Raw genomic sequence first — 72,089 nt, 5'->3', positions numbered from 1 at the left:
CCATCATCATCATCGGAAGCCAAGGCTTCAACATCGGCTTCAAGTTCTTTTGCTCTTTTTATCTCTTCGGTAAGATCGAAACCTCGAGCATGGATATCTTCGAGGGTCTCCCTCCAAGATTGGCATTTAGCAAGTTCGGCAACCAAGTGTGCTCGAGTATTGGCGGTCTCGGCTGCCTCTCTTGCTTGTACCTAAGCAGCTTCAACATCCGCCCGATAGACGGCCACTAATACATCCACATAGGACTTTGCCTTTTCGGCATCAGATTTGGCCTTGGCAAGTTCGGCGGCCAACCAAGCCTCGAGTTCCTCAATTCTTCTTGCTTGAACCGGGCTCTTCTCCTTCATGCCTTGAAGTTGGCTTACAGTCGATGACAAATGGGCCCGAACAATCTCATTTTCTGTAGCAAGACAGTCCATGCCATATTTTTATCCCATGGTCTCTGCCCTTATTATATTAACTTCTTCACGAAAGTGCCCGATCGTCTCGAGTTTCTGCTGCAGCTGTGAGATCGAAATATTAGCCTCTGATCCTGAATCAAGCCCATGAGTTCTTAATATTATCATTACCTGCTCGGTCAGGTCGGTCTGGTCTTGATGAGCCTTGGCCAACTCAGCTTGAAGGCCTTTGATTTCTTATTCTCTTTGACCGGAAAAGAGTCTGAGGGCGTTCCTCTCCTCTGTAGCTCGTCGGAGGTCAGCCTCAAGTCAATGTAGCTCAGCTAGAGACCGAGAACATGCTTCTCGATGAACCGCCACGGCCTGCGAAGAAAGAAGAAAAGAAGTTAGAAAAGAATAAGCAATCATAAAAATAATATCAACAAAGTGAGTTAAAGCTTACCCGATTCAGAGCTTGCTGCACTTCGTAGAAAAGGCCCGGCACATCACTAGGGTTGGCAGCGTCCTCGACCCTAGTAAACAAACCACTGAAGGGGTCCTCCCCTTCATGAGACTGGCTCAACTCAAGGGCCCCCAAAGCCTGGGCTTCCCGAATCACCCCTTTGAAAAAGGCAGGGAGAGTGGGCGAGTCTCCGATTACTATTACCCCAGGCGACTCGCTTGGGGCGTTCTCCCCAGTTCGGAGAGCTTCAGGACCGAACGGTTATGCGGTCCGTAAAGTGACCGCAGAAATGGCCCTTAGGGGCCTGAACTTACGGCTCAGGTATGCGACTAGTATATGGTCCGCATACTCGTTCTGCGGTAGCATAATGCACCACAGAACTCCCTCCGCAAAAACCCAAGAGCGATTATGCGATCGACATACGGTCCGCATAGTGGTTATGCGGTCGCATAATCAACCGCAAAGTTGACCTCAAACTGGCCAACATACTGCTTCACTCTGCGGCCATTATGCGGCCCGCAGAGTGATTATGCGGCCGCATAATGGGCCGCAGAAATGCGTTCTTCTGCGAAATATTTTCCTCTCAATACGTAGGGTACTGTTCATTCCAAAAAGTCCGAACCGCAGCTCGCAAGCTTATAGTAGAAGAATTTCTACTATAATAACGCAGGAATCTAATTTGGCACCATGAAACCTCGAGTTTTTGGTTAAAAGTTTTACGGGTCCTTACAATAATGTACCGCAGAACCTCCCTCCGAAAAATCTCAAAGATTGATATGTGACAAGAGCGCGGCATGCGAAATGGTTATGCGATCGCATAATGGGCCACGAAAATGACATCGAGATGACCCAAAAAACTGCCCCACTCTGTGACCATTCTACGGTCTACAGAGTTGTTCTGCGGTTGCAGAATGGGCCGCAGAAATGCCTACTTCTGCCCAACATTTTCCTTCAACTCCCCAGGACACTATTCGATCCAAAAAGTCCAAACCGTGACTCGCAAGCACGCCGTGAAGAATTTCTACTATTTCTAACCTCTACGCCTACCCCGTCATCACAGAACCCCGGTTTTTAGGAAACTTTTCACTGGTCCTTACATTGTGTCCAAGTCATAGATAATGGATTGAATTGTTAGAAGATTGTATCTTGGATATTCCATAGCACCCATGAAAGGCAAAAGTAATAACTAATACCACGAGCCGCAGATCGGAAGATAGCTTAAGCCTACATAAAGGCTGATTAGAAGAAAGAGGAAACTAATGAGCTACATCAACTAAGTAAATCAGGATTCAGATTATTAGACCCAGAAAATTATAGAAATAGTGGTTGAGAACATTGTAGAATCACTCTTAGTATCAGAGTTACAAGAGAGATATTACAACAACTATATTCTATAACGGCTCTACGATAAAACCAGTTAGATGAAAACCAACCTCATAAGATGTCAGTATGAAGCTCCCACCGGATTGTGTATGCGCCAAAGGTGCAAGTATTGTAATAAAGCTTCAAGTTGTGGATGTTAATTATACCTATGTGGAAGGGAGGTCACGAAAGAGATAGATGATGTGGCAAGATTTTAAGGTAAGTAAGGAAAATGTGTACAGCGTACGAGATATTCAAATACAGAAGGTTGTGAATTGTCCATATTTCGGATAGATGGCTAGACGCGCTGGGATTCAGTATCCAGGAATGATAGCAGCGTCGTCAGTGGCATATTTTCCAGCATATGGTTTCTATGTATCGAGAGGTCTAGTTAAAAGAGTAAAGAAGAGTTAGAGATGATGTGATTTCTCGCTTGATGTTATAGAATAACATAAGGAAATCTATGGTACAAGCAAGTTGAAGGAAGGTTGCGAGTAGTATAAATAGATATGGACAGGTCATAAGCTAATGTATGGTAGAGCGACTAGGTTTTAGGAAGACATGAGTAAGGATAAAGAAAAGGCGAGTGATAAGACCTAGATGAAAAGTAATGAGGAAGCATTAATAAATGCAACTAAAAATAGATAATTTAGTTCACATTTCACAATAGAATTTTGAATGATGCAAAACAGCCACGCTTTCAAAGAGATGAAGAAAGTCGATTTACATAAGATAGAATTTTTCTAACTCAAATTAATTTGATTGATTTATGTTGACGGTAAAGAGTTTTTTGTTGTTCATGATGGTGGATAATGTTTCTGGGAAATAAGACCTGGAAAAGATGACGGAGTGAAGTGAAGAATAGAATTAAGAGTTTTATTAAGATAAATGTATTTCAGAATTATATAATAATATAATATGTACAAAATAGTAAAAGTTTTGATCAAACTAAAAGTGCTTATAAGTTGAAAAGTCATAAGTTGGGGATGACCAACTTATGACTTATGGCTTATTTTGGCTTATAAGCACTTGACTTATAAACACTTTTGGTGTTTATCAAACGCGTATATAAGCCAAAAAGTATGTATAAGCTAGTTTGACCAGCTTATAAGTTTAGCCAAACAAGTGATTAAGTATCGAGAAGTATCATCATATCATAAGGATAATTATAGTCCTCCTCGATGCATTCAACATCTAGCAATAATATAATGCTATAATTAGAAAACATATGATATATTTAATACACACATTTATTATGAAGCAAGCAAAATGAGGAGATACAGTTCAATAGTGCCTACTTTTAATCGTAATAAGCCACAACAATGGAACTCCAAAATATCTCTATTTAAGTAGAAACTTTTTTAGCCAAAGCGCAGAAAGTTTGGGATACCTTTTTAAATTGTCTGTGTAATCAATAAAATTAATCCCAAATCTCTGTGTGTAACCTGAATTCCATTCAAAATTATCCAACAACGACCATGCAAAGTAACCCTTCACAATCACACCATCCCTGTTACAACAAAAGTATTAATATCAGCATAACTTTTTCAAGTATATAATATTGCTTTTCCGACTAATTTTCAAAATTAGTACACACATAACAAAAGGCTTTTGTAGAAAATATGAGTTTAGTTAACCGTACCTATATCTATCTATCTATCTATATATATATATATATATATATATATATATATATATATATATATATATATATATATATATATATATATTATTATAAAAGTACGAATCTTCCAAGCTAAATGTTGAACGACAAAAATATCCTTAAAATATTAGCTGCCTATTATGCCCTTCCATAATTAAATTATATCTTAAATATTAATGTCTAAAAACGAAAAAGCAATTCAAATATTGTATAGTCCAAGTCAAAATATCATTCTTAGAGTTCACTTCGTAAAGAAAACATATTCGTCCATTCATTATTTTAATGGAAATCAAATTCTATATTCATTATCTATAATTCTTACTATAAATATTAGACAATCAAGTGTGAAGAAAATATTATCTATAGTTCGGGAAGTTAATTATGTGTTGGAACCAAAACAAGTCAAATATTAGATATATTTCAATTCTTCTCCATAGAACCAAATATAAAATTCACCACAAATAGTAATATTTACGCCTTAGGTTATCAAAGTTAATTTATTGTGTGGCGTGATCACAAATTTTGAATATACCTTCCCATAAGTGTTTGTTGCATTCTCGAAGTGATCTTAAATCTTTTAACATAATTCTCAAAATGTTGAGTTTCATTTTATCTTTAGATTGTGTCAAAAATTTATTAATGAGTTGGTTTTGATAACATATAATGTTTTTTTTAAGAATTGTGGAACTTCATACTTATTCAGCATCGCTTCACAAACAATAGTGAATAATATCGTATTTTAAAGCGAGTTTACAATTTTAATGATATAATATTGTGATTCTAAAATATTTAATTAGTTCCATTTTTTCCTCCTATATTATGTCAAAAATGTTGTTGATAACTTGATTTGAATTATATATTATATTTTTTTTATTTTAAAGAATTGATTATTAAACTTCCTACTTTGTGCATATTCAACAGTATAAGCGATTGAAAGCTTATTATTTTCAATACATATTTCTCGTGCAACGCACAAATATAGAGACTAGTTTATATTAAAAGCACGAAGGTCCTTAGCGAAATATCGTTCGACTTTTTTATCCTTTTAAAATAGAGTTCACACTTGACAAAATAGTCATTTTACTATTTTCTTAATATTTAAGAATACTCATTTAAAATAATTCCCTACTATTTTAGAATAGTCATTTAATTAATTCCCTGCTATATAGGAATTGCCATTTCATTACTCCTTTAATATTTATAATATTGATCTTCAATTCTGTTTTGTTCTAGAATTTCAAGCACACATAGTAGGAAAGATTTTCGTTCACTACATAATAGGAAAGTTTCCGTCCAACTCCATTAATATTTAGGAGTATTATAAAAATTTTCCTTAAATTTACGAGGGTCTTTTTTTAGTTAATAAAATTTTGTCTAATTCGCACACAAAAGGAAGGTTTCGGTTGTTTTAGTTAATAAAATTTTCACTAATTCACATATACTATGAAACTTTCGATACTTACAACTATAGTCAAATTTAGAAGTATTAAAATTTTCACACTTGGAATGTTTCTTTAGTAAACAAAATTTTAACTAATTCACATACACATAGGGGTGTCAATGGTTCGGCTCGGGCGGTTATTTTATAAAATATTTACCATACTAATTTTTTGATTATTCTATTATATATAACCAAAATTAGACTTTTCGAAACCGTCCCAATCATGTCGGTTTCTCTTCGGTATCGGTTCGGTTCGGTTAATTTTCGGTAATTTTTTTAAATATCATATAAAAGTCACTAGTAGAAGTAGAATGCAATAACATACGTACTTTTATAGAATTTACCAAAACTTTGTCGACATTTTTACAGTTTAAAATGTGATGAATTAAGAAAACATGAAAGATGACTAGAGTATACATCCATCAATTATTCTACAACAACCTAAAAGAAGTTAAGCAAATACAATAAAAATATAAATCACACGAGTGTAAAGATATTAACCAAGCTTGGACACAAAAATAAAGTCTATAGAATATTAAATATTCAAAAAGATAAATCTAAATCATACGAAAGAAAACATATTCAATACATTGTAATTTGTTACTCATAATCGCTACAATACCTTGTGTTTTGCTAGTGAATATGCTGAAAATAATTTAGTTTCAATAGGAGTAGCATAATAGGTTTGGGAATTAGGATTTTGACTTTAATTAATTATTAGCTTGTAAATGTTTCATAATTCTAAGGCCCAAGAAAAACTTTAATGTTTTATTATTTGAAACTTAATATATAAATATATTTTTCACATTGTAAATTTATTCGGTACGGTTCAGTATTTTTTCGATTTATTTTCATAAAATAAAAAACCTACCCTAATTATCGGTACGGTTATAAATTTATATAAAAATCTACAATTTTATTAAAATAAACCTAAAAATTGTTTAGATACAGTACGATTCGGTTGATTTAATCGATTTTTAATTATCCATTCACACCCCTACATACACATACTAGGAATGTTTTGGTATAAATGTTTGACACTAATTTTTTATAAAATATATTAGGTGAAAACGAGCTCTTTCGTGAACTTCTTTTTTATTAGAGTTTTTTGAATAAATTTTTAAACAATTATATACACAGGTACTTCTATAAAAGAAGTTATAATTACACATTTTCATCATTATAAAACTTTGGCCGCATCAACTACAAAATCAAAGGTTTCAGGTACTCTTTCTTTGAGTAAAATTTTTTATATTAGTAGTTGAATTTTGCATTCATGTATTTGTATTAGTAGTTGGATTTTTCTTTACACAATAGTAGTTGAATTTTGCATTCATATATTTATATTAGTAGTTGGATTTTGCTTTACACATTAGTAGTTGAATTTTGCATGCACGTATTCAACCCAAACATCTTTATTTTGATGCTCTTGATTGTGAATCTTGATTGCATAGTCGCCTTTTTGCATTAGAGTGTATGCTTCAATCTTTTGTCTAAGTTATTTCTTCTACTATTTTTTTGTGCTCTCATTGGACCTTTTTCTCCATTTTTAACAGCTTCGGATAGCTATGTGGCCAATGATTTTGCTACATCGAGTTCATGCATGATTCATGTTCTATTGCCGAAGAAATATCAAAGAGAGGATAAATTGTAGTTTTTTGTTGGGATATTAAATATTTACGGAATCAAAGTTCTTTAAAAAGAGCTTTACTTTAAAAACTTTAAATCTTGTACTTTTATGGAATAAAGTTTCTTCCTTTATTGAATAACTAAATAAGACTAATATTAATCATTTCAGAACGTAATTTTCTTTTATTATTTTTTAACTTAAACATATATATTAATATCGAGACGAAGCAAGACTAGTACATTTGATACGAACACACAACATTAACAAATTTTCTTAAGGAATAGTCAAACTAAAGCTATTTTTGTGAGAGGGATATATTTAGGCAAAGATTAATGGACTCACTTAAGGGCAGCATTAAGGGCCAAGAGATGACGACGGTAAAAATCTACTCGTTGGAAATCATTGACTCCTTGCTGAACGCCGGTAACATTAGCATCACTCATTCCTGATAAAAAATCAAAAATTTGTGAAGAAAGTTTGAAGAATTCTGCTTCAAATTATTGTATAAGAGACCAATAGTAGATTAGTTCTTTGACATACCATTCTCAGTAACGTAAATTGTGGGATTCTTGTATTTTTTCTTCGTGTAGACCAAAAACTTATGAAGTCCTTCTGGGACCGCGAAGAAAACACTCGAGCCCGTCTATAGTTAAAAATAAATGAGGAAAATAAAAGAAGATAAAATATAAGCGTCAAAAGATAACGTTCGCTTGCGAGGAAAAAGGTAGTTAAGTTGTTTACCGGTTCACCAATGAGTTTTCCATTTCTTTCCGCTGCAAAATGTTTTTTAAAAAAGGGAGAAGAAAATAAAGGTTACATATAACGGAAAAATTAAGATTAAAAAGGATTTTCATTCACTAGTTTAGGTCATGAAAGACTTTTAGAACTCACTTGTTTCATTTACTTGAGAATCTCTTGAATAGCTAATGTTCACTTTATACGGAGAAACATTGGATGCATAATTCGAAGTGTAGTAATTTAGTCCCAAGAAATCATAGGAACCTTTCACCATCTCAGCTTGCTCTGTCGTGAATTTTGGTAAGCGATCTTGCACAAGTCTACGCATATTTTCTGGATAGTCACCAGAGGTTAATGGATCTATAAACCTACATTCAAGAAAATAATAGATATTGAACGTCTTAGACTCAATGAATGAGAATATTTGGCTTTAGTAGGATTAGTAATATAGCTTAACCCAAGCAAATTCCATGATTACACAAATAGTCACTTTCTTGGTGTATTTTGAAGTCGGCCACTTTTTCAAAATTGGACCAGTGGTAATGAGTTCGAAAGTGCTTACCTGATTTGAAGTCTAAAATTCAAAAGTAATTTCACACCACTGATCTAATTTTGGAAAAAACAGCCAACTTTTAAGTATAAGGCCAAAAAAGTGACCATTGGTGTAAATAATATTCTCTTTGTCTAATTTATGTGTCATATTTTCCTTTAGTCTGTACCAAAAAAAATTATATTTTCTAATTTAGAAACAATTTAACTATAAGCTTTCCTTTATACCCTTAATGAATTGATTTCTAGTCACACAAACTTTTACAGTTTATTTTAGACTACAAGTATCAAAAATCTTTCTTTCTTTCTTTAACTTCGTGCCAAGTCAAACACGGTCATATGCTTAAATTGGGACGGAGGGAATACCATATTCTATAGGTTAAAAATGTACTAACCATCCAAACATGAAGTCGATGGCTCGCTTAGCTGCTTTCGCATCTTCTTTAGTCTTGGAGTATTGTTCAAACCAACGAGACACCAGCACTATTCCTATCTCACCCTTTTGTAGTGCCTATGTAATTTATCAAACGCAAAAAAAAAAAAAAAAAGAATTTTAGTGAGGAGACTACTAAATAAATTTCCAGTTGAGATGACTTGAATATAATATCATGACTCAAAAAGGAAAAAACATGTCCATTTACCCTGTATTTAGTTCTATATACTTTAGCTGCTTCAGCATGAGCAAGAAGCATGTGGTGGCCAACTATATATGGTTCAGTTGCAGAGTCCCCAGCAACGCAACTATTGTTCATCCAAGCAGAACATCTTCCGGGTGCGAATTGGCCCGAGTCATAGCCAATAGAGGCATAAGTCCATGGCTCATTGATTGTGGTCCAAAGCTTAATCTTATCGCCAAATTCTTTGAAGCAAAGGTCAGCATAATCGCGAAAATCGCTCCTGCAAGTAAAGGGTTATCCTTTTTGTTTACCCTAAAAATGAGTAACAATTAAATTTATATGCGGTTTAAAGGATACGTGATTTAATTTAATACGAACAATTAAAAATAAAAGATAGATGAATTAAAGACGAAATAAATGATCAAACCAATCGCAATGTAGTGACCAAACCTGATCTCAGATTGGACAATGAGACTCGTCCTCGATTGGACCTTCGGTACAAGCTCGGTCGCGAGCGAATAAAAGAACAAGCGAATAATGCCTTGAATAGTAGCTAGAAGACAAAAGTAAACTTTTATTGCTTTGAATTATGTGTTACAATGTGTCAGACTAAAGAAAAACTTCCCATTTATATAGTAGGAGAATTTCAGTCCTAATATAAGTCTAAAAAAAGTAAAAATCTTTTTTTTTTTTTTTTTGGTAATTGTTTATCCATAATTGATACTGAACGGGATTCATGCCGCAATATCCGGTTGAGGGCGAATATTACAGCCTCCTATCCGTCATGCACCACGTTTACCATGTCTGGTCTTAGATACATTGTTCATTCCTCACGGGTCTCGATGTGAGGAGTTTCTGGCCTCGATTATAATCACGTCGATCTATGCTTCCCCTTCGTTCTCTCATCGGAGAACCGGGGAAAATATTTCTCCCAATTTTATCTGTACACAGATAGTCCCCACGTTTTCCGGAGAGTAGATTTATCAAAGCGACGGAAAGCAATAAATTGACCCAGGTTCCTTCCTTCGTAAGTTACAACCGATCGAGTTGACGGGTCAGCGAAACGTCTCATCAGTCGCGTTGTTCTGACTTCGGACACGTGTCAGCCGTCAGTTGATTGTCCTCGAATGCGACACGTCACACATTGGTTAACTTTCATCTATAAAACTCTAATCCCTTTTTCATTTTTTCACTTTTTGATTTCAGAGCTCTTTGATTTACCCTCAAATTCTCCACTTAACTCTACCCTCTTCAAATCTTCATATATTGCTTCTTAAATCTTCATATCTTCATCTTTAAATCTTCATACTTCTTCTTTGAATCTTTAACTCAGACCTTCATACCTTCATCTCCATCTTCAAATCTTCATTCTCATATTCAAACCTTCATATTTTTCTTCAAACCTTCATATTTTCCTATAGCAAAAACTTCCAAATCCGTGCCTCAGTAAACCGTCCCTTCAACTTCTAACCCAGCCACGGATGCTGATGTGGCCATTCCCGAGGTGGTCCCGGAGCCTCCTTGAAGAGTTTCGTTCCTGGGGGCTGCTCTATCAAAAATGACTTCAAAGTCGAGAAGGCCTCCAGTCAACATGACTGATATGAGGGAGTATGGAGGTACATATGCTCCGTTACCGAGGACAGACTCCCCACAGTTCGGGTGGACTACAACTGTGGGCAAGGAGGTGGTCATTCTTATGCCCAACGAAGACATCATCACTCACGTGGAGGGGTACCTAAGTGTTTATACTTACCACTTCACGCCTCTATAATCCTCGACTTCTGCAAAAGGTACGAGGTCTACCTTGGGCAGATTCACCTATCCTTTTGGAGGATCGTAATCCTCCTTCGCCACTTCATAAATAACACCGAAGCACCTTGGTTTACCCTCGACCATCTGCTTCGTCTCCATTATCCCCGAATCTTCCCCGGGGGGGAGGGGGTTAATCAAGCTCGTTCACCGATCAAGTAAAGCTCCATTCTCAAGCATCGATGAAGATCGAGATCGAGGTTGGTAGGAAAGGTTCGTTCGGGTGAAAACCGAAGACCTCATTCTCCCCGAATTTCTACCATTCCCTGAAAAGTGTAACCCATCCTGTAAGTCTTTTCCTTCTTGAGTGCTTGGCACTTTCTTTTGTTCTTTCTCTAATTGCCCGTGTTTACCGTTGTGTAGTGGTCGCCCAAGTTCTTAATGCAATCCCCCGCTTCAAGGAGTTGATCGAGGGGATCTGCAAACAAATCTCTTACTTCGAGCGCGAATGGCGCAAGCTCTCGAAGGGCAAGTGGGAGGCCCATTCCAATGGTGAGACTTCCTCCCGAATAATTATACTCACATACTTGACTTGTATCTTTGCCAAGTCTCTTTCCTTCTCACAGGTTTTCCCAAGACCACCGAGATTAGGCCGTTAGATGAGGATGAGGCCCCGTCATCGCTCACTTAACCCTCCGCTTTGGGACAGCCTGGAGCTGCCGCAAAGGAGGAGAAAAAGAAGAAAAAGAGGAAATCATCGGGCTCCCCGGATGCCGAGATGAAGAAGAAGAAGGTAGTTATCTGGGTTTGGAAAAGCAACAAAAAAGACACCAAAGCCACGGTACCGGACCCTGGTTCCCTCTTTCGGCTCAGGGATTACCCCGAGGATGACGACCTTAAGTTCATTGCTCACAGGTCAACCATCGACGAGGGGGAGCAGGCAGCAACCGAAAAAGGTGGCCAAGTGGTCAATCTTCCTCTAACTCGGGACCAGAAGGAGAGTTGGAGGCCATGACTTCCAGAGAAGTAGCTCCTGCCTCGAAGAAGGTAGCCGGTGTCATCGACATCATGGAGACGCCATCCTATAGAGAGTTCGTGTTCCAAGAGGCTCAAGCTGATAAAGAGAATTCAATCAAGATGGCACCAGGCCCGGATGATGCCCTCAACATGTTCTTCGACGGCATGGACATGAGCGCGTTTGAAGACTACTCCAGGTTTGGTCACCTGGAGATCCCAAAAAAGGACGTTCTATTGGTAGCGGGCGAGCCGAGATCGAGCTCAAAGCTAGTGAGGCAGTTCCCTGCCCCGAGTGTGGATCCCGACCGTAAGGGAAAGACCATTCTTACTATCCCAGCGGATGCCCGGGAGCTGTCTGCTTTGGTGGCTATGGCCAGCTACCTTCGTTGCTTGGTGACCGAGGAGGACCAAGTAAAGATGAACGAAGTAGGCACATCGCGCCTCTTCAATGAGGAACAACAAGCACTGAACCAGGTAAGACGTCTACTCTTTGTATCCTTTGCGAATTTTGCTTAGTTTTAGCATGTCCTGAAATCCATAGTTTCTAACCTAACCCCTAATTCTACCATGAAAACTCTAGATTTTAGGTTGAAAATTCAAGAAATGTAATGGGTAATTGAAAGAAAATGGTTTAGAATCACTTACCAACAATTTGGGGGAGAAATGGCTCTTGAAAAATTGCCTCTCACCGTTTGGTTTTTGAGAAAATAAATTTTTGGCTAAAATCCCGTTTTGGGATTCTGTTAAGTGCTGGGCGACTATGTTCATCACGTTCGCGAGAGCACTGTCGCGTTCGCGAAGGGTACTGGCTGCCAAGCCTAGGCATTCGCGAGACCCAGCTCGCGTTCGCGATGGTTACTCCCCCCTGGCCTTCGCGTTCGCGATGAAGGAAAGGCTGACTCCCTCTCCCTAATGCCTAACACTATGTATTCACGATGGGCTTGTCGTGTTCGCGAAGGGTAGCACGCCCATCGCTTCGCGTTCGCGACCAAGCCTTCACGTTCGCGAAGAAGAAATCTTCAGCTGCCTAGTTTACTCTTCGCGTTCGCGAGAGTACTTTCGCGAACGCGAAGAAGGACATGCCAGAACACTTGCTGCAGCAAAATTCCAGATTTCCAAAGTCCAAAACATCGTGTGGCCTATCCGAAACTCACCTGAGCCCTCGAGGTTCCAAACCAAACATGCACACAAGTCTAAAAACATCATACAAACTTGCTCGCGTGATCAAATCGCCAAAATAACACCTAGAACTACGAATTTAGCACCAAATCAAATGTAATTCTCAAGAACACTTTAAAATTTCTATTTTTCTCAACTGGACGTCTGAATCACGTCAAATTAACTCCGTTTCTCACCAAATTTCACAGACAATTCTTAATTATCATAATGAACCTGTACCGGGCTCTAGAACCAGAATACGGACCTGGCACTAACAGTGCCAAACATCAATCAATTCTTAAAAATAATTAATTTTCAGACTTTTAATTTTCATCAAAAATTCATAACTTGAGCTAGGGACCTCCGAATTCGATTCCGGTCATACGTCCAGGTCCCATAATTCGATACGGACCCACCGGAATAGTCAAAATATGGATCCGAGCCCGTTTACTAAAACTATTGACCGAAGTCAACTAAAATCAACTTTTAAGGTATAAATTCTTATTTTCATCAATTTTTAACATAAAAGCTTTCCGAAAACCTGCTCGGACTACGCACACAAATCGAGCAGGGTAAAAATGATAATTTTAAGGCGTAAGAGCACATAAAACAACCGTTCGTCCTCGAACGGACATAGAAAAGTACCTGGGCTGGTGAAAAGGTGGGGATATCTACTCCGCATATCGGACTCGGACTCCCAAGTAGCTGCCTCAATAGGCTGACCTCTCCACTACACTCGAACTGAAGGGTAACTCTTTGATCTCAACTGGCGAACTTGCCAGGCTAGAATTGCCACCGGCTCCTCTTCATAAGTCAAATCATTGTCCAACTGGACAGAGCTGAAATCTAACATGTGGGACGGATCACCGTGATACTTTTGAAGCATGGACACATGGAATACCGATGAACAACTGCTAAACTAGGTGGCAACGCAAGCCTGTAAGCCATCTCTCTCACTCTCTCCAGAATCTCAAAAGGTCCGATATACCTATGGCTCAACTTGCCCTTCTTTTCGAACCTCATTACACCCTTCATGGGTGATACCCGAAGTAACACTCTTTCACCGACCATGAATGCAACATCATGAACTCTACGGCCGGCATAACTCTTCAACTTGGACTGGGCTGTGCGAAGTCGATCCTGAATAATCTTGACCTTATCCAAGGCATCTTGTACTAAGTCTATGCCCAACAACCGAGCCTCTCTCGTCTCGAACCACCCAACTGGCGACTGACACCGCCTACCATATAATGCCTCATAGGAAACCATCTGAATGCTCGACTGGTAGCTGTTTTTGTAGGCGAACTCTACAAGGGGCAAAAACTGATCCCACGATCCTCCGAAGTCTATAACACAAGCACGGAGCATATCCTCCAAGATCTAAATAGTACGCTCGGACTGTCCGTCTGTCTGAGGATGAAATGATGTGCTCAACTCAACCCGCGTACCCAACTCACGCTGAACTACCCTCCAAATGTGAGAGGTAAACTGCGTAGCTCAATCAGAAATGATAGACACGGGCACACCGTGAAGACGGACGATCTCACAAATGTAAATCTTTGCCAACCGCTCTGAGAAATAGGTAACTTCCACAGGAATGAAATGCGCTGACTTAGTCAGCCTTTCCATAATGACCCAAAATGCATCGAACTTCCTCTGAGTCAGTGGGAGTCCAACAACAAAATCCATAGTGATACGCTCCCACTTCCACTCAGGAATTTCTAACCTCTGAAGTAAACCACCAGGTCTCTGATGCTCACACTTTACCTGCTGGCAATTTAGGCACCGAGCTACATAGGCAACTATGTCCTTCTTCATTTGCCTCCACCAATAATGCTGCCTCAAGTCCTGATACATCTTGGCGGTGCCTGGATGAATAGAATACCGGGAACTGTGGGACTCTTTAAGGATCAACTCACAAAGTCCATCCACGTTAGGCACACAAATATGACCCTGCATCCTCAAAACTCCGTCATCTCCAACAGTAACCTGCTTGGCACCACCGTGCCGCACTGTGTCTCTAAGGAAAAGTAAATGCGGATCGTTATCCTGCCGATATCTGATGCGCTCAAACAAAGAAGACCGAATGACTGTATAAGCTAGAACACGGCTGGGCTCAGAAACATCTAACCTCATGAACTGGTTAGCCAAGGCCTGAACATCCAATGCAAGCAGTCTCTCACCAACTGGAATATATGCAAGGCTACCCATACTAACTGACTTTCTACTCAAAGCGTCGGCCACCACGTTGGCCTTCCCAGGATGATACAATATGGTGATATCATAGTTTTTCAATAGCTCCAGCCACCTCCTCTACCTCAAATTGAGTTCCTTCTGCTTGAGCAAATACTGCAAGCTCCGATTATCAGTGAATACCTCACATGGTATGCCGTAAAGATAGTGCCTCCAAATCTTCAGCGCATGAACAATGGCTGCCAGTTCTAGATCATGAACAGGGTAATTTTTCTCGTGAACCTTCAGCTGGCGTGAAGCATATGCAATAACCTTGCCACTCTGCATCAATACTGCACCCAGACTAATACGGGATGCGTCACAGTATACTGTATAAGATCCTGAACCTGTGGTTAACACCAATACCGGTGCCGTTGTCAAAGTAGTCTTGAGTTTCAGAAAGCTCGCTTCACACTCGTCTGACCACCTGAACGGGGCACCCTTCTGGGTCAATCTGGTCAACAGGGCTGCTATGGATGAAAACCCCTCCATAAATCGACGGTAATAGCCCGCCAAACCTAGGAAACTACGGATCTCTGTAGTTGATGTGGGTCTAGGCCAGTTCTGGACTGGCTCAATCTTCTTAGGATCCACCTGAATACCCTCTGCTGATACAACGTGACCCAAGAAAGCAACTGAACTCAACCAAAACTCACATTTTGAGAACTTAGCATATAAATGGCTGTCTTTAGGAGTCTGAAGAATGATCCGAAGGTGCTGCTCATGCTCCTCTCGACTTTGGGAGTAGATTAAGATATCATCAATAAACACAACCACAAAGGAATCCAAGTAGGGTTTGAACACCCGGTTCATCAAATCCATGAATGCTGCTGGGGCATTTGTCAGCCCAAATGACATCACTAGAAACTCATAATGCCCATACCGATCCGAAAAGCTATCTTAGGAACATCGGATGCCCTAATCCTCAACTGATAGTAGCCAGATCTCAAATCAATCTTTGAAAACACCTTGGTACCCTGAAGCTGATCAAATGAATCATCAATCCTCGGCAATGGATACTTGTTCTTGATGGTGACTTTGTTCAACTGTCGATAATCTATACACATCCTCATCGATCCATCTTTCTTCTTCACAAACAATACAGGTGCACCCCAGGGAGAGACACTAGGTCTAATGAAACCCTTATCAAGAAAATCTTGCAACTGCTCCTTCAATTCTTTCAACTCTGGCGGGGCTATGCGATATGACGGAATGGAAATAGGTTGAGTGCCCGGAGCCAAATTAATGCAGAAATCAATATCCCTGTCGGGTGGCATCCCCGGCAGGTCGGCAGGAAACACCTCTGGAAACTCACGAACAACCGGCACTGAATTTATGGAAGGAACATCTGCACTAGAATCGCGGACATAAGCCAAATAAGCTAGAAACCCCTTCTCGACCATATGCTGAGCCTTCACATAAGAGATAACCCTACTGGCAGAATGGCCAAGATTCCCTCTCCACTCTAATCGAGGCAACCCCCGCAAGGCTAAGGTCACCATCTTGGCGTGACAATCTAGTATAGCATGATAAGGTGACAGCCAATCCATACCCAGTATGACATCAAAATCAACCATGTCGAGAAGTAGAAAATCTACACGAGTCTCAAGACTCCCAAGGGTGACCATACACAAATGATAAACACGATCTACAACAATAGCATCTTTCACTGGTTTGGACACATACATCGGAGCACTCAAAGAATCACGGGGCACAACAAAATAGGAAGCAAAATAGGATGACACATAGGAGTAAGTAGATCCCGGATCAAATAGCACTGAAGCATCTCTACTACAAACTGAAACAGTACCTGTGATAACAGCATTAGATGACTCAGCCTCAGGCCTGGCTGGGAAAGCATAACACCGGGGCTGGGCCCCCACCACCCTGAACTACGTCCCTGGGATGGCCTCTAACGGGCTGGTCTCTACCTCTAACGGCCTAACCTCCACCTCTAACAGTCTGGCCTCTACCTCTGGCTGCCTGACCCCTACCTCTGGCTGGCTGAGCAGGTGGTGCAGCAACTGGTACCGGAACCATGGCACGAGAACTCTGATGCTGTGAGCTGCCCGTTGCCCGAGGGCACATTCTAGCAATGTGCCTCGGATCACCACAGGTATAACATAACTTTGGCTGCTGTGACTGCTGACCCTGAAACTGACCCTGTCGACCTGAATAACCACTCTGATAACTCTAGAGTGGAGGTGCACTAATAGGAGCTAGTGGTGCACTGTAGGCTAGCTGGTCGGAATAATGCATCTGAGGGCCACGACCACCTGAGGCGCCGTGGGATGCCTGGATCGCTGAATGAAACAGCTTGGGACGATGGCCTCTACCAAAAGTTCTCCTTCCTCTAGGTAAGGCACCGTTGAACTCACCGGAATGACGAGGTCTCTTGTCAGACCCCTGACCTCCCTGAGTAAGAACCAGTTTGACTCATCTAGCAACATTAGCAGCCGCCCGAAAAGAAATCTCACTCCCAGTCTCCTTAGCCATATGCAATCTAATAGGCTGAGCAAGTCCATCAATAAACCTCCTCACCCTCTCTCTCTCTCGGTGGGAAGCAGAAGAATAGCATGATGGGCCAAATCCACAAAACGGGTCTCATACTAAGTAACATTCATACTGCCCTGCTGGAGACGCTCAAACAGACAGTGACGCTCCTCTCTCAATGTGATAGACAAAAACTTCTCTATGAATAGATGAGAGAACTGGTCCCAAGTAAGAGCAGGCGGCCCAGCTGGTCTGGTCAATAAGTAATCTCTCCACCATTTCTTGGAGGAACCAATCATCTGAAATGCAGCAAAATCGACCCCACTGGTCTCCACTATACCCATGTTCCGTAGAACCTCGTGACAATTGTCAAGATACTCCTGGGGATCCTCTGAAGGAGCACCACTGAAGTGAATAGGAAAGCGCTTGATAAACCTCTCCAATCTCCATAAATCCTTGGAAGACATATCTGGCCCATCTCCGACCTGTGCCGTAATAACCGGCTGAACTAATCCGACTGGCTGAGCTGCTGGAGCCTGATACTAGGGAGCTATCTGCTCCAGAGCGGGAGTGGTGGGAGTCTAGGCTCCTCCTCCAGTCTGAGAGACTGTTGGTGCCATGGGAAATGCGCCAGTCTGGGCCACACTCTCCATAAGGCCCACCAAACGGACCAAAGCGTCCTGAAGTACTGGGGTAGCAATGAACCCCTCCGGAACCTGAGCTGGTCCGGCAGGAAGAGTCTGGGCTGGAACCTCCTCGTCAAGCTCTATCTGAGGCTCCACTGCTAGGGTTGTTGCTCGGGCTCTAGGCTGAGCCCCGCCCCTGCCTCGCCCTCTGGCACGGCCTCGGCCTCGACCTCTACCTCGCGTAGGAGCTGCCACTGGAGGCTCTGGCTGCTGCTCAGTTAAGGAAGCGGTACGTGTTCTCGCCATCTGCGAGAGAATAAGAGTAGAAGAGTTCAATCAATATTGAGAAAGAAAAATCACACGGCAGAGAAGAATAGAAGTGAAACTTGTTCCTAAACTTCATAGCCTCTGGAAGATAAGCATAGACGTCTCCGTGCCAATCCTCCACACTCTACTAAACTTGCTCGTGAATCGTGAGACCTAAGCAACCTAGTGCTCTGATACCAATTGTCACGACCCAAAATTTTCCACCGACGGGACCGTGATGTCGCCTAACATTTCACTTTCTAGGCAAGCCAACGATAGAAAAATCGTTAAACCAATTTCTTATTTCTATTCAGTAAATAACAATAATTAACTAAGAAGAAATATAATAAGTGCGGAATATCATAAAACTGTATTAATTACTACCACCCGGATCCGGAGTCACAATTCACGAGCATACTAGAATTTACTACAAGTAATAGTCTGAAAGAAATACAACTGTCTGAATGAAAGAAAACAGTAGGACATAAAAGATAGACGGGGACTTCAAGGTCTATGAACGCCAACAGATCTACCTTGAGTCTCCGGACAGCGGACCAGTAGCAAATCTCGATCAACCCGAGCCGGTATCAAAATCTGCACAGAAAGTGCAGAGTGCAGCATCAGTACAACTGACCCCATGTACTGGTAAGTGTCGAGCCTAATCTCGGCGAAGTAGTGACGAGGCTAGGACAAGACACCCACATATAACCAGAACAGTATAACCATGCTAGTGGCAACAACAGTAAATAAAGCAATAATGCAGAAATAATGGGAAAGGGATATATAGTGGGAGAATACAACATAAAGAGTGAGAATAATGAAAAGACAGAATTAAACAGAAAACCCTTAAACGAATTGAGCAATTAAAACAGCAAAGGAAAACTGCACGACATCACCCTTCGTGCTTTTACTCTCAACCTCACCAAATAAATAAATAGAACGGCACGATATCACCCTTCGTGCTTTTACTCTCAACCTCACCAAATAAATAAATAGAACGGCACGACATCACCCTTCGTGCTTTACACTCTTCATCACAATATAAATAATGCATGCACGACATCACCCTTCGTGCTTTGCACTCTTCCTCACAATATTAATAATACATGCAGGGCATCACCCTTCGTGCTTTATACTCCTTCTCACCAATCACAAAATCAATAACAATGGATAGATAAGAGTATCACAAAGAAACCAGTATTTTACCCATAATCAATAGCACAATGTAATCTCAACCTTGAATTAATATTCGAAAGTTACCAAATCTCAGTGAAACCAGATATGAGTCACCCATCATTTCAAATAACCCGATAAACATGGATAGTAGAATTTAAGGCTACAAAATAGAGAAGAATAGGATTTCACTCGCATGCTATGACTCGACAACGACGCATAGATGCTCGTCACCTTACCTATACATCGTATTTAACAACCAAACACGTAGCAAATGAACACATAATACCTATTCCCTCAAGCCAAAGTTAGACACGACACTTACCTCGCTCCGAAGGCCACTTAATTCTCAATCACAGCTTTTCCTTTGGAATTCACCTCCAAACCACTCGTATCTATTCAAAAATAAGCCAATAATATCAAATATTGCTAAAGGAATCAATTTATTTTTCATAAATTAAATTTTTCAAATTTTCCTCCAAAAAGTCGAAAAATCGACCCCGGGCCTGCTTGGTCAAAACCCGAGGTTCGGACCAAAATCCTTTTACCCATTCACCCCCGAGCTCGAATATGTAATTAGTTTTGGAATTCGATGTCAAAATTGAGGTCAAAATCCCCAAATTTCCGAAATCCCTAATTTCTACCATAAAAACTATAGATTTTAGTTTGCAAATTCAAGAAATGTAATGGGTAATTAAAAGAAAATGGTTTAGAATCACTTACCAACAATTTGGGGAAGAAATGACTCTTGAAAAATTGCCTCTATCCATTTGGTTTTTGAGAAAATGAATTTTTGGCTAAAATCCCGTTTTTGGATTCTGTTAAGTGCTGGGCGACAGTGTTCATTGCGTTCGCGAGAGAACTGTCATGTTCGTGAAGGGTACTGGCTGCCAAGCCTACATGTTCGCGAGCCCTAGCTTGCGTTCGTGATGGTTACTCCCCCCTGGCCTTCGCGTTCACGAGGCATTGCTCGCGTTCGTGATGAAGGAACGGCTGACTCCCCTTCCCCAATGCCTAACACTATGCGTTCGCTATGGGCTTGTCGCGTTCGCGAAGGGTAACGCCCCCATCACTTGCGAAGAAGAAATCTTTAGCTACCCAGTTTACTCTTAGCGTTCGCGAGAGTACCTTCGCGAATGCAAAGAAGGACATGCCAGAACACCTGCTGCAGCAAAATACCAGATTTTCAAAGTCCAAAACATCTCGTGGCCTATCCAAAACTCACCCGAGCTCTCGGGGCTCCAAACCAAACATGCACACAAGTCTAAAAATATCATACAAACTTGATCGCATGATCACATCGCCAAAATAACACCTAGAACTACGAATTTAGCACCAAATCAAATGAAATTTTCAAGAACACTTTAAAATTTCTATTTTTCTCAACTGGACTTCCGAATCACGTCAAATCAACTCCGTTTCTCACCAAATTTCACAGACAAGTCTTAAATATCATAATGAACCTGTACCGGGATCCGGAACCAGAATACGAACCCGACACTAACAATGCCAAATATCAATCAATTCTTAAAAATAATTAATTTTTAGACTTATAATTTTCATAAAAATTCATAACTTGAGCTAGGGACCTCCGAATTCGATTCCGGGCATATGCCCAGGTCCCATAATTCGATACGGACCTACAGGGACCGTCAAAACCCGGATCCAAGCCCGTTCACCAAAAATGTTTATCGAAGTCAACTAAAATTAACTTTTAAGGCATAAATTATTATTGTCATCAATTTTCAACATAAAAGCTTTTCGAAAACCTGCCCGGACTGCGCATGCAAATCGAGGAGGATAAAAATGGGATTTTTATTACTTGAGAGCGCAGATTCGAGTTCTACAACATAAGATGACCTTTTGGGTCATCACATTTTTAAAACCTCACCGAAAACTCCATTTGGGACAAAACCGGTCTAAGAAAAAAAGAGTACAACACGTGCTTTCAGACCTAAAGAATTCATGCCGTTCACCAAAAAAATACATCATCGTTTCTTGTTGACCACCTGCAAGTGTTAGTCTGAAATAAAAACGAAATGGAAATGGGTCGTACCTTAGTAGTAATAACGTTTTAGGTGAGATATCTTCCAATTACTCGATTGTTGTTCTCCATTCATCGTTCCGAACTTGTAGGACCCTTTTCCGGTAACCTCGAGAATTTGGTATGGTCCTTACCGATTCGGACCCAAATTTCCTTCATTTGGATTTTGGGTGTTGAGGGTGACTTTCTTTAGCACTAAGTTCCTGACGTTGAAATATCGAAGATTGGCTCTTCGATTATAATATCTCTCGATCCGTTGCTTTTGGGCTACTAATCGGATGAGGGCGGCTTCATGCCTTTCATCCAATAGTTCAAGGTTCGTATTGATAGCCTCGTCGTTTGATTCCTTTATTTCATATAGGAACCGGTTACTCGGCTCTCCGACTTCGACCGGTATTAGGGCTTCAACGCCATAAACTAATGAAAATGGGGTAGCCCTAGTACCGGACTTTGAGGTTGTGCGGTACACCCAAAGAACTTCGGGCAGAATTTCCCTCCTCTTTCCTTTGGCGTTGGTTAGCCTCTTCTTAAGATTTTGGATAATGGTTTTGTTGGTCGATTCGGCTTGCCCGTTCCCGCTAGGATGATAAGGTGTTGATAGGATTCTTTTGATCTTATGTTCTTCGAGGAATTTGGTTACTTTGCTACCGGTGAACTGTTTCCCGTTATCACACACAATTTCGGATGGCATCCCGAATCGACTTATGATGTGACCCCAAATGAAGTCGATGACTTCCTTCTCCCTAACTTTCTCGAAGGCTTGTGCTTCAACCCACTTAGAAATATAGTCAGTCATAAATAATAGTCAGTCACCTACAGACTCCGAATTGAGCTCGTTGTCCTCGACCGATGACCCTAAGTTTGCGAGGGCATCGGCCTAACTATTCTGATCTCGAGGCAAATGTTGCAAAGTCCACTCCTTAAATCAGTGCAAAGTTATTTGTAACTTATCTAGGTATCTTTGCATTCGTTCTTCCCTAACTTCGAAGGTTTCATTAACCTAATTCACCACGAGGAGGGAGTCGCATTAGGCTTCGATCACCTCTGCTCCCAAGCCTTTGGCTAGTTCAAGACTTGCAATCATGGCCTCATATTTGGCCTCGTTGTTAGTTAACTTCACAGTTCTAATAGATTATCTAACCACGTTTCCTATGGGGTGGTTTTAGTATAATGCCGAGTCCGGGCCCTTTTGCATTTGAAGCACCATCCGTAAAGAGGGTCCAGATTCCTCAGGATGCCCCCAAGTTTACCAACAACTCTCTTTCAACTCGGGTACTAGGGCCGACGTGATGTCAGCCACAAAGTCTGCCAAAATTTGAGACTTAAGATTCGGCTAACGTAATAAATTAGAAATTGAGTACCTCGTTCTTCTTGGACCAGGACTCCACTTATCGCTATCTCTAATACTGCCAAATATAAGTGCAACTATTCATCTGCCCTCAGCGTGTGAAGCAATGGCGGGCTCGATAAGTAACGTGTAAGCTTTTCCAAGGCTTGCTGGCATTCCGGGGTCCATGTGAAGTTATTTTTCTTCTTCAACAACGAGAAGAATCGATGGCTCTTATCGGAGGACCTCGAGATGAAATGCCCCAGGGCGGCTATATGCCCAGTTAACCTCTGCATCACCTTTACGTTGTCTACTACCGTGATGTCCTCGATAGCTTTGATCTTTTCGGGGTTGATCTCGATTCCTCAGTTGGATACCATGAATCTAAGAAGTTTGCCAGACCCGACCTCGAACGCGCATTTGTTTGGGTTCAGCTTCATGTTGTATTTCCTCAATATATTGAAGGTTTCCTGCAAATGCTTCAAATGGTCCTCTGCTCGTAGGTACTTAACTAACATATCATCAATGTAAACTTCCATAAATTTCCCTATTTGTTCTTCGAGCATCGGGTTTACTAGGTGTTGGTACGTGGCACCAATATTGTTTTAATCCAAATGGCATTACGTTATAGCAGTAGGTTCCAATTTAGTGATGAACGGGATCTTTTCCTGATCATCCGGGTTCATCCGTATTTGGTTGTATCCGAAATAGGCATCGAAAAAATTGAGGATCTCATGGTCGTCCGTGGCATCGATCATGCGATCGATATTAGACGAAGGAAAAGAATCCTTGGGGTATGCTTTATTTAGATCCTTATAATTTGCACACATTCTATGTTTGTTTCCTCTTTTAGGGACTACCACTACGTTTGCTAACCATTCGGGGTATTTTACTTCCCAGATGGACCCTATTTTAAGAAGTTTGGTTACCACGTCTTTGACGAAGGCATGCTTGATCTCGGACTGGGGTCTTCTTTTTTGCTTTACCGGATGGAACTTTGGGTCTAAGCTTAGTTTATGGGTGGTGATTTCCGGTGGGATCCCTATTGTGTCGAGATAGGACCAACCAAAACAATCCACGTTAGCTATAAGAAATTGAATAAGTTTTTTTCCTAAGCTCGGGAGTTAACCCCGTGCCCAGGTATACCTTTTGTTTGGGCAGATGTTTGATTAGTATAACTTGCTTCAGCTCTTTGACCGTCGATTTAGTAGCATCAGAATCATCGGGAGCTATAAAGGATCGAGGAAACCCGTAATCCTAGTCTTCATCAATCCCTTGCTCATCCGATTGGGTCGAGGTCGGCATCGATGATTGCTATTTGGCTTCCTGTTTCGCTTTCAAACCTGATTTCTTTGTCGATGAGATTGTTGATATCGGAATTACTTCATTGACGGCAAACATCTCCTTTGTGGAGGGCTGCTCCCCATAAACCGTCTTTATCCCTCGTGGTGTCAGAAATTTTAATACCTGGTGAAGGGTCGAGGGTACAACCCTCATGTTATGGATCCATGGTCTCCCGAACAGGGCATTGTACCTCATTTCCCCTTCGATCACATAAATCTTGGTCTCCGAGGTGGTACCGGCTTTGTTTACAGACAACATTATTTCTCCCTTAGTAGTTTCGCAAGCCATGTTGAATCCGTTTAGCACTCGGGCCGCGGGCATGATTTGGTCCTGTAGGCCGAGTTGTTCTACGACCCTTGATCGAATGATGTTGGCCGAACTACCTGGATCAATCAACACACGTTTAACTCGAGTTTTATTGATGAGTACAGAAATTACCAGTGTATCATTGTGGGGTTGTATGATTCATTCTGCGTCCTCGTTGTTAAAAGATAAAGTTCCTTCTGGCATGTAATCTCGAGTCCATTTTTCCCTTGTGATTGACACTTTGGTGCGCTTTATCATCGGACCTTGAGGAACATCGACCCCTCCGATGATCATATGAATGACATATTGGGGCTTGTCTTGTTCATTCTGTTTATTGGAATCCCTGTTTTTGAAATGATTCTTAGCTCTGTCGCTCAGAAATTCTCGAACATGCTCGTCGTTGAATAACCAGGCTACTTCTTCTCTCAATTGTCGACAATCCTCCGTTCTGTGGCCATGTGTGCCATGATATTTGCCATTTAGTATATTTGATGCGTCCGATAGCCGATACGATGGTGGATGCATCGACATTGAAGTTATATTTTGACAACCGCGGTGCTTCTTTAGGCCCGGTATGCCTGTCGAAACCATTCTTGCTCATGAGCCCTCGAGAGCTCTGGCCTCAATCATTTCTCCTTTCACCTCGTACAGGGTTGCGCCCAGGTCTGTTGCCTCTATAATCTCCATTATACGGCTGGTATCGATCCCTGTTTGACCTTGGTTCTCGGTAGATATCCCTTTTAATTCTGTCGACTGGTCTGATAGGATAAACGGACCCGGAAGAAGCCCCGAGTTGGTCATCTTCGATCCTGATCTTCGATTGGTACCGATTATGTACATCGGCCCAAGTGACAGCCGGGTATTCTATCAAATTCTGCTTCAACTGCTGCGAAGCCACCGAGCTTCGAACTTTGAGTCCTTGGGTGAAAGCTTGAACTGCCCAATCGTCGGTGACCGGTGGTAGATCCATCCATTCCATTTGAAATCAAGACACCAATTCTCTGAGCATTTTATTGTCCTTCTGTCTTACCTTAAAAAGGTCTGATTTCCTAGTTTCGACCTTGATGGCTCCGGCGTGTGCCTTTACGAAAGAATCTGCAAGCATAGCAAAAGAATCAATAGAGTTAGGTAGTAAATTGTGGCGCCATATCATATCTCCCTTTGATAGGGTCTCCCCAAATTTCTTTAGTAACACGGATTCGATTTCGTCGTCCTCTAGATCATTCCCTTTAATTGCACATGTGTAAGAAGTGACATGCTCGTTTGGGTCAGTCGTTCTATTGTACTTAGGAATCTCAGGCATGCAAAAATTTTTGGGGATCGACTTCGGAGCCGTACTCAGAGGAAAGGGTTTTTGTACGAACTTCCTGGAATCCAGGCCCTTCAATATCGGATGTGCTCCTGGGATTTGGTCTACCCTGGACTTATAAGTTTCTACCTTTTTGTCGTTAGCCTCGATCTTCTTCTCCCCTGATTCTATACGTTTTGTCAGCTCCTCAAGCATCTTCATAACTTCGGAGCTAGCCTCCGATTCACGTTCGTTTCACCTATCTAGGAGCAATTTATCCATGTGGGTGACTTCCCAGGGAGGATCGAGCTCAGCCCTGCTTGGTGCACGGCTTTGGTTCTGTAACTGAGCTATTATCGCATGTTGAGCTTGTAACATTTCGAAGTTCATTCGTTGATTGATCCCTTCTCCTTCAAGTTTTATGTGTTCTGAGTTACCGATTGGGCTCCACCACGAACGCAATTTTTGGGGTCGGTAGGCAAATTTGCATCGATAGCCACATGCGAATTAGTGTCGATCGGATCTGCGATCGAAATTCCAGCGGGATCAGCAGGCGGTATCTCGTTACCGGGTGATATGTTGTTATTTTTACCTTGGTGACCGGACTCGTTGTCAACATGTTGAGGTGCTGATTGAGAGTTTGACATTTTTATATTTTTGCCTGGAATCAAAGATACTCACAAGAACAAGTGTAAAATAGTGTGTTACAAAAGTTAGTATCAGGCAATCACTATTATCCTTAGCCCCACGGTGGACGCCAAACTGTTTACCCTAAAAACGGATAACAATTGAATTTATATGTAGTTTTAAGGATACATTATATAACTTGGCACAAATTGAGGAAATATATATATTAATGTTAAAATTGACTGTGAAAGAAATAAATGCAAACCAAACGAATCGAATAGCCTTGGCCCTCAAGTTCGATCACTCTCAAACCAAGTGAAGATTCAACTGATATAAGAACAGAGTAGCAAGATATTGAAAGCTATAAGAAGGCAGTATATTGCTTTGTATTGCGTAAATGTGATGTGTCTTATAAATGATCAGACCCCATTTATATAGTAGGGGAGTCCTACTCTTGATATAATTCTAAATACAGTAAGGAATCCCATGATATGGTAATTAATCGGCCTCTTCTTGATACGTGCCAGGATTTTCACCGCGATCTTCGCCCGATTGCGGATATTTCGGCTTTCCATTATTTGGCTCGGTAAGCTTCCCTTGGTCTTATTCGATCTCTATCTTGCTCGGTCTTGATTTTGCTCGGTCTCGATCTTGGCCGATTTCGATCTTAATCGATCTCTGGGTCACGAGCTCGGCAATCTAACTTCGCACCATGGTTCGATATAACACGAATTTGAACCTTGCCCTATCATGTTCTAGTCTCGATCAGTCATACGAAGGGCAAGCCCGGTTTTGACCGTATATAAAAGTTTCAAAACTAATTTAAATAAGTATATAATTATAGTTAGTTCAACTTAAATATATTACTATATATTAGATTTAAACAATTATGTGCTTGTACTTGATAACTAGTTATATTCAATTTAGATGAGTATAAAAGTTATTGATTTAGTAATCTAAATACTATTTTAATAGCTTTGTAATTATCATAAACGTAACTTAACACTAAAAATTAAGAAGCTAATATTATTGAATTATGAACATATAACAAAACTAACAATATCTTATAAGATGAAAAATCTATAAAGAAAAATGTATTTAAGAATATTTTTATTTTACTTAAATGTAATATATTTATTCTTTTGTTTTGTATGTAATTTTCTTACTTTTATTTGAATTTATGGTATTTGAATTGTTTTTATTGTATCTATGGTATTTATATTAAGAAGTAAATAAAGCAAAATATATAAGAAGGGGGACAACTCACTCCAAACCTAAACCTAAATTTCTCCTCTCCGTCAGCTGCCACTCTCCCTTTCCGTTTTCTTATTTCTTTCTTCCACAGTAGTCGGCGCGAGAAAGACAGAGAGGAGTAAGAGGGTATCCCCACTGCTTCTCATTTATGGACAAAAATTTTACCGTGTTGGTTTATCTCCTATATAGTAGGGTTTTTGAATTTCCTTACACCTGCTTGGGTTTGGGGTTTAAAGTTCAATTTTACGAGTTATTAGCAATTTGATACATATTATGTCATATTTTTTATAAGTAGTGAGTGCGATTTTAAGGATTTGATAGGTTTTGTACCTTACACCTAATTGACTTGAATTTCTGCTTCAATTGTTTGTTTTTGATTTATAAGGGACTCAAGAGAAAAGTGCCTTTGAGAAATTTCAATCTCTTCTAATGTCAAATAGTAAGTTTTACTTTTTTTTTTTTTTTCATCTCCTTATGTTTTATGATGTTTATTTAAATGCTTTTTCTTTTTGTCTTCTGTGTTGGAAAGATGTTTAGATTTGTTTTCACTTGATTCATGGCTAAATTTTTTTTTATTCCATAACTTATTGTTTTTTTAATTACTAACAGTAAATACATCTAAATCAGTATATATATTGACAATTCAAATATAAGTTTCTCACAAGATCATATTTGTTTATCCGAAAAACGGATAGAGTTGAATTTGTTCGTAGTTCTAAGAATATGTGGTATAGTTTAATACAAATCGTAAGAATAAATAGAAATATCAAGTATGAATTGCAAAGAATGCAAAATAGATAAGGTTGTAAAGAAGATGAATTTTTGGACTAAACAAGTGGAATCAAATTAAGAAGCTTGAAAGAACAACTCTTCACTATAGGAGAATATGATGCTTGACTTACAATGTTAGCAAAAACTTGCTCTCTAGAGAAATGATAACCATCTCCCTTTATAGTAGAGGGATCTTACTTAAAAATATGTAGTGAAAAACCTATGATAAATCAGCTTTTTCACAATTCCTGCTAAGATTCTCTCCTCTAGTGGGATTGCAACGGCTCTTGTCTATAAGCTCGATATTGACTCGAGTCTTCGGTCTTGACTCGAGCTCTCGATCTTGGCTTGAGCTCGATTCTGACTCGAACCCTTGAATTGATTCGGGGTCAATGTTAGTCGGTTTCTGGATCATAAGCTCGACCACTTTACTTTGCATCATAGTTCGATTTGGATTCGAGCTCGATTATAATATCGAGCTCGACATTGATCGACCCCTTGGACTCGTAGCTTGTTTGTACCATCTTCGGAACCCATCTCGAAGTCTCACTTCGATCGATTATGTTTCGAACTCGATCAATCGTATGAAAGCCGAAATCTATTTCGACCGTATAGAGATAGTCCCCTCGTTTCTCAAGAAGAATGTGGTGAGAAACGACATAATTTTTTAACGGCTCGATCGGATTATAAGCTGATGTTTACATTGGGCTCGACCATGACGCATGTGATAGCTGTCCTATCGATTTAGTCTTTCAAGGTATTTAATGCATGTCAGACGGTGGTCGGCCACCGCTGATACTGAACCGCCATTGCTTAAACCTATAAATAGCCCTTCTTTTTATCATTTATCACTTTTATATCTTCAATCTTCCAAATTTCCCAAGTTCTTTTTCGTATTCTCTGAGTTTATTCGCTAATCTGTGGTTCCTCTTTGCAAAATTCTTCTTCCAAATTACCAAATCTTCGTCTCCTTCTTTAAATCCAACATGGTGAAAACATCTAAAACCGTCCCCCAAAAAGAAAAAGCTTCTTCTTCCGAATCTGCCGCCGATAAAACACCGGCGGATCATTGTCCAGAGGAGTGCGTTCCGGCGGCGTGTGTTCTTACCTCCGATTTCAAACTCGATAAAGGATCGCCGGTTCCTGGCCGATCTGAGCCCGTATCGAGATATATTTGTTCGATAACCCGGGAGCATATCAAGCAGATAAAAAAGGATTATAACTGGGAGAAAAGGGAAGTGGTAGTGTCGTCTCCCGAAGAGGATATTACTACTCATGTGAGAGGGTTTTTAAGCATGTATACTTACCCTTTCACGTTAGGTCCCCTCGACCCCGTTATCATAGATTTTTGTCGTAAATACCTAATAACCCTAGGCCAGATACATCCTTCCTTTTGGCGGATCGTTATTTTGATCAGATATTTTGGGAGTAAAATCGAGGGGATGCCTTTCCCCTTGATCATCTTGTCCAATTATACCGTCCTTGCCTTTTTCGAGGAGGGTTAATAAAACTTCAACGTCGAGCTTCCAAGGCTCTGTTCTCGAGTATAGACGAGGATAAAGATCGAGACTAGATGGGTTGGTTTGTTCGAGTGAGTACTTTGGACCTGATCCCAACTGAAAAGATGCCTTTTCCCGAGGAGTGGAACATGAAGCTTAAGTGTAATTCTACTGCTATCTCCTATTAGTTTTGTTCTTTTATTTTTTTTCTCACCAATATTCCCCTTTTGTGATGCAGCGGTTCCCTGGATGCCCGGCGCAGTGCCCGATCTCAAGAACTGGGTACGTGATCTGGTTTCGACCTCCTCATATGCCAAGCGCTCATGGCGCGACTTGTTAAAAGGCCGATGGGAGGCCAAAAATCACGGTGAGCACTTCTCTCGTATCTTTTGGTGATTCGAATAAGATGTTTTTCACATACGTCAGTAAAAATTTTCGTATGCAGGCGTGGGCAAGGATACGGTTTGAGGCCTTCGTCTGTCGAGGAAGAGGATTTGGCCTCTGTCTCAAAGCCGGTGAAAGATAATAAGAGGAAAAGAGCCCCCGTCCTCGAAGATCAAAAACCGAAGAAGAGGACGGCTCGTAAGCCGAACAAGAATGCCATTCCTTTGACCGTAGAATCAGTTTTGCGTATGAAGGATGAATAAGAAGAAGAAGAATAAGAAGAGAACGACGAGTCTGCTCTGGCAGCCCGAACAAAGAAGACCACTGATGTTCCACAGGCAACTGGATCGATGGTAGTTCATAAGACTCCGCCTCGAACTGAGGATATATCGGAGAGAGATTCGGGCAGAGTCCCCGAGTTGCCGGAGATCGAAGATGTTTCCCATCGAAGCCGACAGATAGGGGATATGTCCGAAGGGGCTCTTCCCGAATCTTTTTAAACTGAAGAGAATGCCCCAGATGACTCATCTGGGGCAGTAGCAATCGAAGGCTCTCCCACCTTCCTTGCTTTTTCCGCAGGGGCGATTCGGGAAGCCCAAGCTCTGGGGGCCCTCGAATTAGATAGGCCTCATGATTGAGAGGATCCGTTTTGTGACCTATTCATCGGCGTCGAAGACACTGCCGGTACAAGTGACGCATCGGATCTTTTTCACGGGGTGCAACAGGCTTTGAATCAGGTAGGCTTTATATCATATACTGTTACCTTTAAGTTTGCTTTTCTTTTCTGACTACGTTTATTCTTTCTTTGCAGGCCGCGGCAGTTTATCAAGAATCATGTTCTCGGTCCCGAACTGAGCTACGTCGATACGAGGCCGAGCTCCAACGGGTTACGGAGGAGAGGAACTCCTTAAAGCTCCTTTTGGGCCAAAGGATAAAAGACCTCTAAGCTGAGTTGGCCAGGGCTCATCAAGATCAGATCGATCTATCCGAGCAGGTAATAATGCTTTTAAAAGCCTATGGGCTTGATATCGAAACAATGGCTAATCTTTCGGTCTCACAGCTGTAGTAGAAAATTGAGATGATCGGAAAACTCCATGAAGAAGTCGATGTGATAAGAGCAGAGTCTTTGAAGTGGACAGAATGAATGGACCTCTTTGCTGCAGAGAAAGAAATTGCTCGAGCCCAATTGTCATTAGCCGAAAACCAACTTCAAAAAATGAAGGAGAAAAGCTCGGTCCAAGCAAGAAGAATAGAGGAGCTCGAGGCTCGGTTGGCCTCAATACTTTCCAAGGCTGAATCTGATGCCGAAAAGGCAAAGGCCGATGTGGATGCACTCGTAGCCGTCTATCGAGCCAATGCTGAAGCTGCCCAAGTCCAAGCAAGAGAGGCAACCGAGACCGCTGATACTCGAGCACATTGGGTCGCTGAACTTGCTAAGTGCCAATCTCAGAAGGAGACCCTCGAGGAGATCCATGCTCGAGGTTTCAACTTCGCTAAAGAGATAAAAAGGGCCAAAGAACTCGAAGTCGATGCTGAAGCTTTGGTTTTCGATGACGATGATGATGACACTGACGATGGTAATGGGAGTAAGAGTGGATCCGAGAAGGGGGGAGTCCAATAGAGAAGAGACAGCTCCTGGGGATGACCAGGAAGCTTAGTCCTTAATTTTTACGTTGTAATCGATCATGTAAACAATTTTTGTATATAAAAATATCCCCTTTTTGCCGACTTGCTTCTGTTTTGTTTTCTGTCTTGTGAAGACTTTATTCACGCCTTATGTATATTTTCACAAGGATTTAAACAACTTAATCAAATTTAGACTTCGAGCGCTTACTCAAACTTGAAGTGATGTAGCCCTTAGGCTTATTAGTTGACTCAGTGATTCGAGCTCGAAGAAATATAGCCCGTAGGCGTAATGGTCGAGTGAGTGCTTGCTCGAACTTAAAATAGAAATAGCCCATAGGCTTAGTAGTCGGGTGAATGATTCAAACTCGAAGTAATATAGACTGTAGGCATAATGGTCGAGTTAGTGCTTGCTCGAACTCGAAATAAAAGTAGCTCGTAGGCTTAATAGTCGAGTGAATGATTCGATCTCAAAGTAATGTAGCCCGTAGGTGTAGTAGTCAAGTGAATGATTCGAATTCGAAGTAATGTAGCCCGTAGGCATAATGGTCGAGTGAGTGCTTGCTCGAACTCGAAATAAAAGTAGCCCGTAGGCTTAGTAGTCGAGTGAATGATTCAGACTCGAAGTAATGTAGCCCGTACGTATAATGGTCGAGTGAGTGCTTACTCGAACTCGAAAAAGTAGCCCGTAGGCTTAGTAGTCGAGTGAATAATTCGAACTCGAAGTAATGTAGCCCGTAGGCATAATGGTCAAGTGAGTGCTTGCTCAAACTCGAAATAAAAGTAGCATGTAGGCTTAGTAGTCGAGTGAATGATTCGGACTCAAAGTGATGTAGCCCGTAGGCATAATGGTCGAGTGAATGCTTGCTCGAACTCAAAAAAGTATCACGTAGGCTTAGTAGTTGAGTGAATGATTCGAACTCAAAGTAATGTAGCCCGTAGGCATAATGGTCGAGTGAGTGCTTGCTCGAACTCGAAATAAAAGTAGCCCGTATGCTTAGTAGTCAATTTTATCTTAATTCTGTTTGCATAATAAATCTCAAAATAGAGGAATTTTTCTTGGATATAAGATATCGGTAAAGAGGAGAACTTTCTTTGCAAGTCATTATACATGTGTTCACGTTTCGCATCTGGGCTCGGGCCAACTACATGAGCATGGTTCAGTTTGACAATTTGGCTCTTACAACTTTTCCTATTGGAACCCCGTTGTTGCAAAATAACTTTCTTGCATCAGAACTTGATATATTTGAGGGCTAATGCCCCCCCAGTATTTGAGGTCGATTGCAAAGAGGCCTCGGATACTGTTGTATTATTCCAAGTACAGCACGATCATTGGTTGCCTCATTAAAAACCTTGCCGAAAAACTCATTTGGGATAAAACCGGTCTAAGGGAAAAAGAGTGCAACGCGTGCTTTCAGACCTAAAGCTTCGTATTGAAGGATCCATCTTAGCTCCTGATCGGACTTCTGCAGGGGTTAGTTTTGAAATGTAAATGAACATGGGAGGGTCGTACCTTAGCAGTAGTATCGTTTTAGATGTGACACATTCCAATTGCTTGATAGTTGTTTGCCGTTTATAATGCCGAGCTTATATGATCCCTTTTCGACGTTCTCGAGAACCTGATATGGTCCTTTCCAGTTCGGTCCTAGTTTTCCTTTGTTCGAATTTTGGGTATTGAGGGTGACTTTCCTTAGCACTAAGTCTCCGGGCTTAAAATGGCGGAGCTTGGTTCTTCGATTATAGTATCTTTCAATTCGTTGCTTTTGGGCGGCTAATTGGACGAGAGCAGCTTCTTATTTTTCGTCCGATAATTCGAGGCTAGTGTTCATAGCCTCGTTATTTGATTCTTCTGTTGTATATCGAAATCTGGCGCTGGGTTCGCCGACTTTGACTGGTATCAAGGCTTCGGACCCATATACTAAGGAGAACGGGGTTGCCCCCGTACTAGATTTTGACGTTGTTTGATATGACCAAAGGACTTCGGGTAGGATTTCTCTCTATTTTCCTTTAGCGTCGTTCAACCTCTTCTTTAGGTTTTGAATGACAGTTTTGTTCGTTGATTCGGCCTATCCGTTCCCACTGGGGTGATACGGTGTTGATAATATCCTTCTTATTTTGTGGTATTCGAAGAATTTCATCACTTTGCTGCCAACAAATTGTTTCCCATTGTCACACATTATTTCGGTGTGTATCCCGAATCGATATACGATATGATCCCAGATTAAGTATATTACCTCTTTATCTCTTAATTTCTCGAACGCCTGTGCTTTAACGCATTTATAGAAATAGTTAGTCATAAATAAAATAAATTTAGCTTTACCTGGGGTCGATGGCAGAGGGCCGACGATATCCATTCCCCATTTAATGAATAACCATGGGGATAGGACTGAGTGAAGTTGCTCTCCGGGTTGATGAATCATTGGTGCAAACCTTTGACATTTGTCACATTTTCGAACAAATTTCTTCGTATCTTTGCCCATATCGATCCAATAATACCCTGCCCTAATTATTTTTCGGACTAATGAATCGGCACCGGAGTGATTCCCACAAGTGCCCTCGTGCATCTCACGTAGGATGTAATCGGTATCTCCTGGACCTAAGCATACTGCCAATGGTCCATCGAATGTCCTTCGGTATAGCGTTAGCAGCTTTAGTTCGTAGGGCCCTTGAATCTTTAGAGTCCGATAGGAGCTTTCCGTTCTATAAGTATTCAATATACTTATTTCTCCAATCCCAGGTTAAGCTCATAGAATTTATCTCGGCATGACCTTCTTCGATCACAGATCTCGAGAGTTGAACGACAGTCCCCGAGCTCAACTCACCTTCCTCGATCGATGATCCCAAATTCTCAAGTGCATCAGCCTCATTATTTTGCTCTCGTGGAACATGCTGTAAAGTCCATTGTTTGAAATAGTGCAAAGTGACGTGTAGTTTGTCCAAATACCTTTGCATTCTATCTTCTCGAACTTCGAAGGTTTTGTTTACTTGACTTACCACCAGCAAAGAGTCACACTTGGCTTCAATGACTTCTGCTCCCAAGTTTTTAGCTAGCTTGAGACCTGCAATCATGGCCTCATACTCGGCCTCGTTGTTAGTCAACGTGGTAGTTTTAATAGATTGCCTATTAGTGTTACCCGTGGGTGGCTTTAAAACTATGCCCAGCCCAGACCCCTTCACGTTCGAAGCCCCGTCCGTAAAAAGAGTCCATACCCCCGATGACGTTCCCGATTTCAACAAGAGTTCTTTTTCGTCTTCGGGTACGAGGGTTGGCATGAAATCGGCCACGAAGTTTGCTAAAATTTGAGACTTGATGTCCGTACGGGGTTGATATTCGATATCGTACCCACTGAGTTCGACCGCCCATTTGGCCAATCGGCCTGATAGTTTAGTCTTATGCAAAATATTACGAAGCGGGTAAGTGGTTAATATGTATATGAGGTGACATTGAAAGTACGGTCTTAACTTTCTAGAGGCGCTTATCAGCGCAAGTGCCAATTTTTCTAGGTGTAGATATCTAGTTTCTGCTTCTTCGATACTACCAAGTACAAGCAAATTTTTTCGTCTATTTTTGGAGTATGAAGTAGTGGTGGGCTCGATAGATATCGTTTTAGTTCCTCTAGTTCCTGTTGGCATTTCGGGGTCCAAGCGAAATCGTTCTTCTTTTTTAGTAGAGAGAAAAATTTGTGACTTCGATCTGACGATCTCGAAATGAATCGGCCTAAGGCTGCAATCTGTCCCGTTAGCCATAGTACAACTTTCACGCTGTCCACAATGGTGATGTCTTCGATGGCCTTAATTTTATCGGGGTTAATCTCGATTCCCCGATTTGACACCATGAAGCCAAGGAACTTGCCCGAACCGACCCAGAAAGCACATTGGGGTTGAGCTTCATGTTGTATTTCCTCAGAATCTCGAACGTTTACTGCAAATAGGTCAAATGGTCCTCTGCGTGCAGAGACTTAACTAGCATGTCATCAATATAAACTTCTATTGATTTACCTATTTGTTCTTCGAACATTTTATTTACTAGGCGTTGGTAAGTAGCTCCTGTATTTATTAGCCCGAAGGGCATCACATTATAACAATATGTTCCATATTTTGTGACAAATGAAGTCTTTTCCTGGTCTTCCGGGTTCATCTGGATTTGATTATACCCGGAATAGGCATCGAGAAAAGTAAGGATCTCGTGGCCGGCCGTGGCATCGATCATGCGATCGATGTTGGGCAGCGGAAAGGAATCATTGGGGCATGCTTTGTTCAGATCCTTATAATCCACACACATTCTAAGTTTGTTCCCTTTTTTAGGCACTACAACTACATTGGTTAACCATTCGGGATATTTCACCTCCCGAATGGACCCTATCTTGAGAAGTTTGGTTACCTCGTCCTTTATGAATGTGTGCTTTACCTCGGACTGGGGTCTTCTCTTTTGCTTCACCGGTCTAAATCTAAGGTCCAAGCTTAGCCGATGCGTCGTTATGTTCGGTGGGATCCCTGTTATATCTAAATGGGACCAGGAAAAGCAATCAATGTTATCGATAAGAAATTGAATAAGTATCTTCCTAAGTTCGGGGCTCAACCCTATTCCCAGATATATATCTTCCGTTCGGCCCAGTGCTCGATTAGTATGACTTGCTCTAATTTCTCAATCGTTGATTTGGTAGCGTCGGAATCATCGGGAATTACGAAGGATCGAGGGATCCTCTGATTATCATCTTCTTCGATCTTCTGGTTATCTAGTTGGGTCAAAGCCGATATCTGTGATTGCTATTTGGTATCTCGTTCCCCTTCTGAGCCTGACCCCTTTACTGGCGAAGGCGAGGATATTGGTTTCGCTTTCTCGACGACGAACATTTCTCTTGCGACTAGCTGTTCCCCATATACTATTTTGACTCCTCTCGATGTTGGGATTTTAAGGATCCGGTGTAGGGTCGAAAGTACAGCTCTCATGTTGTGGATCCATGGCCTTCCGAAAAGGGCATTGTATCTCATGTCGCCTTCGATCACGTGGAAATTCGTTTCCTGGATGATTCCAGCCACGTTTATTGGTAGAATTATCTTGCCTTTGGTGGTTTCACATGCCATATTGAATCCATTTAGCACCAGGGTTGCGGGTATGATCTGGTCTTGCAGGCCGAGCTGTTCTACGACCTTCAAGCTGATGATATTGGCTGAGCTACCTGGATCAATCAACACGCGCTTAACTTTAGTTTTATTCATGAGTACGGATATTACCAGTGCATCGTTATGAGGTTGTATGACTCCTTCTGCATCTTCATCATTGAAGGACAAAGTTCCTATAGGTGTGTAATCTTGAGTTCGAGATCACTTTTCTCTCACAATCGATGTCTTAGTGCGTTTAAGCACCGATCCCTGAGGGGTATCGGCGCCACCGATGATCATGTGAAAGATGTGTTGTGGTTCTTTTTGTTCGTTTTGCTTGATGAAATCCCTGTTATTAAAATGGTTCTTCGCCCTATCGCTTAAAAATTCTCAAGGTGCCCTTTGTTGAATAACCAGGCTACTTCCTCTCTTAGTTGCCTGCAATCTTTCGTTCTGTGGACATGAGTGCCATGATATTCGCACATTTGATTGGGATTCCTCTCGGTAGGATCGGTCTGCATGGGTCGAGGCCATTTAGTGTCTTTGATGCGTCCGATAGCCGACACGATGATTGATGCATCAATGCTGAAGTTATATTCCGATAACCGAGGCGCTTCCTTAGATCCAGTAGGCCTATCGAACCTACTTCTATTCATCAGCCCCCAGGACCCTTGACATCGATCACTTCTTTTGTTATTTTGCCCGAGGTTATGTCTCGATTCACTGACTCTACGGTTTCCGTTGTACGGTGGTTATCGGTCCCCGATCGGACCTTGTTCTCGATTAATATCCCTTCGAACAGAGGGTTGAGACCCCAATTGATCATCTTCAACCCTAATTTTTGATTGGTACTGATTGTGCACGTCGGCCCATGTGATGGCTGGGTATTCGATCAGGTTATGCTTTAACCGCTGTGAAGCCGTCGAACTTCATTCGTTCAAATCTTGAGTGAAAGCCTGAACATCCCAATCGTCTGTGACTGGTGGCAGATCTATTCGTTCCATTTGAAAACGAGATACGAACTCCCTCAGCATCTTGTTATCCTTTTGTCTTACCTTGAAGATGTCTGATTTTCTTGTTGCGACTTTTATGGCACCGACATGTGCTTTCTCTAAAGAATCTACTAACATGGCGAACGAGTCGATGAAATTTGGTGGTAGGTTGTGATACCAAATCATTGCTCCCTTTGAGAGGGTCTCTCTGATTTTTTTAACAACACAGATTCAATTTCATCGTCTTCTAAATCATTGCCCTTGATAGCACATGTGTAAGAGGTGACGTGCTTGTTGGGATCGGTCATTCAGTTATATTTGGGAATTTCTGGTATACGGAATTTTTTGGGGATTGGTTTTGGGGCTGCGCTCGAGGGAAAAGGTTTTTGTACGAATTTCTTTAAATCTAACCCTTTTATCATTGGTGTAGCTCCCGGGATCTGATCGACCCTGGATTTATATGTTTCTATTTTTTTTATTGTTGGCTTCGACTTGCTTTGTGAGTTCCTCGAGCAATTTAGCAATTTCAGGAGTAGTCCCCGATTCTTGCTCATTTGACTTCACTATGGCTGGCTTCGTTCTGTGGGTGATTTCTCGAGGTAGATTAGGCTTCGGCCTGCTTTGTAACTGGGTTTGGCTCTGCAACTGAGCTATTGCTGCCTGTTGAGCTTGCAACATTTCAAAAATCATACGCAAGCTGATGCCGTTTTCCTCGACGTTGTGGGTATCTCGAGTTGCACACCGAGTTCCACCATGAATGCTATTTTTGGGTTCAGAATGTAGGTTCGCCTCAATGGCCACATGCGAATTGATAAATATCGGCGCTCTGATTCGAGCTCCAACATCGTTGACAAGTGATCTTTCAGTACTGGGTGTCAAGTTATTGTTCTCATCTTAAAGACCGACTTCGTTGTCGATTGGTGTGGCCATTTGACTGGTAGTTAGTAGTTGCTAATCCGAAATCCAAGATATTTTCGGGAACAAGCGCAAAACACAATGGTGTGTTTTTGCAGATTTGTATCAAATGACCACTATTATCCTTAGCCCCACGGTGGGCACCAAACTGTTTACCCAAAAAACGGATAGAGTTGAATTTGTTTGTAGTTCTAAGTATATGTGGCATAGCTTAATACAAATCGTAAGGATAAATAGAAATATCAAGTATGGATTGCAAACAATGCAAAATAGACAAGGCTGTAAAGAAGATGAATTTTTGGACTAAACAAGTGGAATCAAATTAAGAAGTTTGAAAGAACAACTCTTCACTATAGGAGAATATGATGCTTGAATTACAATGTTAGCAAAAACTTGCCCTCTACAGAAATGATAACCATCCCCTTTATAGTAGAGAGATCTTACTTTAGATATAATTAAAAATATGTAGTTGGAGACCCATGATAAATCAGCTTTTCCATAATTTCTGCCAAGATTCTCTCCTCTAGTGTAATTGCAACGGCTCGTCTATAAGCTCGATATTGACACGAGTCTTCGGTCTTGACTCGAGCTCTCGATCTTGGCTTGAGCTTGATTCTGACTCGGACCCTTGAATTGATTCGGAGTCAATGTTGATCGGTCTCTGGATCATAAGCTCGACAACTTTACTTTGCATCATAGTTCAATTTGGATTCGAGCTCGATTATAATATTGTGCTCGACATTGATCGCCCCCTCGGATTCGAAGCTTGTTTGTACCATTTTCGGAACCCATCTCGAAATCTCACTTCGATCGATTACGTTTCGTACTCGATCAATCGTACGAAGGGCGAAATCTATTTCGACCGTATACAATATTATTTCATTATTTTAGTATAGTGATTATGAAGAGTGCTTCATATGTTTTTGGATGCATGAAGATCAAGGGTGCGATGAGGATGCTAACATGAATCATCAAGCAAACACTTATGTTCATATAATGTAGAATTCTGTACATTATTTCTGATCTCTATTGCAATCAAGCTTCACATTGGCTAGTTCTTTTATTCAAATTTTAGTTATTGTAGAAGACTTATCTACTATAGATGCTATTAATTGATTAGTACAAATGTGTATTTTGGAATTATTTTTAAATGTCAATTTGTGCAGAATAAATTATTTCTCAAGCTTAATATGTTATTAGTTTTAATATAATATGTACGGCCACAGAATAATTGGAAAATTTTAGAAAAAAATCAAATAGCTAAGAAACAGAGGATTTGTGAGAGAAAATTTTGTCACTATACTAAATTAAAATTTTGTCAAAATATTAAAATATAGTAAAGTAATCTAACCACGACTTTTTTGTATGATTTGTAGCCATAGAACTTTTAGTCCGTAGCTAAACAAAAATAACAAAAATATTTTTGCCACGGACAACTATATGAAAGCAGTTACAGATCTAAATTTCCGTGGCAAATAAATTTAAATCTTTTGCCACGCTATAACGCTTTGTGGCTACCATATAAAGATAGCTACAGATTTTATATATATATAGCTACAATACAAAATTTTCGTAGCAATAACTATTAATCTTTAGTCACGGACCATGTAAAATTTGTAGATAAACTATATTTTGCTACGGAAAAAAATATTGAAAAGTATTTAGCCACAAAAATTTTCATAATTAGGTACGTTGTGTTTTGTAGCTATAAATGTATTATGGGTTGAGAGTTGACAAGGCAATTGCTTGGATGTTGCTTCCAGTTTTCAACGCAGGCAATCTTACACTAAGCTTCTAATTAATCACGTTTTATATGACCTTTTCCTATGCGTTCCTTTTTCTTCCACATCTTCACTGGCACCTAGAAGGCGATAGTTATACGATAAGAAATTATTTGGCCTTTTTTTGCACTTAATGTTCTTTGACCAGCACGGAGTTTCGATGGGTAGGTCCCAAATTGGACTAGTTGCTTCATGGGATATCGTCTCTTTTAATGTTATATATCCCAGTTGAGTTGAATTTCTGTACAAAAATAAAATAATTTTTGCCTTACCAAATCATATAAAAATATTTGTACTCTCAAGTCATATAAAAGATAATAGTTATAAATAATAGTTCTTCAAAAATAAAATTCGTAATTTAAAAAATAATTACAACAAAATAAAATATACGAATGTCCTATTATCAAGAGATAACATCATCTTTTCTTCTTTTGCGGGAGGGGTACTCTTTCGATCCATCTATTAGGAGTATATTTGGTTTCTCTACTTCTAGTCTTTCTTTATTTTTGGAATTTGCACCTATAAGTTCTTTTATTGCATGTTGATATTTATGATTAAACAGTTCATAGAAATGTTGACCTGGCGTCTAAGGAGATTTCATTTTCATTATCATTTGTGAATTTAAATAATTTTCTATTGGTTTCTACTAATACTAGACTACTAGAGAGATGATGCCCGTGCGATGCACGCAGCTAATATGTTATGTGTCGCTTTTTTCAATTGTAGTGACAGTAATACAGTGCTTTGCGTTAAAATAGAAAATAAGCAACCATAATATAATTAAAAAAAACGTTTAATACATTATGAGTATAATATGACTCTTTTTTAACAATATGTGCAAAGATTAGTGTACCTGTAACAACCACCATAGTGCCACTGTGTAACTGCATCTTTTTTACCATGCTTCTTGTTGCAAGTAGTTTTATTATCTACATTTTGTTGAACTCCACAGACCATCTTTGAACTTGCTATTGAGTAGATTTGTCTTGTAGGTTGGTATTGTATACCCTGTTTGACTCAGTAATATCTAGACCACCTTCTTTCCTTTGCCAGAAGACTTGGAGGTGGCCGGTCCTGCAACACATTATTTAGATGGAAGCAAAACCAGACTAATGTTCTCAAGTGTCTGTCCTTTAGAAAAAGGATAACTGATTTAATATCAAACCTGAGAATATGTAACAAAATGATCTCCATATATAAATTATTTTTCAGGATGTAGGATGAGTGGAAAAGAAGAAGGGAGCTCGCTACTTTCCCTTTTGAGATGGTTCATCCAAATAGAATAAACACCAAATCAGAGACAAACGTAGCATACCTACACTTGATCATTTCACTGAAAAACAATTGTGCATATAATATCCTGGGGATCCAAGCATTAATAGAGTTCATAACATGCATGATATGCCTTGAATTAAGGAACAAAAGCAAGTAGCATACTCGGTGTAAAAGCATCTGATCATCTCTCATCGCCTTCAATGAAAATGCCTTATTCATTATGCTGCAAGAATAATAATATCAAAAGCGCAATTGAAAGTTGGATACGTACTCGAATGAGATGCTCATCATTACTCCAGAAATTATAAATGGTAATGTTGTTGTCCATGGATCAGTATCCTTGAGCAAAGACTAAAACTCCCTGCGAAAAGTATATCTGTGGGGTGTATTGGCAAATGGGCGGGTTGGACTGAATTTGGGCGGGTCAAGATGAATTAGGTCAATAAATGGGTCATTGTCCAACCCAGCCCAAAGTGTACTTGGGCTAAGATGAGCTGGGTCAAGATGGGCTAAATAATGGGTCATAGCCCAACCCGCCCAACTTGACCCATGTTTTAGAACCATGCTCATCTCGCATAAACAAACATTAAATACTATTAGTATTTTGAAAATTAAAATATATTTTCTTAAATAACAAATTAGTATTTAAAATGTGTAAGTTGAAAAATATTTTGCGGAGGGGTGGGTGGTGCAGAAAAACGAAAAAACGGAAAATAGAAAATTGAAAATACAAATGTTTTTTTTGCGGGGTGGGGGGTGCAGAAAAACTAAAAAAAAAGAAAACAGAAAACATAAAATTAAAAATACAAAAAAAAAAGTAAAAAAAAAAAATTTGCGGGGGTGGGTGGTGCAGAAAAACGAAAAAACGGAAAACAGAAAATTGAAAATACAAAAAAAATTTTTTTTTTTGCGGGGTGGGGGGTGGGTAGTAACTAAGTAAATTTCTAGATAAGTTGGGTTGAGATCCCTTTATTTTGGGGTGAGCTTTCATGGGTTGTCTTTGGGCTACTTCATGGGTCAGAATGAGCTATAAAAAATAATGGGTTAACTTGGGCTCAGTCCAAATAGACCCATGACATAAAATATTATAGCTCAACCCATTAATCTCTGGGCGGGTTGGATGAGTTTCGGCTCAAATTACCACCCCTAGGTGTATACCAGCCGGGTTGCTGTCTGGAGGACCAAACCTGACTGCTGGGACAGGGACATCCATCTGTGAGGTCATTGGACCAATAAACAGTTTCTAAGTGAAGGCAAGAGTAACTATATATGTAATATCCTAGCTGTCAGAAAGGTAGGTCCGCTATAAAGCCAATAAAAAATGAAATGGAGTTCAAATTGATCGAAAAAAAGAACCGCATGGGAATTGAGTAAAATATCCTTGTCCGTATATCTAGCGAATCAAAGCCAAAGACGGATCAAGGTAGCTTGCCTGCTAAGCCGATAGGCGAAGGGGTGAAGGATGGAATGTGCAAAGTAGATCGTGCACCTGTCGTGTGGCAGCAAGGAGTCAATTGAATGATCAAAGCATCGGTTTCTTCCAACTGTGGCCTTCTTCGAGCGCCCGACATCGCTCTTTCCTTTGTCCTTCATCCCAATTTTTACCCTCCAAATTCAACCTTAGCCGATTAGAAGGATAGCGGCCCCCTCTCTCCTATGTTGTAAAAGGGAAGTGCAGATCTTTATTAGTCAAAGTACCCGCCACCTTACAGATTTCGATCTAGCGATATCATCTGTAACCACACTGCTTCCTATTCTAGTTCACCTTGTTTCATCCGATTTTAGGGAATATAAGTGTTCAAGTTTCGAGCAATATTTGCAGAGTTGATTATCCCTATCGAAAATAAAGATTTGAAGTGGTCTATAATTTACTGAGTATTCGGTATAACTCAAGCATTCGTGTACAAACTAGTCGACTTCCACTTTAGGTTCGGGGAGCTCCGACAGGGTCAGTCATTTCGCTCCCAAAGAGCTCCCTAAAAACTCCCGAAAAGCTCCACAGAGTTGTCGTATGCTCGAGAGGGGGTCAATTTGGTTTCAATACCCTCCGAGCAGGAAGAAGCAGTTGTCATTTGAAAGGGGGCACTTTGAACTATTAAGGGGTGCCTAGCGCTTTCATCAATATGAAAGAGAAAGCTTTTGGGATGTATCTGTACAACGAGGGATTGGGTATAGCTCTGATATCTAACGATCCGACCGATCATTTTATGTATCTGTGCCATGTTCTCCTATTTGATGTTTTCCCTATGCTTGTTTGCTAATTTGTGACTTGGGGAGATGATTGGTTTGGCTTCAGAAAGGCTTTGAAGTGAATTGAGACTCTTAGTCTTATTTTGGAAGCTTAAGTTATCAGAGTTGACCAATGTTTGAATTTTGTGCAATCTCGGATTGCTGATTTTATGGTTCGAATAGGTTCATATGGTATTTTCGGACATAAGCATATGTTCGGACTTTGATTTGGAGGTTCCTAGATTGCTTTGGTGCTATTTGTCGAAGGTTGGCAATTTGAAGGTTTAGAGAGTTCCCAAGTTTGACCGGGAGTTGACTCTTATGATATCGGGTTCAGATAGTTATTTCAAAACTTTGAATATGTTTGTTTTTCTATTTGGGACTTATGTGCAATGTTTGGTTAAAATCTGGATTGGTTAGGCTTGAATCAGATGCTTGGTTTGAAGTTTGAAAACTATTGAACTTAAGAGAGGTCCAACTTGTGTTTTGATTATTGATTCTTGGTTTTTATGTTAATTATGGTGTATTGAGCCTTTAGATAGGTTCGGGTAGTATTTATAGACTTGTCGGCATGATTGAACGAGGTCCTGGGTGGCCCAGCTGAGTTTCGGACCACCTGGAGCATGGTTAGTGTTATAGAAATTTTGCTGGTGTCAGGTCTTCATCGTGATTACGGAGGGAGGGTCGCGATCCCGGAGTGTATTTTGGAGCTAGATAGGTTTTTTCTTCGCATTCGGAATGGGGTGGTCGCATTCGCTGTGGTTGGGGGGACTTTCTCATCACATTCATGCTAGGAAGGGCGCGTTTGCTTTTGAAAGTTTGGAGCTGGTGGATTTGCCTTCACGTTCGCGAGGTCCAGGCTGCATTCACGAATGTGGGGCATTTTGTTCACCGCGATCGCGAGGTAGGTGCAGTGAACGTGAAGGGTTATGTCAAAGCAGTGGCTTTTTGTGCTTCGCAAATGCAAGGCACGTGCCGCATTCATGAAGGTTACACCTGGGCATGCCATTTAAGTGTTATATTTCGGGATTTTACCCATTCTCTCATATTTTGAACCCTAGACTTCGAGAGCTAGAGATTTTTGAGAGAAAATTCATTACTACATTGGAGGTAAGAAATTTTCACTTGGATTTGGCTTTATATCTTTATTTTCTATGGATTTCTACACCTATACATGAATTTTTAAAGAAGAATTTGGGATTTTTGTCTACAATTTAAGAGAGTGTATTTTGGAGATTTGAAGACCGATTTGGACTTGGTATTGGAATTTTATCATATATTTGGGCTAGTGAGGTTATGGATAGTTAGGATCTACCTCTAACTCGGGTTTGACCATGTGAGCCCCAGTTTACTTATGTTGACTTTTGGGAATTTGATTAAAGATTGAAACTTTATTATTTGAAATTGATTTTTATAGCTTTGTTTGACGTTGTTGAGTTATTTTTGACTAGATTCGAGCCGTTCAGAGGTCGATTCGCATAGGAAGGTGTTTTTAGACTATTGACTTGACTAATTTGAGCTAAGTATCTTGCCTAGCTTTGGATCAAAAGACTAGTTGCTTGAATTAATTATGTTGGTTACGTGCTTGGGGTGGCGTACATACGAAGAGTCGAGCTTATGTACATGCACCGGGTTTATAAATGTTCGAGGTATACTTTATGCTTTATTATGCCTTGTTTTGAATGTTTGTGATTATTTCTACCATGCTTTATATGATGTACGACTACGTGACTTCGTGAATCATGCTAGAGATCACGTGTAGGCTTATTTTTCTTGTTTGTACATGACGCTTGTTCTTGTGTGGCGTATGCTCCTAATTTGAGCCGTAGTTGTACACTTCGTACATACATACACCTTAACATACTATTTTATCAGTCCAGGAGTATGTGATTTGATATCTATTAATTGTATATATGTATTCTTGTATATACTTTTGTGTTATAGAGTGATTTAACGACCCATGAGTTGTCCATGTGGGATGAGCTAATTGTGGTACGTGAGTTGTCCGTGCAATTGATATAGTGTTACACCCCATACTCTCTATCCACCCATAAAGTTAAAGATTGATAAGTTTGGCTTCTAGCACAGCCAATCAGCCGGCAACACGTTATAAGGACAAAGAGGTGATTACTTTTTATCAGATTATGCCAGCTGCCCTACCAGGCGTAGTGACCGGTGGGGGGCGACCTGTTTGGCACTTGGGGCACTAAAATTTCTAGAAACTGATATAAGAAGTAGAGCAACTTCTCTCTCTTTCACTCTATGCAATCTTGTTAGCTTTAAGCCTGTCCAATAATGCACCCAAAATCTCTAAGGACTCTCAAACGGTTCAAGGATAAATTGAAGGCGAATTTTGTGAGAATTAACGTAAAGAATCTCGCGATCAGTACTATATCATCCGTCTTCTTGTTGTACCGATATTGGAGATTTATTTTAAGTAACCATAAAAGCATAAGAACCTAGAAAGTGTAGTTAGTCCTTCATCAAGGTATGTAATCTTGAAAATGTGATTCACTCTGAGTTTAATCTTGATTTCTCTTGAAATTGTTCTTACATTGCACACACACACACACACACACACACACACACACACACACACACACACATATATATATATATATATATATATTTTTTTTTTACTTTACCGAGCCATACTATAGTCTATCGGGTACATCACCTATTGTACAACCACTGATCAGTTGGGTATGATATGAGATATTACCGAGCCCTTTGTGGCCGAAATCGATCAAGTCCTCTATGAGGTCGGGTACAGAATGATGTGATATGAAACATTACCGAGTCCTCCCGAGATCGGATACACCGAGTTTTGTTGAGATCGGGTACAATCGAGATCTCTTGAGGCTGGGTACGATCGAGTTCTCTTGAGGCTGGTTACGCCGAGTTTTGTTGTGATCGGTTACGACCAAGACCTCATGAGTCTGGATACAACATGATAAAGGTATGAGACTTTATCGAGTCTTCTTTAAGGCCAGGAACGATAGGATATGATATGCCCCAACGAGTGGCTGAACATGATATGGGATGATATGCCCCAAGAGTGGTGGAACACTACTATATTATTTTTAATGCATGGCTTGATTTTTACAAAACTTGCATACACTTATAGTTCATGGTTTCCGCAGTGTACCCCCAGGTGTCTTGTCTCCGGTATTTAGGTCGAAATTATATATTTATATCTTTTATGTTATGTCTTTGGTTTACCCACATTATTCGTATTACATATTCAGTATATCTTTCGTACAAACGCCCCTTTCTTTTGGGAATTGTGTTCATGCCCACATGTGCTGATAAGTCCGGTGACGTCCTTCCCCTATAGGGTATACGTTTCAGTTGTTGATTGTCGCACTCCACTTCTTCAGAGTAGCTGTACCGAAGTCGATAGGTACTGTTTTGGGTACTGTGGGGCCCTATCCCAACGAGGTTATGTATTATGGATTCCTTAGAGGCTTGTAGACTAGTGTCCGGTGTGTATGTAAATATTGATTATGACTCTACTGGAAACAACTTTGTGTATATATAAAATGTTGAAAGTTTCTTCCATAGGTAGTTGTGAGCATTTTTAATTTTTGGTATTATAGTGGGAGGCCTTGTTGGGCTAGATTTCATATTTAAGGGTCTAAGTATGGACGTTGGTTCGCACAGGCCTTCGGGCGTCGGGTACCAATTGCACCTCCTGAGGTTAGGGTGTGACATATAGCACGTGAGTTGTCCGTGCAGCATATGGATAAGGATCCACCCCCCTAGGGTCGTCCGCTCATGTTTCTCCTTGATGACGTACACGAGGTTATGGAAAACTGATCAGGTGTTGGGTTTTTGTGTATCTTCTCTACATGCAAATACTTTGGGTGGATACATGATTTTTAATGCTTATCTCCTCTATATGTTAGCTCCGTAACTGCCCTTTTTATGCATATCTTCTCTATATACTTCTTAGTTGATGAAAGGATGCTCAGTACATATCTTCTCTATATGCTGAACTGTTGTTATGTTTTGATGGTAGTGTATATATCTCCATTGCACCTTAGCCTTATCTGTATTTTATGCATAGATTCCAATATTGTTTCTGTTTATATTTGTATTCATGAATTGTACTAATTTGACACGTGAGTATCATTAGTGATTCTTGCCACTACCTCTCCGGGGTTAGTCATGATACTTACTGAGTATATGGGGTCAGTTATATTCATACTACACTCTGCACTTAATTGTGTAGATTTGGTAGTTGGATCGAGCTGAGCTTCTGGTGATTATTGTTGTTGTTGTGGAGACCGAGGTAGAGCTGCACCCCGATCGCAGTTCGTGGTGTCTCCTTCTATTATTTTATTATTGTATTTGATTCAGACAACTTTGTATTATCAGATTTATACTCATGTAGTATAGTTCATTACTCAGTATTACCAGTTTTGGGGGATTTATGTATTGTCGCAGTCTTTATCTATGATTATTTGACTCTCAGCTTTATTTATTCTGTAATTTGTTATCATGTTTTGATATTGTTTTATGGTTGGCTTCCCTAGCAAGTGGTTTAGGTTCCACATGACCTGTAGTGGTTTTGGGTCGTGATAAGTTGGTATCAAAGCCCTAGGTTCATAGGTTCTGCAGGTCATGAGCAAGTTTACTAGAATCTTACGAATCGGTACCGAGACATCTGTACTTATCTTCGAAAGGCTACCGAACTATAAGGAAACTTCTTTTTCTTTTATTCTCGGTTGTGCGAATTTGTTTATTCTACAGTTTGAATATTTGATTTTCTATTCTCTCACAGATGGTGAGGACTCATTCATCTGGTACATCTAGGAAGGCACCAGTACCCCAGGCACGGGCTGCGAGAGATCGGACAGAGGTAGAGGTAGGGGAAGAGCACACGCCGCGGTTAAAGTCCCCTCTAGAGAAGTCACTATGCAACCACCAAGAGAACCTGTTGAGGAGCAGGTTCTGGACTATGTTGAGCCGGTTGAACCAGCTCAGGCACCCGAGGGACTTGTTGCTACACCTGGTCTTCAGGAGTCTTTGGCTCAGATTTTGAGTGTGTATTCAAGTTTGGCTTAGGCAGGCATGATTCCAGTTACACAAGCGACCTCACAAGTTAGGGGAGGAGACCAAAGGTCCCGCCACATGTACACCAGAGCAACTAGATCAGGGTTATCAATCACCAGGGGTTCTGTCAGTTCATCCAGTCATTGCAGCTCAGATCAAGATCATCTTTGACTGTTGAGGAGAAGAAGAGGCTAGAGAGATTGTAGAGACTTCATCTTCCTCATTTCAGTAGAGAGACTAAGGATGCATATTGTTTTTTCTTGTTAAGTGTCAGCGGATTCTATGCACTTTGGGTCTAGCAGACTTAAATAGAGTTGACTTTACTACTTTCCAGCTGACGGGGACAACCTAAAGATGGTGCCAGACCAATGAGTTGAGTAGGCCGGCTAGCGCTACACCACTTACATGGCCTTAATTCTCTATTCTCATTTTGGAGAACCTTATCCCAATCAGGCCCTCTGCCTCACTCAGTCATCAATCTCTCCAGTCTCTCGTCCTCACAAATCTCATGACAATCAGCTTAAGCAATGATAATATGATGTGAGACTAATGATAACAGTGACTGAGATATGGTATGCAATGAATGAGTATGACATAGTAAGTAATTGAAATTTACCTAAATAACTCAATAGCATAAATGACCTCGGCGGGTCCCAACAGGATAGGCATATAGCCTAAACATGGTTTCAAACATGGATAACATCTCAATTACTCTAGCACGTAGGAATTTTATGGATACAAACAAGATTAGGTCACTACACAGTACCACATAAATAAACAAGTCATAATTCACACGGTGCATACCCACACGCCCTTCACCTAGCATGTGCGCCACCTCAACACCAAACACATAACATGAATAGTTAGGGGTTCATACCCTCAGCACCAAGTTTAGAAGTGTTACTTACCTCGAACAAGCCAAATCCATTACCGAGCAAGATAAACAATATCCTAAAAATTCCATCCAGCGCGTACCGACCTCCGAACGGCTCAAAACTAGTCAAAACCATTTCAAGAACATCAAATAATGCCAAAGGAAGCATACCCAATCGATAACGGTCAAATCTTTAATAAAAAGCCCAAAGTTAACAAAAAAGTCAGACCCGGACCCACATATCAGGACTCGACAAAACTCAAAAAATCCGATAACTCATTCAATTACGAATCCAACCATACTAGTTTCGCTCAATCTCGACTCCGAGTCGATGTTCAAACCTCAAACAAAATCACTTTATGAAAGTTTAGACAACCTCCCCCCCCCCCCCCCCAATTTCTTTTTAAAAATCATCAATCAAATTCCAAATCCGAAGACGGATTCATGAAATATAATCAAAACTGAGTAGGAAACACTTACCCCAATCCATGTAGTGAAAATCACCTCAAAGATCGCCTTAATCCGAGCTCCATAGCTCAAAATATGCTAAAGGTCCGAAACTTTCAAACTAAAGTACTTTATACATTGTTCCAGGGGTACCCTTTGTGATCACGGTCACACACCATGCGATCGCGATTACAAAATTTTTCAGGATAATTTTTACCCTATGATTGCGGCCATTTCCCCGTGATCTCGATGAACAAACTTCCATAACCCTTCCCAAACTCTTCTCAAACAACCTATATTATATAAGCCATAAATCTTTGTACAAAACTCCAAATTACTAACGGTTTAATTTTCTTAAAACTAGACACAAAGGGCTAAAACTTTCATGTTTGGATCATCTCCTAATTCCTTATAGATTGCAAGATATAAGCTTCCAAAGTCGGATTGGTGACAACAGAATTTCCTCTGCTCGATTGCGAAAATGCCTCCGCGATCGCAAATCACAGGCCTATTTTTCCCATTTTACTCTTCGCGATCACGCCCAATCCTACGCGATCGCAACAAGTCCCAAAAAATAGCACAGACCTATTCGAGGCCTCAAATCACACATAACAATATCAAAACCATGAATCTTTGATCAAGATTAATTTCTTAATTTCATAAACTTCAAACTTCGAACCAAGTATCTCATTCAAGCCCAACCAACCCGGAATGAACCCAAATTTTGCATACAAGTTTCAAATGACATATCGAACCTATTCCAACTCCCAAAACAATAATCTGAACCCGATAACATCGAAGTCAACTCTCAGTCAATCTTATAGATATTCCAAACCTTCAAATTTCCAACTTTCGTCAATGAGTGCTGAAACCTTCTAGAAATATCCAAATGCAAATCCGGGCATACGTCCAAGTCTAAAACCACAATCCGGACCTAACTGAACCATCAAAACTCTGATTCGAGGTCAAATACTCAAAAGATAAACTTAGTCAACTCTTCCAACTTAAAGCTTCCTAGTTGAGAATCATTCTTCCAAACTAATTCTGAATCATCAAAAAATTGAAATCGATGATACACATAAGTCATAATACATCATACGAATCTACCCATGCCCTCAAAACACTGAGCGAAGTGCAAATGCTCTAAATGGCTGATCGGGTCGTTACATCCTCCCCCACTTAAACATACATTCGTCCTCGAACGTGCCAAGAGTCGTTCCAAAGCCATCAAATCGCCGTGTAATCTTACCATACATGTACCCGGGGGTGATCCCACGTCACCCCAATCCATGTAAGCCTGACAACACAACATAACTGAAGATCACTACTTTAACCTTAGTCTGTAAGCCTAAGAACCCAATTTCCAACATTCGGAATTCCTTACAAGGCCCGAATCTCGCATCTACTCATTGTATAAGTCTGAACAAGCTGTATCAAGCCATAACCATAAACCAAGATGCAATCACATGATATACCACACAACTCGCATACTCGTAAAAATAACTTCCGACCGCAATAGCTGCTCGATAACCAACCCGACACCGATAACAAACCTCATATCAACTAAAATCTTGGTCAAAACCTTCATATACTGTCGATGATGAAAGAAACACGTAGAAACTCAAAGCCACTCATCAGATCGATAATTCATGGAGCTCACTCTGTCGTCCAACAAGAACCAAAGCCAAATCCTAAGCTGACTTCCGATATTATTCTTCCAAACATATCGTAATCAAATCCGCTAGTATTCATTCTAGGTTTAATGACCTCATATTATCAGACACAACCATTATATTGACATGCCACACCACTGCAACCTAAAGCCACAAATCATGCAATCCGTGCACCAATAAGCAACAATTCAAATGTACTCAAATATGGAAAATGATTCAAATGAGAGAACCGTCCCACAAGCTCAACAAGTGCCACCACAAACGCAATGCTACGAACCCATCACACATAGTAGAACCGAAACACAGGAATTTAACTCAAAAGATCATAGCTCAACATAACTCCGCTGCAATGCGGGACCCCGTCCAAACACCGGTCATATGAAATACTTCAAGCCACAATGCTCAACCACATGCAATTCGACATCAAGTACACGAAGTGCATGACCATAACCATGGAGAAGCAAGTAACACAATATACCGCAGTCCGGAAAGACCATTACCAAGGCACAATCAACCATTCAACTCCTCAATAACCATCTCGCTCAAATTCCGCTACAAGGCCCAAACATAACCACATCATGTGTGCATATAACCAACAAAACACAACCCCTCGTAGCATAGAAGAGTAACACATAGAACATATCAGGACACGAACAAGATCCACTCTGACTGAATGCCACACCCCTAAACACTAACAGTTCTGAGTCAACAAATCCGACCCGGTGTAGAATACATATCCTCATTGGGCCTAAAATGGTCCCTCAAATCAACTCTGATCATCCCCAATTGGATAATTAGCCCTCAAAAATTCTACAATGACCTAACCATAGCACGTACTACCATCTAGCTAACTTTGGCTACATCTTCACAGTCCGCAACCCCGAAATAATCTGCTTCTGAGATCTCCCAGTCTCCAAATCCATGGAATATATGAATCACTATAGCTGATCCCAACCCTGCCACTCGAATGAATAACACATCGATCATACATAATCATCCCCACGAGAAATACTTCTATAATTCTTCCATGCCACATAGCAAAAATCTGAATTTCAGCAATCGATCAACTAGGCGAGTACCGTAATACCAATGAAGCATCCGTAAGTCAAAACATAATGCCCTTTCTGAAATGCGCACCCTTTTCAGGCAATTCAAAGTAGTAATAGCATTCATATAGTCATATGAAACTGTCTACGTTGTCTAAGAACCCATAACCATCCCTCCAAAATAGAACCGCCACCTTGTATATGCAAATCTCAATCCCGCAGGGTGCACCCCATCTATCATGCCATCATATGAAAAATATGAGAATCTCATAATCAACTTTGAGCCACAAATAGAATACACACCCGATCAGTTAGAAACCTTCCACTTGATCCCATCCAGGATAAAACCATAACACGCTACATGCCCCCTCATACCTATAGATAAATTCATCTCAAGTTATGGCAGAAATCATCGAGAACACATCAAAACCTATTTGCACATAACCAAGCCATTAGAATTGAATCCCTCTAACTCAACCAAGCCACGCAGGTCGCCAATCCGAAGAGTATTTCCACAAAACATCTGTAGAGACTCACCACATCATAACTACCCAAAGAACCGATCATATCCATTACCGTGCTGATCCAACCTATTACCAAGTTGTCATATTTCTCCGAGTTCCTTCCGAATTACCCTCAAGTTTACACTTCTCCTGCCAGAACACCATGATCCTTACCCAAAGCTCACCACAAGAGATCCTAGCATAAAAATCACACTGCCCTGAGGCACATAAGCCATTGTATTCCCTCTTAAGCACCCCAAAAGTACCACAATCGAGACACCCACTCCAAAAAGACCTTCTGCAAATTTAAAGTTGTTCCTTTTACCTTTATGATACTGAAATGTAGAGTCCAGAATGTTATAGAAATACCTCAAGTCCCGACACCATCCGATGCAAATCTCAAATTCTAGCCATATACAAGTTTGGAAGATTCTCAATTGCCACATATAAATCTTGAGTTCATTAGAACCTTTTTGAGAGTCATCCACTCTGCTCAAATCTCATTTGCACCTCCCAAATGGGCCGAACGACCTGTGCCCCATTAGCACGACAACACCCAAAGAGGTAACCCTGCCTGAATGCAACCGAGCAAATTCCTACTCCATGCGCACTACATCCTTCACGAATAACAACTCAATCATTCCATGACTCCCATATACCCATAAAGTGTAAGACACCATGCGTCCAGAAAGCTCCATGCTTATACCATCCTCAAAACCAGCCTATGCAAGTCATGACTGATCCACAAGTATGCCTCAGACCGAAACCCATACAACACGTAACCATGCAATCAAATCGTCGATAGCAGACTCCCCTACTTTGCTCAAAGCCACATATCAAAACACTCGATGACTCACAATGCCCATACTCTATTACTGCCATAATACTGTAGTGAGATTCAACTAAATCCTTGATAAGCTCATGTAACACAAACCATATAACACCTCCAATCATCTGCTAAGATCGCATTCATCCTTGTGACATCCAGGTCAACTTTCTCAACCAATCCAAACTCAAATCACAACACCTATACCCACTAGTAGAAAAAAAAAGCCCCCACACAACATCATAAGGATCACATATCCGTAGATTACCCCGCATGTGATAACCCACCTGCTTAGCCTCAAACTGACATCTCTCTATACCCTTTCACAGCCATAACTACTATGCAAACACTTAATCTTCCTGAGTCTGAACTCATCAACAACACATGAAAATCTACTTCGTGCCATAAACTAAATAACATGAAAGAATCCCTCAAAATCCTCATAATTCCAGAACGTATAACACATCCACAGATATCAGGCTCCCAATAGCCCTTTTCGCATCTTAAGCAAACTCTTCTCAACACCTTCGAACCATCCGAACAGATCTCGCAGTCACATCATACTCATCATATAGCCGTCCACCACTCATCAAGCTACAAATTATACTCATACGGACACTATCAGAAGTATAGGTCCAAAAGCACGCACTCACATAACCGAAATCACAGTGCTCAAGCTACAGTCAAAACCCGGCCTCAAGTCTTCCATACTGGCCCATCATTAACACACAGAAAACACATCTCGCACCTCATCCATGGAATCATAAGTCGTCGGTGCACAGCTGATACCGAGCGCTCACGTACGCATAAGAGTGAGTGGAAGGAATTCAAAGCGATACGCTTCAAGCTGAATCAATGCCGCACGATAAAGAAAGAAAAATGGGGAGTTTATCCTAAATACCATGTAGCCTCTCGAAGATAGGTATGGATGTCATCATACCGATCCGCAAGACTCTACTAGGCACTTGCTCATGACTCGTAGAACCTATGAACCTAGAGCTCTGATACAAACTTTTCACGACCAAAAATCCAACTAGTCGAGATGGCATCTAACCCAACCCGCTAGGTAATCCAATTAGCAACAACCAAATCAAATGAGATTTAATTGAGAAAATAAATGATGAAATAAATGAGCTTTTATACAAAATCTCAAGGACTGGTAGTACAAATCACGAGCTTCTAAGATTTAGAGTTTACAAAGTTGGTATGAAATAAATATATTATCTGTTTGAATTATACATGAACAAATCAATAATTCTAAAACTACCAAGAATAAGAGGAAGCTATGACCGGAACACAGGTACGCCTTGAATGCCAGCTTCAACCATACGCAGCAACATCAACATCCAAAATCTGCACGCAAGGTGCATAAGTGTAGTATGAGTACAACCGACCCCATGTACTCAATAAGTAACAAACCTAACCTTAGGTTGAAAGTAGTGACGAGCTTGGACAATGGTCAGAGTCCAACACCAACAGCTAAGAAAAACTCGTAACAATATAAATAAAGTAGTGTAATTAATAGCTCAAAGATATGATGCTCAGCTCGTTCAAAGTTCCAGAAAATAAGCATGCTTTTTAAGTATAACAATAAAACCCAAATCTTTCACCGAAATCACCAAAATATGAGTAAATCTGTAAACTGTGATTTTTCCCAAACACTTTCAACAACAGATAAGATGTTTCATTATTAGATGGCATGAGAAAAGTAGATCTCTATGACTACATGTCAATGTACATCTGAAGTCATAAATGTCACAATGCGTACAACATGAGGAAATGCATCTCTATGCATGTATGTCAAGTATGCATGACAACTGTGATGCAACGCAGTGATAAAACCATATGCATACTCTAGGAGTATCAATTCGCTCAGTCCTCCCAGTCACTCAGTCCTTACAGTCACTTAGTCCTCACAGTCACTTAGCCCTCAGAGTCGCTCAATCCTCACATGCACTCAGTCCTCAGAGTCGCTCGGCACTCGCGCACGGTACTCGCACTCACACTCGCACTCAGTAGTTTACTTCGCTCACTGCTGGTAAGTCAGACTCTAGAGGGGCGGATCTTGCCCAACCGCTAATATAAGCCAATCATGGCATGAATCAATAAAGCCTACTGTAGCATGCATCATGATCCCATAAACATCCTCACAATCGGTCTCTCGGCCTCACAAATCTCATTTCAATCAGCTCAAGCAATGATAATATGACGTAGGACAAATGATAACATGGACTGAGATATGATATGCAATGAATGAGTATGACATAGTATGTAATTGCAATTTACGTAAATAACTCAACAACAAAAATGACCTCGATGGGTCCCAACAGGATAAGCATATAGCCTAAACATGGTTTCTAACATGGATCACAACTCGATTACTCTAGCACATAGGAATTTTATGGATAGAAACAAGATTAGGTCACTACACAGTACCACAAAAACAATCAAGTCATAATTCACATGGTGCACACCCACATGCCTGTCACCTAGCATGTGCGCCACCTCAACACCAAACACATAACAAGTATAGTCGGGGGTTCATACCCTCATCACCCTGTTTAAAAGTGTTACTTACCTCGAATAAGCCGAGATTAATACCGAGCAAGCCAAATAATATTCTAGAAATGCCATCCCGTGCGTACCTACCTTTGAACGGCTCAAAACTAGTCAAAAGAAACTCAAGAACATCAAATAATGCCAAAGGAAGCAAACCCAATCGATAAAGGTCGAATATTTAATCAAAAGCCCAAAGTCAACCAAAAAGTCAAACCCGGGCTTGCACCTCAAAACCTGACAACACTCAAAAAATTTGACAATCCATTCAATTACGAGTCCAACCATACTAGATTCACTCAAATCCGAATCCGAATTGATGTTCAAAACTCAAAAATATTCACTTTATGAAAGTTTAGACACCTCCCCCCCTCCCCCACACACAATTTCTCTTTCAAAATCATCAATCAAATGCCAAAATCGAAGATGGATTTATGAAATATAATCAAAATCGAGTAGAAAACACTTACCCCAATCCATGTAGTGAAAATCGCCTAACGAATCGCCTCAATCCGAGATCCATAGCTCAAAATATGCTAAAAAGTCCGAAACTTTCGAAATAGAGTACTTTATACACTGTTCCAGGGATACCCTTCATGATCGCAGTCCCACACCATGCGATCGCGATTACAAAATTTTTCAGGATAATTTTTACCCTATGCGATTTTGGAGGGTAAGTGATTTCACCATACTTTTGAGAGTAAGTGATTTCTACTTGAATTGGAAAATATATCTTGTTTTCCTACGGTTTTATCACACATAGATTTTGAAATTTGAAAGAAAATTTTGGGGGTTTTGCCAACAGTTTGGATAATGTAAATTGGGAATTTGGGAGTCGATTTGGACTCGATTTTTGAATCTAATCACATATTTGGACTCGTGGGGTTATGGTTAGTTGGGATCTACCCCTTGAATTGAGTTTTTACCATGTGTGCTCGGGTTGACTTTTATTATCTTTTTAGAAATTAAATAAAGAATAAAGCTTTATCGTTTGAAATTGATTCATATACCCTTGTTTGACATTATTGAGTTATGTTTTTGCTAGATTTGACTCGTGAGGAGGCCGATTTGAGAGACAAGGGATTCTTAGAGTATTGTGTCTCGCTCGTTCGAGGTAAGTACCTTGCCTAGGTTTTGCTTAAGGGTATTTCCTTGCAGGCTATGATGTTTTTTTATATGTTGGCAGTGATGCATATGCGAGGTTATAAGCGTATATGCGTGCACTATAGTTACTCATGATTCAGGTAAATTTTGGTCTATTATATGCCTTGTTTTGCTGTCAGGCCTCTTGGATACCATGTTTCCTACACTTTTGTATGACTAAGTGAGCTATTATTAATGCTAGAAATCATGTATTAATTATTGCTTACCTGTTTGAGACATGATAGGCCTATTTTTCCTATGTTGAGCTATTTGCCTTAGCCCTAGTCATATTTTTTAGTCGTGATATTATATCTGCCTGTTATATCTCTATCTCTATGTACTCTTTCTCACATGTTGTTAGCGTCCTTGTATGCGTGACACGGGTTTGACGTGAGTTGTGCTATATCGGTATATTCTGTGTGGTGTTTTTGTTTTGATACTATGATATATTGGAATATTGAGACTTAAGGGGATTGATGAGTGATCTTGGGCCATAGAGCTGTGTTGATATTGATAGTGAGGTAACGCTTGCATCAAGGGTCTATATTGGGCTGAGTTATAATGATCGTTGACTTTTGATCCAATCAGCGTTTGAGCTAGGATCAGCCCCATCCGGAGTCATCAGGTGATAACCAATGTTACTTCGGGCTCTATGAGTACATGCACACCATATGTGCTTAGTGAGGAACTTATGTCAAGTACCCGTATAGTGCTGATGTTGTGTGTGCAATAATTCAAGGGTACTTGTACTAGCCACCGTGAGAGTGATGAGAGTATGAATGTGGGTTATTCGTTCCAGGCACTATGAACGTGCTGAGATTGTGTATACTTAATAATTAAATTGTGATGTTATTGATTTTGGCATGTGTACTCGACATGCATGCATAAAATTGTATTTTTCTCATGCTAATTGATATTTCATGTCCCTATTTGATGTTTTGAGCATGAAATCATAGTTTATCTCGACAAATCCATGTCTAGGTGATTTTTGTGAAAAGGACTATGCCTTGAATAATATACCTGAAAAGCATGCTTTTTTCTCCTCTTAATGTGTTAGAGTTGAACCTATTATTATTTGAGCTGCTTTTTCCCTTACATGCCATTATTATGTTGTTATTGTTATTGGTTAGCTGTTAAAATTTGCATCTAACTTTTCCAACCTCAGCACTGCTTTCAAGCTAAGCTTAAGCTAGCTACATATTGAGTACATAGTGTCAGTTGTACTCATACTACACTCTACACTTCATATACAGATCCAGGTATTGCTAATAACGGTGGTTGCTAGTGAGCTTGTCACGACCCTAATTTTCCTCCGTAGGATGTCGTGATGGAACCTAGTCTATAAGACTAGGTAAGCCTAACATACAAATCTAGCTGAAATAATGATAAATCTTTCAAATTAACCAACGACTATCATAAAAAGGACTCCGCAACTCAACAGAACAATAGTATATACTGAATAGCCCTATACAATAGTATCTATAAAAAAGGAAAATAAAATAGAACTATATAGAAGGTGACTCCGAGGCCTGCGGACACCGGCATGTATACCTTGATGTCTCCGATCCAAGGTTGACTCACGGGTGCCTAGGCTGATAAGAAGTACCTGGATCTGCATAAAAAGATGTACGGAAGCGTAGCATGAGTACACCATAACACAACCCAATAAGTATCAAGCCTAACCTCAGTAGAGTAGTGACGAGGTCAAGTCAAGACCCTACTGGAATAAATAAGAAAACCTGAACAGGTATATGACAGTATGATAATGAAAAATAATGAAAATAATACAATGAAGAAATATAACAAGAATAACTACACTGAACTAAGGCAATTAAGACATCACGAAAGAAATCAAAGAATAAAATGCCAAGGAAACGATGCAAACAAAACACATGTGATGTAATAGAAAGGTATCAACAATCAACAAGAATAACTGCTGAGGTACCGCCTCGTATTCTACTTTCACAAATTAAATGTCATCCCGTGCGTACCTACCTTTGAACGGCTCAAAAATAGTCAAAAGAAACTCAAGAACATCAAATAATGCCAAAAAAAGCAAACCCAATCGATAAAGGTCGAATCTTTAATCAAAAGCCCAAAGTCAACCAAAAAGTCAAACCCGGGCCCGCACCTCAAAACCCAACAAAACTCAAAAAATTTGACAACCCATTTAATTACGAGTCCAACCATACTAGATTCACTCAAATCCGACTCCGAATTAATGTTCAAAACTCAAAAATATTCACTTTATGAAAGTTTAGACACCTCCCCCCCCCCCCCCCCACACACACAATTTCTCTTTCAAAATCATCAATCAAATGCCAAAATCAAAGATGGATTCATGAAATATAATCAAAACCGAGTAGGAAATATTTACCCCAATCCATGTAGTGAAAATCGCCTAACGAATCGCCTCAATCCGAGCTCCATAGCTCAAAATATGCTAAAAAGTCCGAAACTTTCGAAATAGAGTACTTTATACACTGTTCCAGGGTTACCCTTCATGATCGCGGTCCCACACCATGCGATCGCGATTACAAAATTTTCCAGGATAATTTTTACCCTATGCGATCGCGGCCATTTCCCCGCGATCGCATTGAACAAACTTCCATAACCCTTCCCAAACTCTTCTCAGATAGCCTATAATATATTAGCCATAACCTTTTGTACAAAACTTCAAATTACAAACGGTTTGATTTTGGGCAAACTAGACACAAAGGGCTATAACTTTTATATTTGGAGCATCTCTAAATTCCTTATAGATTGCAAGATATAAGTTTTCAAAGTCAGATCAGTGATAGCAGCATTTCCCGTGCGTGATCGCGAAAATGCCTCCACGATCGCGAATCACATGCCTATTTTTCCTATTTTACTAGCAGCTAAAAATGGCCTAGAACTGGTCCGAAATTACCCCGAAACTTACCCGAGCCCCTCGGAACCCCGTCCGAATATACAAATAAGTCCCAAAATATAACACGAACCTATTCGAGGCTTCAAATCACACATAACACTATCAAAATCATAAATCGTTGATCAAGATTAATCTCATAATTTCATAAACTTCAAACTTTAAACCAAGCGTCCGATTCAAACCTAACCAATCCAGAATGAACCCAAATTTTGCATACAAGTTCCAAATGACATATCGAACCTATTCCAACTCCCAGAACAATAATTCGAACCCGATAACATCGAAGTCAACTCTCGGTCAAACTTATGGATATTCCAAACCTTCAAATTTCTAACTTTCGCCAATGAGTGCCGAAACCTTCTAGAAATATCCAAATGCAAATCCGGACCTTACTGAACCATCAAAACTGTGATACGAGGTCAAATACTCAAGAGTTTAACTTGGTCAACTCTTCCAACTTAAAGCTTCCTAGTTGAGAATCATTCTTCCAAACTAATTCTGAATTATCCAAAAATCGAAACCGACGATACACACAAGTCATAATACAACATACAAAGCTACTCATACTCTTAAATCACCGAGCGATGTGCAAATGCTCAAAACGACTGCTCGGGTCGTTACAGATGTAGCGGGAGAAAATATAGTTTTTCTAACTAAAATAGTTAACACTCAAGTTTTACTAATATTAAATCGGCCCTTCATGATCGCGGTCATGATCGACCACCCCTAAAGCCATTAAATCATGTCTTAGCAATTTTTGGGTCCAAAAATAAGTAAGGGAAAAATAAGTCATTTTCTTTAATTAAGGTTTAAAAAGGTCTTTAAAAAACTAAATAAAAGATACGCTATTGTTGGCGTGTTCCATCTTTTGTTCTGTGGATGACACGGACTCTTGAAATAGCAGTTGATTGATTGTTCGTAGGTTAGCACACCATTTTGACCTTTACGAAACTTCCTTTTCCTAGTGGCAAGGAAAACTGAAAGTTAAGATCTAATCAGCCAATTATCCAGTTGTTATCAAGAAACTCATGTATGTCTAGCTTTGACCGCCCAGTTGTACTTTTTTCTTTTATTACTGTTTGGGTCAATATTTGGTTTCTCTTAACACTTTCCTATTGCCCACGCCATCAAAGAACTTCTCGTTGGGTGCATCTATCTAACCCCCTGGTAGTTGGCTCCCCCTATTAAAAGTACCTAAGTCAAAACAAAACGTGTAATGTTTTTCGTACTTTTTCTAATTTTTGAATACACGTTTAACTTGCAACTCTATATAAAGAGGTGAGCTTCAAAGGGAAGCACTCAGATGAACTCAAGCTATTCTTGGCCTTAAGACCATAAGCTAGAGAATTTCAAATCCGAATTGATTACATTATATAGAAAAAATAATTTTAGAAGAGACTATGGCAATAAAAGGATCTTTAGTAATTGCAGCAGAGTTAGCTTTTCTCTGCACATTTGCAATATTTGCCAATTGCATCGCCTCTACTTCGATAAATCGCAATAGCTTTCCCGATGGTTTTTTGATTGGTGCATCATCTTCTGCCTATCAAGTAGGTTTTCAGAGCATATACAAGTTTATATTTAACCTCAGACTCATTCAATATGAATTTCTATATTAAATTTCATTTCCTCTCCATTTCAGTATGAAGGTGCAGCATATGAAGATGGTAAAGGACCTAGTATATGGGATACTTTCACTCACAAATTTCCAGGTTTCCATCTTTCTTTCTATTTTTTTCTTTGTTTCTATTTCTTTGTCTCTTTTCTTTCGTTGTCTATTTTCTTCTCGATGTACTGGATGAATAGTCCATTATGATAATGACAAGAATCAACCTTTATATATCCTCATTTGTCTTAATTTCTTGGGCGTTGCAGGAAAAATATCAGAGGGAAGTAACGGGGATGTAGGAGATAACTTTTATCATATGTATAAGGTAACATATGTTCATCTTTTCAATTTCGTAATTCTCTTTTTAGTAAGACGAGAATTGTTTGGTTTTTCTTTATTTAAATCCGACTTTTCGATTGTGGAAATATGTAACAGGATGATGTTAAGCTCATGAAGTTTGTGGGGTTGGATGCTTTCAGATTTTCAATCTCATGGTCAAGAATATTGCCTCGTATGACCATTGATCATATCTTAAAATCAATTACTTAGATCATCGATTCAAGAAAACACTTATAATTATGTCTGGCGAGAATGCTATCACTTTTTGCTTAGAAGTTGTCCTTGATTCAGGTGGCAAGTTAAGTGGAGGAGTCAACAAGGAAGGCATTGCATTTTATAACAACCTCATCGATGAGCTTCTATCTAATGGTTTGTACTTTTATTTGTAAAATCAATCATAGTACTTTCCTTCTCCTTTTAACTTTTTTGGATCTTTTTCTTTTTCTCTTTCTCCTCTAATTGGGTATAAAAATGAACAGGTATACAACCATTTGTGACTATATATCATTGGGATCTTCCGCAAACACTAGAAGATGAGTATAGCGGCTTTCTGAGCCCTCTCGTTGTGTAAGTTCTTCATCACTTGACCTTAATTTTCTTGAACTGTGCGACCACCTTATTTAAAAAGTGTGATAACATCATATAAAAAGTTAAATCTAAAAGCAAGAATGTTATTCAAATTGCAGGAATGATTTTGTGGACTTCGCTGAACTTTGCTTCAAAGAATTCGGAGATAGAGTGAAGCATTGGATCACTATGAATGAGCCTTATATTTTTACAAATGGTGGCTATGACTCAGGAAATTCTGCACCTGGTCGATGTTCCCCTTGGCAATCCAATGCTTGTGCTAACGGAAACTCCGCAACTGAGCCTTATGTTGTGGCACACCATTTGCTTCTTTGTCACGCTACCACAGTAAGTCTATACAAAGAGAAATACCAAGAATCTCAAATGGGAGAGATAGGAATAACACTTGTGTCGCAATGGTTGGTACCATACTCCAATAGTGAACTTGATGTCAAAGCAGCGCAAAGATACATTGACTTCATGTACGGATGGTAAGTATTACTTACGACGGATTTAACTAATGTAGACGGACATTTTTAAATGGTTAATACATTATCAATCTATTTTAACTTGTTGTAGCAGGTAAGATGTCTTATATTTCATAATACTAATCTCTTTTTCTATTTACAAACGGTTACCCCGTGGTTATATTTTAATTGACGTACCGTAAGTGTATAGAAGTTAAACTCAAAAATTACTAAACATACTTTTGGTCATTGGCGAAGCCAGAAATTTTACGAAGCATGTTCAAAGTTTAATATATACATAATATAATTTTGTATATACTCAGTGTAATTTTCCTGCCACACCACTGCTTTTGGTTAATGAGTTAAATCAATCATAGCTTGTATACAGGTACAAGACTAATTTGAAGTTCAAAATCTTTCATCGTTAACAATAAAATCTTATTTCCTTTAGGTTCATGGATCCATTGGTGTATGGAAATTATCCTTCAATTATGCGTACAATTGTGGGAGAAAGGCTACCGAATTTTACAGCGGAGCAAGCTAAGATGATGAAAGGGTCCTTTGACTTCATAGGACTAAATTACTACACCTCAAATTATGCAGCTCATCTCCCTGCCACAAACAATTTTAATGTCAGCAGTGCAACAGACCCTCATGTCCACGTTACAGGTAAGCTACTCGAAAATTGAAATAAATGGAACCAAGGAAAACAAAATAAATAAGGAAAATTTCAATATTTCCTCTGTATATAAATATATCTACTTATTTTGTTTTTGCATCTTCTGTTGTTAGGTGAAAGAGATGGAGTACCCATTGGGGATCCTGTAAGTTCTGCGCATAACTAGTAAAGGCTGAAATTAAATTTTAAATTATTATCAAAAAGATTTATATAATTTACGAGACATTTTTGGTGTGGTGCAGACTGCAGTGAGCTTTTTCTTTGACTATCCAAAAGGACTTCGAGATCTTCTAGTGTACACGAAGGAAAAGTACAATGACCCCCCGATTTATATTACAGAGACTGGTATGTCAAATTCTGTCATCTCTTTTCACTGTACGAAATTTAATTTTAAATTTCGGAATTTACCCTTCATATGCATGTTCTTGAAACGATTAAAAATAATGACATATTTAAAATTACAAAATAATTTTCATGAGTCAAAAGCTTTTCTTTCTTTCTTAAACTTCATAATCTTATTAAAACAAAATGGGGAGTATATATACACACTTGCTCGGGCAAAGAAAAATGACATGACCTTCAACTTCTAATATTTATTGAGTCTATTACATATTAATATTTCCATGAATTTTCAGGAATGGCTGATCGTAAGATCGCAATGAAAGATGCCATAAAGGATCGTCAGAGAGTGAACTTTTATCGTGGGCACCTTTTGGCAGTTCAAGAAGCCATAGAGTAAGTGCATACAAGATCTTAAAAAACTTTTTATAATTAATTCATTTCAAGAACATAAACTAACATTTTGAATTTTGACTAAAAACATTTCTGTTTTATAATTACTTGGCAGGCTCGGTGTGAAGATTAATGGTTTCTTTGCTTGGTCATTTCTTGACACATTTGAATGGACTGACGGTTACAAGTTAAGATTTGGAATGTGCTATGTGGATTACACTGATGGATTAAAGAGATACCCCAAATATTCAGCTCTTTGGTTCAGAAAACACTTTCACAAGGAGTCTTTTAAACTTCACTATCCTAGGCGTATGAGCTCATGGATTCCACGCATCTTGCGTTCATACATGTGATCTCTATTTTTCAGTTACTTTACTTCTTTTGTCCTATTCTTTTTAGGAATTAAGTCTAAGGTTCTAGTTTGTAGACATGATGTATTTGTTCATTATTTTGTGAAAATGCAACTATACAGTAGATGAATTCTTTGATTGGAGATCGTATGCTCTCATATTGTAATTTCAAACGACATTGCATTTTATAAAATAGACAAGTCAATATTGATGAGCGCCGAAAAAACTCTACATTGTGAGATACTTTTATCTAAGAGTTTACACAAAATATATATATTTACTTACTGTCGCCTGTAGGTATAAACTTTTTATACTATCCGGTCAGTTGTAACTCAATTACAGGTATTAATAATTTTTATAGAAAATTTAGATTGTGGGAAAATTTCACAAATGGTCATCTAAGTATGACTTTTTAAACCAAAGTCACATACTTATGTTTTCTAACAGAAAAAATAAAAAACATTCACCTATTTATACAAAAGTCATAATTGCCGGAAAACCTATAATTTTTCGGTGCAACTTTTTTTACTCCACATCAGTTTTTTTTAATTTCTAATTTAATAAATATTGAGACAGTTATGAGAGGATCGACTCGACTCAACCCGAATCAACGAAATCGTAAATTTTAATGGATGAATTTTTTATTCTAAAGGAGTTTTATATGAAAGAAGTTTTGTAAAATTATGTGAGGTGAATCTAGTATTGAAATTGCCCGGTAAGCAGATTTGTCAACATAAGGGAAGGCTTAGGCATAGCGTAACGACTCGAGCGGTCATTTTGTGTATTTGAGCCTCGTTCCCCTATTTGATATTTTCCGTACGCTTGTTTATTATTTTGTGACTTGCGGGGATGGTTGATTTTGTTTCAGGAAGGTTTGGGAGTGAATTGGAACACTTAGGTTCATTTTTGGAAGCTTAAGTTACAAGAGTTGACCAAGGTTTGACTCTTGATTAAATGACCTCGGATTGGTAATTCGGTGGCTCCAGTAGGTTTGTATGGTAATTTTGGACTTGGGCGTATGTTCAAATTTTGATTAGGTGGTTCCTTGAATGTTTTGGCTCTATTTGTCGAAAGTTGGAAATTTGAAGGTTTGGATAGTTCATAGGTTTGACCGGGAGTTGACTTTAATGATATCGTGCTAAGGTTAATGTTTTAGGACTTGGAATAGGCTCATTTAGTGCTTTGAAACTTGTGCATGAAGTTTGGCTGGAATCCGAAATTTTAGGCATGATTCAGACCGGAAAGTTTGGAAGTTAAGAGAGGAATTTTGATCTTCAATTCATAGATTTGATGTTATTCGTAGTATTTTGAGCATTTGGATAAGTTTGAATAATATAATCAAACTTGTTGATATGATTCGACAGGATCTCAAGGGCTTGGGTGTGTTTTAGAATAATTTCGGAGCATTTTTTGTGAATTTGAGCAGAACAGGTTCTGGTGCGATTGCACATGTAGCCAGGTGCGTCACACCTTGCGGAGTCGCTTATGTGGGGTTCTTGTTTGCAGAAGCGGGTTTGGAAGTAGCTCAGGTTGATCGCATCTACGTTGTTGTTGCGCAGGTGTGGGACCGCTTGTACAAGGGTGTTTGCGCAGAAGCGCATCCGCAGGTGCGGAAGATATTTTCAGAAGCGAAAGTCATTTGATTGAGGTGATCTCGAACCTGTGAGTTTTTTGTCGCAGATACAACATTGTAGAAGTGACCAAGTTGTCCGCAGATGATAAAATCACTCGCAAAATATTATATTTCGAGGGTTTGGATTAATTTTACTATTTTTGACTTTTAGGGCTCGGTGAGAGGTAATTTTGGAGGAGATTTTCACCATACTTTTGAGAGTAAGTGATTTTTACTTGAATTGGAAAATATATCTTGTTTTCCTACGGTTTTATCACACATAGATTTTGAAATTTGAAAGAAAATTTTGGGGGTTTTGCCAACAATTTGGAGAATGTAAATTGGGAATTTGGGAGTCGATTTGGACTCGATTTTTGAATCTAATCACATATTTGGACTCGTGGGGTTATGGTTAGTTGGGATCTACCCCTTGAATTGAGTTTTTACCATGTGTGCTCGGGTTGACTTTTATTATCTTTTTAGAAATTAAATAAAGAATAAAGCTTTATCGTTTGAAATTGATTCATATACCCTTGTTTGACATTATTGAGTTATGTTTTTGCTAGATTTGACTCGTGAGGAGGCCGATTTGAGAGACAAGGGATTCTTAGAGTATTGTGTCTCGCTCGTTCGAGGTAAGTACCTTGCCTAGGTTTTGCTTAAGGGTATTTCCCTGCAGGCTATGATATTTTTTTATATGTTGGCAGTGATGCATATGCGAGGTTATAAGCGTATATGCGTGCACTATAGTTACTCATGATTCAGGTAAATTTTGGTCTATTATATGCCTTGTTTTGCTGTCAGGCCTCTTGGATACCATGTTTCCTACACTTTTGTATGACTAAGTGAGCTATTATTAATGCTAGAAATCATGTATTGATTATTGCTTACCTATTTGAGACATGATAGGCCTATTTTTCCTATGTTGAGCTATTTGCCTTAGCCGTAGTCATATTTTTTAGTCGTAATATTATATCCGCGTGTTATATCTTTATCTCTATGTACTCTTTCTCATATGTTGTTAGCGTCCTTGTATGCATGACACGGGTTTGACGTGAGTTGTGCCATATCGGTATATTCTGTGTGGTGTTTTGGTTTTGATACTATGATATATTGGAATATTGAGACTTAAGGGGATTGATGAGTGATCTTGGGCCATAGAGCTGTGTTGATATTGATAGTGAGGTAACGCTTGCATCAAGGGTCCATATTGGGCTGAGTTATATTAATCGTTGACTTTTGATCCAATCAGCGTTTGAGCTAGGATCAGCCCCATCCGGAGTCATCAGGTGATAACCCATATTACTTCGGGCTCTATGAGTACATGCATACCACATGTGCTTAGTGAGGAACTTATGTCAAGTACCCGTATAGTGCTGATGTTGTGTGTGCAATAATTCAAGGGTACTTGTACTAGCCACCGTGAGAGTGATGAGAGTATGAATGTGGGTTATTCGTTCCAGGCACTATGAACATGCTAAGATTGTGTATACTTAATAATTAAATTGTGATGTTATTGATTTTGGCATGTGTACTCGACATGCATGCATAAAATTGTATTTTTCTCATGCTAATTGATATTTCATGTCCCTATTTGACGTTTTGAGCATGAAATCATAGTTTATCTCGACAAATCCATGTCTAGGTGATTTTTGTGAAAAGATCTATGCCTTGAATAATATACCTGAAAAGCATGTTTTTTTCTCCTCTTAATGTATTAGAGTTGAACCTATTATTATTTGAGCTGCTTTTTCCCTTACATGCCATTATTATGTTGTTATTGTTATTGGTTAGCTATTAAAATTTGCATCTAACTTTTCCAACCTCATCACTGCTTTCAAGCTAAGCTTAAGCTAGCTACATATTGAGTACATGGAGTCAGTTGTACTCATACTACACTCTACACTTCATGTACAGATCCAGGTATTGCTGATAACGGTGGTTGCTAGTGAGCTTGTCACGACCCTAATTTTCCTCCGTAGGATGTCGTGATGGAACCTAGTCTATAAGACTAGGTAAGCCTAACATATAAATCTAACTGAAATAATGATAAATCTTTCAAATTAACCAACGACTATCATAAAAAGGACTCCGCAACTCAACAGAACAATAGTATCTACTGAATAGCCCTATACAATAGCATCTATAAAAAAGGAAAATAAAATAGAACTATATAGAAGGTGACTCCGAGGCCTGCGGATACTGGCATGTATACCTTTATGTCTCCGATCCAAGGTTGACTCACGGGTGCCTAGGCTGATAAGAAGTACCTGGATCTGCATAAAAAGATGTACAGAAGCGTAGCATGAGTACACCATAACACAACCCAATAAGTATCAAGCCTAACCTCAGTAGAGTAGTGACGAGGTCAGGTCAAGACCCTACTGGAATAAATAAGAAAACCTGAACATGTATATGATAGTATAATAATGAAAAATAATGGAAATGATACAATGAAGAAATATAACAAGAATAGCTATACTGAACTAAGGCAATTAAGACATCACGAAAGAAATCAAAGAATAAAATGCCAAGGAAACGATGCAAACAAAACACAAGTGATGTAATTGAAAGGTATCAACAATCAACAAGAATAACTACCGAGGTACCGCCTCGTAGTCTACTTTCACAAATCAAATCACAGTCTTTCCTTATATCACAATGGGAGCCTTGCCTTTAGTTTTGAAAATTATTTTCCAAAATAGCTACCCGCGTTTTAGCCGACCTTATCACACCGTGTGGCTTCAAGTAGTTCTCCTACTAGCAACATGCGTATCAAGCCCACCTTCAAGTAGTTCCCCTACCACCACATGCGTATCAACATCACAACATATCACAAATCCCACCTCAAGTGCCCAATACCACAACTTGCCAAGGAAGTCAACAATAATAGTGTTTCCACAATAAATAGCTTATGGCTCAACCATAATATATACAAGAGTCTCAACAATGGAAACCAAATGTGAATAAATCAACAAAATGGTATTTCAACAACTTTACAACTTTGCCTCAATGTAAATCACGACCTTTATAACTTCAACACTAAAATTCAACAATAAATTATTTCAAGAATAATAACTTCAAGTAAAGGAACTCAACGGTTAAGTAATGAATGAGGAATTGAGGGAACAATACTTCAACTAAGTATGTAAAGATAATTAGCAGGTAAGAGATAAGACAAGTATTAACAATATCAAGTAAAGCAAGCGAAGATAGACTAATGATGATGAATATAACATGTTATGACAACTCAATTAAAGGTATGGAAATAATCTACATAGCTAAAACCAGTCCATTACCACATTTTGCCCATGTACACACTCGTCACTTTGCGTACACGACTTCCACATATCATAATTAACACAAAACAACACCAATTCTAAGGGGTAATTCTCCCACACAAAGTTAGACAAGAAACTTAACTCAAAACACGCTAACACAATCCACTAGTAAGCCTTTCCCGTGATTATCCAACTCCGAACGGCTCGAATCTAGCCAAAACAACTTTATACCATAAATACAAACTATTGGAAGCTATTCTGAACAATAAAGTTGAAATCGTTAAAGAGAAATAAAAAGTCAACTAAAAAAGTCAATTGCAAGCTCGCGTCTTGGAACCCGACCAATCTTAAAATATCCGAACACCCATTCGATAACGAGCCCAACAATACAAGAATTACTCAAATCAGACCTCAAATCGCCTATCAAATCCCCAAAATTCGGTCCATAAAGTTTCACAATTTTTTCCCAAATTTTCCAAATCAAATCACTAATTAAATGACAAAAATAACAATTGATTCATGTATATTAGACAAATCCGAGTTAGAATCACATACCCCGATGATTTCCTCAAAAATCCCTCGAAATGTCGCCACAAACCGAGCTCTCTTGGTCAAAATATGAAAAATGAAATAAACCCTCATCTCTAGCCTTTTCTACCCAGCGATATCCGCTTCTGCGGTCAAACTGTCGCACCTGTGACCCCGCACATGTGGAAAAATCCATCCGCAGGTGCGGTTCCCACTAAGGCCAGGTAAGTCCACTTCTACTGTGAATAATGCACACCTGCGCGTCCGCTCCTGTGGAATATGGGCGCACCTGCGCAACCGTGCCTGCGGAGGGACTCCGCTTCTACGACCCCTGGCCTGGCTAGCCCTTTCCACTTCTGTGATGCTTCACCCTCACCAGCGAGTCCGTACCTGCGGCCATTCCCACAACAGGTGCGATGACACCAAAACAGTAGTCCCTCAGCAAACAACTAAGTCCAAACATAGCCCGATTTCAATCTGATTCACAACCGGGGCCCCCGAGACCCCATCCGAATATACCAACAAGTTCCAA

At 39.8% G+C, this 72,089-nt stretch overlaps 2 protein-coding genes and 1 long non-coding RNA gene across 3 annotated transcripts; 2 read left to right on the top strand and 1 right to left on the bottom strand.

The window, feature by feature from the left end:
• Positions 1-3,435: 3,435 nt before the first annotated feature.
• Positions 3,436-8,037, bottom strand: LOC104085535 (beta-glucosidase 13-like). Its single transcript, XM_070194362.1, has 5 exons — positions 7,828-8,037; positions 7,678-7,709; positions 7,477-7,579; positions 7,279-7,381; positions 3,436-3,712 (listed from the first exon to the last, which is right to left on the bottom strand). The coding sequence occupies exons 1-5, from the start codon at positions 8,000-8,002 to the stop codon at positions 3,544-3,546; spliced, it is 582 nt and encodes a 193-aa protein (XP_070050463.1). The 5' UTR covers positions 8,003-8,037; the 3' UTR covers positions 3,436-3,543.
• A 20,053-nt stretch (positions 8,038-28,090) lies between these two features.
• On the top strand, positions 28,091-40,051 carry LOC138905846 (uncharacterized). The gene is made up of 2 exons (XR_011413590.1): positions 28,091-28,223; positions 39,963-40,051. It is a non-coding gene; the product is annotated as an uncharacterized lncRNA (long non-coding RNA).
• Positions 40,052-62,692: 22,641 nt separating this feature from the next.
• On the top strand, positions 62,693-66,279 carry LOC104096856 (beta-glucosidase 12-like). Its single transcript, XM_070196466.1, has 12 exons — positions 62,693-62,943; positions 63,036-63,105; positions 63,269-63,327; positions 63,438-63,513; positions 63,633-63,710; positions 63,821-63,908; positions 64,028-64,399; positions 64,827-65,044; positions 65,168-65,199; positions 65,297-65,399; positions 65,690-65,789; positions 65,902-66,279. Exons 1-12 carry the CDS (start codon positions 62,794-62,796, stop codon positions 66,137-66,139), a joined length of 1,584 nt encoding a protein of 527 aa, XP_070052567.1. The 5' UTR covers positions 62,693-62,793; the 3' UTR covers positions 66,140-66,279.
• Positions 66,280-72,089: the final 5,810 nt, after the last annotated feature.

The sequence above is a fragment of the Nicotiana tomentosiformis genome, chromosome 2, assembly GCF_000390325.3.
Source record: "Nicotiana tomentosiformis chromosome 2, ASM39032v3, whole genome shotgun sequence".
NCBI lineage: Eukaryota > Viridiplantae > Streptophyta > Magnoliopsida > Solanales > Solanaceae > Nicotiana > Nicotiana tomentosiformis.
The sequence above is the reverse complement of the archived record's forward strand: the minus strand, read 5'-3'. Positions and strand labels throughout refer to the sequence as shown.

What these genes read in the sequence shown, in the direction of transcription:
- LOC104085535 (XM_070194362.1), bottom strand. Translation starts at nt 8,002, where the DNA reads ATGCGTAGACTTGTGCAAGATCGCTTACCAAAATTCACGACAGAGCAA. An exon ending in GAAAACTCATTGGTGAACCG is followed by an intron (nt 7,580 to 7,677) that starts GTAAACAACTTA and finishes TTTTAACTATAG; the next exon opens with ACGGGCTCGAGTGTTTTCTT. An exon ending in AATTTACGTTACTGAGAATG is followed by an intron (nt 7,382 to 7,476) that starts GTATGTCAAAGA and finishes ATTTTTTATCAG; the next exon opens with GAATGAGTGATGCTAATGTT.
- LOC104096856 (XM_070196466.1), top strand. Translation starts at nt 62,794, where the DNA reads ATGGCAATAAAAGGATCTTTAGTAATTGCAGCAGAGTTAGCTTTTCTC. An exon ending in TTTCACTCACAAATTTCCAG is followed by an intron (nt 63,106 to 63,268) that starts GTTTCCATCTTT and finishes TGGGCGTTGCAG; the next exon opens with GAAAAATATCAGAGGGAAGT. An exon ending in GATTTATATTACAGAGACTG is followed by an intron (nt 65,400 to 65,689) that starts GTATGTCAAATT and finishes ATGAATTTTCAG; the next exon opens with GAATGGCTGATCGTAAGATC.